Source organism: Capricornis sumatraensis, chromosome 20, assembly GCF_032405125.1.
Source record: "Capricornis sumatraensis isolate serow.1 chromosome 20, serow.2, whole genome shotgun sequence".
In the NCBI taxonomy this organism is placed as follows: domain Eukaryota; kingdom Metazoa; phylum Chordata; class Mammalia; order Artiodactyla; family Bovidae; genus Capricornis; species Capricornis sumatraensis.
Window position 1 is genome coordinate 22,360,913 of NC_091088.1, and position 67,046 is coordinate 22,427,958.

Below are 67,046 nucleotides of genomic sequence, written 5' to 3' on the forward strand. Positions count from 1 at the left end.
AGGGGAGGTAACATCTCTCCTGCTGAGAACGCATATGCTGGCCAATGCCAGCCAGCAGGAATTGAGGTTGGCTGGGTCAACTCCCTTTGGCAGGTCAGCTCTCCTCTCTGGGCCTTAGTCTCTTCTGTTAAATGGGGATATGATGCCAGAGTCCCCCTAAACGGTTGGTTATGGGACTCTAATAAAAGAATGTACGTGGCAACAGATCAAACTTGGCAAAGAACCTTAAGAATGTTTCCAGAGCTTAAATATAATGGCCCTATCCATGGATTCAAAAATTATGAATTTTGTTTTCATTCCTTTCATGTTGAGGACATCAACAGCAACATATCCCGATAGCTCTGGTGTCAGTTAATAGTTTCAGGGTTGATTAATTGCATACCTGCCCCACACAGTTTCAAGGAAAGTTCCTGTTACTTGGCCTAAAGCAAAACTGTCAGATTCCTCTTTCTGCAGTCAGACACCATATGCGCTGCTACAGAAAACCTCAGAACATATGCTACTCTGCATTGGGATGGAGCGCTGATTCCATTCATTTCTGGGAGTGTGATCTCAGATCTGCAGAAGGCACCTCTCCTGAACTCTGGGATCAGGAAGAAAAAAACCAGCACCCTTCCACATATGATGAATGTTTAATCAGAACTCATTAAAGAAACCCACTTAGCAATCATTACCCATGACATCAGCCTCTGTAGCAGAGTGTACCAAACACAAAAGTACTTCACACTTTCAAAGTTAATATTACCTTTGGTGATCGTACTTTTCTCCAAATAATATGTTTTCTCTCACATTTCCATGAAAGATCCATGCTTGCTGGGAAACATAGGCCAGAGTCCCACTGACGGCCACAATCCCTTGTTGTAACTGCATCTGAAGCAACAACACCAGAGAACGCTCAGGAGCCAGGCCTCACTGTCTTCTCCTTGGGGCCCTGTTGCACTTTTGTGTGTGTGCATGAGTGTGTGCTAAGTCGCTTCAGTTGTGTCTGAGTCTTTGCGAACCTATGGACTGTAGCCCACCAGGCTCCTCTGTCCATGGGATTATCCAGGCTAGAATACTGGAGTGGGTCACCATGCCCATCTCAATCCTGGGGTAGCATCTGCCCTACCCAGGGACTGAACCCACATCTCCTGAGGCTCCTGCATTGCAAGTGGATTCTTTACCACTGAGCCACCAGGGAAGCCCCGCTGGGCCTTTGCCACTTGCTTATCCCATGAGCACAAATTCTGAAGGCAGGGAGGGTGACAGGATGTCTCGCCACACACAAAGCCCAGCTCTGCTGACCAAGGCACTCAAGCACGTTTGAGAGGCCAGGTGGGAATGTTCCAGAAGGGGCAGAGGCAGCCCCTGCATGCTGGAGAACACAGGCTGTGTGGCTGCTGTGGACACCATGCACCTGTCACGTGGCAGCTGGATTCTGTTTTCTCTGGGATGTTCCAAAGGAGCAGGGCAAGCGTAGAAGTTAGAAGGAGGGAGATTTCACTCCCACACACCTCGAAACTCTCCAAAGAGGGATCAGGGTGAGGTCATGAGTCCCCCATCGCTGGAGGTATCTGAGTAGAGGCTCATTCATCTCTTACAGGATTTCGTGGAAAGGATTCCAGGTGGAGAATTAGGTTGAGTCACCTGTCATGCACCTGCCGACTCTAGGGTTGTCACAGAGACACATGCCAAATCCCAGAGCACAAGGGGCTGAGCAGCTCACCTGCCTCAGTCCCTACCTCTGCCTTCAAGCAGGGAAGGAGCTGTCACCCTTCCTACAAGCGAGCCAACTGAGGCCAGCAGAAGTCACCCTGTTTGGAGAGGCTCTTCTGAGCCTGGCATTCCCCTATCTCTGCTGCAGGCAAAGGCAGTCGCAGGTCCCAAGCTCTTTTGGAGCATAGAGTGAGGGGAAAAGGGACTTAATATTTTCCCCTGAATGTTTCTCATTCACTTGGGAAGCCTTGGTAACTGTGAACAGTTCATTTACTGTGGATACAGTGAAAGGCTTGGCCGTTTACCTGGGGTCACGCAGCTAGAAATAGCAAACAAGGGACAAGGGTCCCCCCTCTGTTCCTACCACGAGGTGTGCTCTGGTTCATGCATCCACTCGGCCCCTCCTCCAAGGACCAGCACCTGCTCTGGGCAGACGCTGGGGAAATGGAGGTGGATCTAAAGTTCCGGTGACTTGCAGGCCCTCGGGTGCTTCCCCGTCAAGCCGCCTGGCTGGCCTTTCAAATCAGCGCAGGCCAAGCACGTCATGAGAAAACCGTGGGTTTAATGACCCGTCTCTCCCTTTGACCAAGATGGAGCTCCAGGCAAGAAAGCTCTCACTGCTTAACTCAGCGGGCAAAGCAGAGAGAGAGTGGAAGGTCCGGCCCCTCAGGCCTGGAGCTGCCAAGCGCATCGACTGCCTGGGACTCACTGTTAACTCTGAGGACAGCAAACAGTGCGGCCAAGTCCAGGACCCCGGACAAAGCAGGCGGGGAACCACTCCACTGTCACAGCACTGCTCACGCAGCTTACCTGTCCTAGCAGAGCTGTGATAAGGGAGCTCTTCCCACTCCCGACATTCCCGCAGATGCCCAAGATCTTCCCCTATCAGAAAAACAGAAAAAAGACAGTCAGTCTTCCAGCTCTTAGAGGGTCATCCGCAAATTGTGCTGGCCAGGCCAGGCAAGGACCAATGGGTCACTGCTGGCTCTGTGAGGTGGCAGCCACAGCTTCACACCCCAGCCCTGATACACAGCCTGGGAGGATGCTGGAACCTCAGCCCTAACTGAGTGCCTCCCCTGCACAGCCCAGCAGAGTGCCTGGAGGACTTATAGAAATCACATGTAAGCACTGATGCGAAACAGCCTGTGCTGGTCTGGGACACACAGGCCCTGAATCTGAGAGTTGTCCTGTGCCCAGACTCCAGGAAAGCAAATTCAGTGGACGCTTGAAGGGACAGGGGAAGCCTTGAAGTGCAGAGGCCTGGGAGCTTTCTAAAAGTCCTCTTAAAGCACCCTCCCACCATAACATCTCAGTCCGGAATTACTGAGCAGTTATGTTGTTCCAGCATGTTGGGTTCATGGATTTTTCTATGGCTGCAGATTTATATACAGAGAAGGCAATGGCACCCCACTCCAGTACTCCTGCCTGGAAAATCCCATGGATGGAAGAGCCTGGAAGGCTGCAGTCCATAGGGTTGCTGAGGGTTGGACACGACTGAGCGACTTCACTTTCACTTTTCACTTTCATGCATTGGAGAAGGAAATGGAAACCCACTCCAGTGTTCTTGCCTGGAGAATCCCAGGGACTGGGGAACCTGGTGGGCTGCCGTCGATGGGGTTGCACAGAGTCGGACACGACTGAAGTGACTTAGCAGCAGCAGCAGCCCATTTATTAATTCAACTAGTAAATCGTTGTTAAAGCCTGCTTTGTGCCGGGTGCTGTTCTGAATCCCAGCAACAGCACAGTATAGCAAAGACCACAACAGTCCAGTCTGGGTCTACCCTAATGGAGCTTATGCTTTAGTTGGGCAGACAGCAAACAAGATAATTGAATAAAATATGAAGTAGGACAGATGCATGCTGTGGAAACAAACAAAGCAGGCAGGAAATGGGGGCAGGGGTCTTACCAGAAATGTGGATATCTTAGCTTGAGTTCTCCCAGAAAGAGGACCCAAAGCAAGGAGTTGAGTGACGGTAGCTCATTGGGGAGGTGCAGGGAGCGGGGGGGATGGTACAGGAGAAGGAAGGTGGCCCATCAAGGGTGTGCTGCTGGGTCAGCTCCCACAGGAGGCAAATGAAGCTCAGTGCTGCTGGGAAACTCAAGGAATCGCAGAAACGGAGTCTTTATCCTCCCAATGGTTGAAGGAATCAGGATAAATATCCCGCAGCCAGTGTTTGAGAGCTGTTCCCTCAACTGTTGATGTCTTGGCTCATTGAGCATGGTGGGGAGGGCGCCCAGGCACACACATGCTGATCTGGCCATTGGAAGGTGGCCAGGACACACGGATGGGTCAGCGATAGTACCTGTTACTGGTGATGACTGAGTGAGACCCGGGGGAGGTGAGGGGGTGAGCTGTGTAGCTATCAGCAGGGAGCCGCTGCTGGCAGAGGAGGAGTCCACGCTGAGACTCTGAGGTTGGCACAGACCCACTTGAGTTCAAGCAGCTATTGCAAAGCTGTGGTTGCAACATCTGGAACATTCTCATTAAGACCTGCTCCCAGGGCGTCCCTGGCAGCTCAGTGGGAAAGAATCTGCCTGCCAATGCAGGAGACACGGGTTCAGTCCCTGATCTGGGAAGGTCCCACATGCACAGCTAAGCCCATGTGCCACAACTAATGAGCCTGCGCTCGAGAGCCCAGGAACCGCAACTACTCAGACAACATGCTACAGCTACCAAGCCTGCACAGCCTAACACCCACGCTCTGCAACGAGAGAAGCCACTGCAATGCGCAGCCTTTGCACTGCAATGAAGAGTAGCCCCTGCTCACCTGAACTAGACAAAAGCCTGCACAGTGTCAAAGACCCAGCACAGCCATAAAAATGAATAAATAAAATTATTAAAAAAAAAAAAAAGACCTGCAGCAATCCCTCGGAATGAAGATGCCCAGCATGGGACCAAATATGACTCCTTTTCCACCTGAGCTAGATCAGAAGGGCCTCTTGCTGGCCTGCTACCCCAGCACATGAGGGCTGCTGCCTGTCCACACTCATCCCTTGGGTAAGTCTTCACGGAACACCAGGCGCAGCAGTAGGCACTAGCGATAAAACAGTGATCAGGGCAGATGCCTCATAGTCATCGGAGCTGCACATAAATAAAACTGATCATCTTAATTCCACTAAGAGAACTACAAGGAAAGGGGGCATTAAGGAGACTTTGAGACAAAGAAACATAAGGGTGGATCCAGCCAGCCTAGGCATTTGGCTTTTCGCTGAGTCCTGTCTACTACCTGCAGCCAGGTCTGAGCCTTGTTTCAGCCTAGATTCATCCTTGTTTTCAGCAAGAAATCCATGAGGCCTCATCCCTGAGTTTCTGATTATTCATTCATTCACTCAGAAAACATTACTGGGAATCTATTCTGTGCCAGGCACTGGGCCCAGTGTAAGGTCACAGCTGTGTAGACCTGGGCCCTGACCTTGAAGAAGCTACAGTCTAATAGAATCTTGGAACTGAATTTGGGAAAACATGGATGTCTTGAACTTAGGACACTTATGGGCAGCACTTGAGCCGGACATGATTATTGGAGGAAAAAGGCAACAACCATAGCTCACCTCCACGGGGACTTAGCAATTGTGTGTGATGTCTTTCTGTCCTCACACCCACCTTGGGAAGCCAGTACGATTGTTAAAAGACCCATGGAGCAGGTAAAGAAGCTGACTTCAGAGGTTAGAGAGTATGTTCAGGTACACAGCTGACCAGTGGCAGGGACTGGAGCCCAGGTCCACTAGGCTGGAGAGGCAGAGCCCGAACCCCCAGGACAGTGTGCTGCCCCTTTGAACTTCACCTTACTTTACAAAACATTGACCGTGTCGTTGATGACAAGTCAGGAGCAACCAATGTACTGAAAAGGAGGAAAGCAAGTGCAGAGATCAGAGGCAGCTTCTTCACAACCCAAGAGCAGTTCACTGAGGCCTCTTGGGAGCAACTCTGAAGGCATGGTTGAAGTAATCTGGGTGCTGCACGTCATAGGTGGGGGAAAGTGATGAGCAAGCAAGTGGGCTGCACACAGCAGGACTTAGCTGAGAGCCAAGCTCGATTGCACTCAGCCAACCAAATAGCATTTCCAGTGAATGTGTGCAGACAGCCTTGTTAACTCCAAGAAGTACCACTCTACACCAGCTATTGAGCTTAGCGTTGCATAACACATAAGAATCTCTCCCTCTATAGTGCTCACATGGGGAAAAGGTGAGTCAACAAGAGGGGAGATTAAAATATTAGGCACAAGATTAATGCTGAGCCCTTTGCAACAAAATCAACACTGCCATCCGGGGAGCATGGCTGCTGAGTTCCCAGGGCAAGAAAACCACACGCAGGAGAAGGTCAGACATTCCCCCAATGCAGAGCTTCTCTAAACACTCTACCCCACCCGCAATCCCCAGGGGGGCAGGCAGCACTCTGGCTGGCTTCTGTTGCTGGGCTGCTTATTGCTCTCATTCTGTTTTTTACAAGAGCGGTGTCTCATAATGGTTAAGTGCAGACTGTGGGGCCAGGCGCCCAGGGTGTGAAGCCCTCTTCTGCCACTTTCGAGCTGTGTGAGTTGAACAAGGTATTTAACCTGCTGTGCCCCTGGTTCCTCAGTCATCAAGTGGGGTGGCTATATACCCATCTCATAGGGTCATTGGGGTGGTTAAATGAGTTCATTTCATGCCTGGTAAATAGAAATTGCTCATAATTGTCAGCTATTATAATCTATCATAGGACTCCAATGTGAAATTAAGAACAAATCCGAAAAGATTTATGAAGGCTAGTCAGTTTGAGTCTAGCCACCTGAAATGGAGTGTCCGTTCAACGCTGGAGCTGGTTGTCAACTCCTCTGTAATTTGAAGATCAGCACAAACAACCACCAAGACCACGGTATTCTCTCGGCTTGGAGAGAGAAGCCCATGGCTGATTTACTAGCTTTAAAATCTGGGGAGAAGTGGAGACATCCCACCACCACCTCCTGCTCAAACTGAATCATATTCAGGCCGCACCTTTGGAACACATACCCACCTTTCTCACCACAAAGCTTATATTGTGCAGAACTGATTTGGGGCTGTCATGTTGCTCCTCCTCGTCAGAGGCTCCCTGAGCTGACGGACTCAAATTGTATGCCTCTGGCCTCTGTTTCTTGAGAAAATGCTTTTTCTGGTTCTGCACATTCTTTAGGCCACTTTTCCTGCTGGTTTCTTGTTCCCATGTCAAGGTGGCATTTGCTAAAAGCAAGACAGTATCTGGGTCTTCTGGTTGGGTGATGTAAGATGGGGGGCTTTTAGCTATGAGAATTTTCTAAGATTAAAGAAACAAAATTAACTTGGCAGATGTTCTCCATTTGCAAGAATCATCCCCATATATCTTCTAATGACCTCAAATCACAATCTCGGCAATTCTACCTGGGACATCCAGGAAAGGTATTCTGAAGATATTCCCCCCAGGAGAAGCTGCAACAAAAATAGTCCACTAGCTCATACTATCCAGGACAGATGACTCTTCAACCACAAGGCCTGTCTGGGTCACCCACATTGGAGAATGCTGATTCCAGCTACATTTTTACCCTCATGCCCACGAGGGCCAGTTTATGCCAGTCTTTGGGCAGTGGGCTTTATTGCTTGGCACTAATGCTTATGAAATTAAGGTCACATGTTCAGTCTCTGCTGTGTCACCTTCCTAAGTCCCCACTCAGCTCAGTTCAACAAAACACCTGCCAAGTGCTTATTCTATGCTAGATTCTGGGGTAAGCAACAGAAATGCAAGTATTAATAAAGCACACTTCCTGTCCTTGAAGAGATTGCAGTCTCGTAGGAGACAGGAACACGCATGGGTCATTTCAGTGAAACGTGATAGGGACTGCACCCTATAACTGTCAGAGATGGGATCCTTGATCCCCATCCTGGAGACCCAGGTAACTGATGCCCGAGCTGAGTCCTTACAGTGTTGTATAGGCAGTGATGAGGGAGGGGAGTGGGAGGAGAGCTTTATCTTATAGTAGAGGGCACAGCGTAAGCAAATACAAGGAAACATGGAACAGAGTGGTTTTCAGGGAGAAGGTTTATGAAGCAAGAAATTCAGGATCACCAGGCCCAGAGCCCAAGGTGGAAAGGAAATGAGGTGGAGAAATAACTGAGGACCCGCTGATCAAGGGCTCAGCCCTGAAGGGTGAAGGACAAGGATTTCAAGCAGGTTAATATCAGTGATCAGACAAATCATTTAACAGCTCAATTAACAGTGCAACATGGATTTGAAAAGGACAACTGTGGCAAAGACGATGGATTCTTAAGTCACTGAGACTTACGTGAGAGACTATGAGGCCTTAAATGGAGGTGATCCCCATCCCTAGTGGGGATCACCCACTAGGGACAGAGTGGAGGTTGAGGAGTCAAGAAATAGAATTTTTCCTCTAGTCTAAGACATCGGATATTGTTATACTAATAATGTAATGAGATCGACTTGTGTCTTATTTAAAAAATAATAATAATGCAATCTTCCAATCCAGTCTTACAATGGTACCTCTTAAACTTGAAGGAATTCAGCAATCAGGAGGTGAGTCAGCAAGATTCATGACTGGTTGGATATGGACAGGACGGGAGAAGAGGGATGCAGGCACCCACGTGCATGTGCTCAGTCACGTCCAACTCTTTGCGACCCCACGGACTGTAGCCCACCAGGCTGCTCTGTCCATGGGATTTCCCAGGCAAGAATACTGGAGTGGGTTGCCAGGCCCTCCTCCAGGGGATCTTCCTGACCCAGGGATCGAACCCATGTGTCTTACGTCTCCTGCATTGGCAGGCAGGTTCTTTACCACTAGCGCCACCCTAAGACATTGAAAACGACATCTACATTTCAGGCTTGAGTGGATAAGATCTTCCCATCAATTCACAGGCATCTGAACATGTTGCTCTCTTGACTGAAATCCCCTCCTTTCCTTTTCTTGCCTCAACTTCAAAGCCACTTAATCAGTCCTTCCTGCACATCACATCCTTACTTATAGCAGTTACTGGGGTACCAGGTCCTATACTAAACTGGAGGCTTTTCAGAGTAAAGAGCCTCTTCTTTGTATTTGCACTTTCCACAATGCTGTGTATATGGAAGCACACAGTAAATCTTGTTTAAAATCAGAGTATAATTGATTTACAATATTATATTAGTTTCACATGTACAATATAGTGATTGCAAATTTTTATAGATTATATGCCATTTAAATTTATTATAAAATATTGGCTATATTCCCTGTTCTCTGTGCTGTACAATATATCCTTGTACCTTATCTATTTTATACACAGTAGTTTGTAAATCTTAATTCCCTTACTCCTACTTTGCCCCTTCCCCCTTCCATCTTCCCACCAATAACCACTAATTTTTTCTCTGTATCTGTGAGTCTGTTTCTTTTTTGTTATAGTCAGGGTTTTGTGGGGTTTTTTTAAGATTCCAGATATAAGTGATATCATTCAGTATTTGTATTTCTTTGACTTATTTCACTTAGCATAATGCCCTCCAAATCCATCCATGTTGATGCAAATCTCAAAATTCCATTCTTTTTATGGCTGAGTGGTATTCCACTGTGTATATATATACCACAATCTTCTTTATCCATTTATCTATAAATGGACACTTAGGTTCCTTCTATATCTTGGCTTTTATAAATAATACTGCTATGAACAGTGGGGTACACGTGCATGTATCTTTTCAAATTAATGTTTTGGTTTTCTTCAGATATATACTGCAGGCTTCCTGGTCATATGGCAGTTCTATTTTTAATTTTTTGAGAAAAAAAAATTCCTCTCTTCTTTTGTTCTCTTCCTTTGTGATTTGACAACTATCTTTAGTGTTATGTTTGGATTCCTTTCTCTTGTGTGTGTGTCTCTTATAGATGTTTGATTTGTGATTACTATGAGGTTTATATATAGCAATTATATATGAACACATGATTATTTTAAGTTACACATCTTTTCATTTCAAATGCATTGTAATAACCCTGTGTCTTTATTCTCCTCCCTTCATGAGTGCTGTTCTGTGTATTTTACATCTTTTTGTTTTGCTATCCCTTAACTGTTTATGGTGGATTTAGATTCGTTTAATACTTTTGTCTTTTAACCTTCCTACTAACTTTGTACAAGGTTGACTTACTGCCTTTACTGTATATTTGCCTTTATTGATGAGCTTTTTCCTTTTGTAATTTTCATGTTTCTAGTGGCAGCCTTTTCTTTCTAGCTTAGAAAAGTCCCTTTAACATGTCTTGTAAAACTGGTTTTATGGTTCTGAACTCTTTTGGTTTTGCTTATCTGTAAAGCTTTTGAACTGTGGTGTTGGAGAAGACTCTTGAGAGTCCCTTGGACTGCAAGGAGATCCAACCAGTCCATTCTGAAGGGGATCAGCCCTGGGATTTCTTTGGAAGGAATGATGCTAAAGCTGAAACTCCAGTACTTTGGCCACCTCATGTGAAGAGTTGACTCATTGGAAAAGACTCTGATGCTGGGAGGGATTGGGGGCAGGAGGAGAAGGGGACAACAGAGGATGAGATGGCTGGATGCCATCACTGACCTGATGGACGTGAGTCTGAGTGAACTCCGGGAGTTGGTGATGGACAGGGAGGCCTGGCGTGCTGCGATTCATGGGCTCACAAAGAGTCAGACACGACTGAGCTACTGAACTGAACTGAACTGAAAGCTTTTGATCTCTCCAACAAATCTGAATGAGAACCTTGCTGTGTAGATTATTCTTGGTTGTAGACTTTTCCCTTTCATCACTTTAAATATATTGTGCCACTCCCTTCTGGCCTGCAGAGCTTCTGCTGAAGTCAGCTGTTAGCTTTATAGGAGTTCCCTTGTATATAACTTGTTGCTTTCCCCTTGCTGCTTTTAATGTGCAGGCTGAGTCGCTCAGTTGTGTCTGACTCTTTGCAACCCTGTGGACTGTAGTCCGCCAGGCTCCTCTCTCCATGTAAACTCTCCAAGCAAGAATACTAAAGTTGGTTGCCATTTCCTACTCCAGAGAATCTTCCCAACCCAGGGACTGAACCTGCGTCTCTTGCATATCCTGCATTGGAAGTGAATTCTTTACCACCGCTCCACTAGGGAAGTCCCTGCTGCCTTTTACCACTTTAATTGCAAAGTGTCTTGGTGCGGTCCTCTTTTGGTTTGTCCTGTTTGAGACTCATACAATAAGTCTTTGGTGAATGGAAAAGTTAAAAAAACTAAAGTGGCTAAATGAGTGTATAAATATGGTACCCCCACGCTATCATCGCTTCTGTCACCATCATAGGACAAACTAGATAGGCAAGAGGGGATGGCTCAGTGCAGACTGAACTCCACTCCTGGAACAACTTAAGATTTATAGCTTGGAAAAAGAGTAGAGGGTCAGGAACATCATCTCCCCGAGTGGAGACTCCATCTTGCTTTTACTAAAAGAACAGGCCGCCTATAATATTCTGCCTCTCTCCTGCTTGATGCATATTTATGTATCCATCACTGAATGGAGGGTCTTCTCCCAATATCCACCAAACCAGGGACCAAGCCTTCCAAAGGATTGGCACGTGCATGCTTGCTAAGTTGCTTCAGTCATGTCTGACTCTTTGAGACTCCTTGGACTGTAGCCCACCAGAGTCCTCTGTCCATGGGATTCTCCAGGCAAGAATACTGGAGTAAGTTGCCATGTCCTCCTCCAGGGAATCTTCCTGACCCAGGGATCAAACCAGCCTCTCCTGTCTCTCCTGCACTGGCAGATGGGTTCTTTACCACTATCGCCACCTGGGAAGCCCCAGCCTCCCCTTCTCTGAGAATTTTCCCACCCAAAAATGAGATCTCTCTTCCCTACTCACCCAGTGTTAGTTATACCTTCATTCTCCTTAGAGAGACATTGGCTTCAGCCGCTGCTTTGACCGAGAAAGGTAAGATTGCAATTGAAAACTTCATTACATTAAACATGGCTATCACACTAAATGCCTGAAGAACAAAAGAGAGGCATAGAGTTTAAGATGGGATGTTGCCTTGCCTTTGAACCATTAAGTCCATGGGGATTAAACTTGCTGAAATGAGAAACAGTAGCACAGTTGGGATTCTCAGAGGAACAATTTTCTCATTTCATGGCTCAGAAATCATGGGATGGCAAATTAAAGATATCAGCATCTTAATCTATTTGGTTTTTGGATTTTCATCAACATGGTGGGAAACTTATCCCCTTATCTCTGTCAGTCCAGAGGATAAAGTCCGAGAAGGGCCTCTAATTGAGTGCATTTGGAAAGCCCCATCCATCCCACATCCTTATGTGGCCTAGACAATTCACTGAAACCATATGCAGATTTTCCTAAATCCTCCCCTTCTTTCAGAGGCATCTGACCCTTCAGAGATAGGGCATCCTTTTACACACCTCACAGGCCAGTGTTGAAGGCGGACGCTCCCTGCAATGATGTGCTTGGCCTAGGCTGGTTGCTCGTTCTGCCCTCAGGGGCTGGCCTCCATGTTCTACCTCCACACACTCATAAGGGACTGATTTGAGAGCCTTTGTTCCGCCGCCATTTCCAAAAAAATCATCCTCTTCACTAGGGCCTTCCCCACTGAGCCTTGCCTAGTGGGTGGCTAATATCATACAGCTTCAATGAAGACAAGTTTCCTTACTCTGCGAGTGCCCCAGGGGGGACATGAACTCAGATTTCATCTTCTCATCTGTCCGACTTGTAATTAGCAGCCTCTCCCTAACCACCCATCTAAGAAATTAAAAACACAACTTCCTTCAACAAATCTGGAGTGATCCTTCCCGCTGCTGAATGGGCCCTGTGGTCAGGGCTCCCAGGTGTCAACTAATCCCACTTAGTTCATTAAGAGCGTGATGAAGGATGCTCCCTTCATCATGAGTGAGTTCAGTCGCTTCAGTCATGTCAGACATTTTATGACCCCATGGACTGTAGCCCACCAGGCTCCTCTGTCCATGGGATTCTCCAGGCAAGAATCCTGGAGTGGGTTGCCATGCCCTCCTCTGGGGGATCTTCCCGACTCAGGGATCAAACCTGCATCTCCTGTGGCTCCTGCATTTCAGGCAGATTCTTTACCACTGAGGCCCTGGGGAAGCCCGCCCTCCCCCGCCGCCTTCATCACATCTGATCCTAAATACATCCCCAAAGAGAATTCAGCTCTTCCAGGTTCCAAAGTACCTCTTGGCTCAGGAAACCCAGAGCCCCCAGGCTGCCTGATGTGACAGCACCTCAGGGCTGACCTCCTACTGATGTGACTCTGGCAGAGAAGCAGACTGCAAGGATTATTAGTCTAAAGAAATACAAGCCTCACGTTCAGTCAAACTGTTCTGGATCGAGATTTCTTCTAAATCATTGCTTTAGAAAATATTAACTACATGCACTCAATTTGGCTTCAAATTAATTTGCTTGGTGTGTTCTGGGTTTTTTTTTTTTTTTTTTTTTTTTGGCTTGGGATCATAGACAGCAGTTACAAGAATCAGGTAGCATTCATTCAGGCTCCAGTACAATCATCATTGACATTCACACTGGCTTTAGGTTTGTGGCTAGGTTCAAGCTCCCAGAATGTGTGTGTGTGTGACAGAACACTGTGCAAAAAAGTGCCTTCTAAAGAAACATGGGCAGCAACGGGACGGACGGCCTGACCATGGATGCACCAGAAGAGATCCTGCCTTCTCAAATGTCCCCGCCACCTTCCCTGATTTTGGTGCAGTTCTTCCCCCGTGAGCATACTTCTCCTAGTTTATTTACTTTCCTCTCTCTCTTTTTCTTGCCTTTGTGTTTTTTACTCCAACCGTTCACCCTTCAGACACTTGTTCAATATCTGTTTGTTTATTTCAGTTCGGAGCCATTCCCCCTCTAGCTCAGGTTTACCTTTGAATGCGCAGCCCCCTTGTAATTCAAGACCCGCCCGACCCCCCAGCTTCAATCCAATTCTCCCTCTGAGGCTTTCAACTCAGTTATGCCCGGCCTGGGTGAGCATCAGGCTAATAAGAAGAGCAAACACTTCTGCAGGATTTGCTGCATTCTAGGTGCTGGCCCATGGGCTTTGTTTAAAAAAACTTCTGTCTTCACGGCCATAGAGAGTGTCATCACCCCATTTACAGATGATAAAACTGAAGCAAGAGAGGCTCCATGAACTGCTGTAAGTCACAGCAAAGAGTGGAGTGGGGACTGAAACAAGGGGGACTCTGATCTAGACACCATACTGCTTCTCCCAACACCGATACCTCCTCCCACCCAGAGAACGTCCACAAACTGCTCCTGTCGTAGATATGTATACATATGAACAAAGGGCTCGTTTGGCTTCAATTTTGTTTTCCAAATGTAAAACTGTGTTCCAGTGTTAACTACTATCCCTATCCTGTGGTAGACTAAACAAGAATTGCTACTAAGCTCTCCTCTGCTCCCTGTTAGTCCAAGCACTGGTTTTAGAAATTGGGATGGAATTCTGGTGTCACCTAGCTCACCATGATAAGGTGTTCTGGTGTCAGGGCTGGGCAAAGGTGGGGAGGAGCTCCCCATCCGGCACTTGGCTGAGTTTGGTTCAGAAGAGGCCAGTTCTAGAGAGGCGCTTACCACAGGGGCAGTGAGCTTGCGTCTTAAGAGGATGTGGCAGGTGAACGTCAGTACAATGGCAATGGTGGATGCAATGGGGGCCAGTGCTGAGTTTCCACTCTGGACAAATCCAGCTTTTTCCAGTAACTTCCTTTCCTTCTTCCTTATACCTAGTAAACAGCAACGGTCCATAGTGGTCTTAATTTGCATGTCAAGCACCAGCACTGAGAAACATATTACTCAATGGGATATTGAAAGTGTTGTTCACTCAGTAGTGTCCAGCTTTTTGCAACCCCATAGACTGTTGCCTGCCAGGCTCCTCTGTCCATTGAATTCTCCAGGCGAGCATACTGGAGAGGGGAACCACTCCCTTCTCCGAGGGATCTTCCTAACCGAGGGATCAGATCCAGTCTACTGCATTGCAGGCAGATTCTTTATCATCTGAGCCACCAGGGAAGTCCAGTGGAATATTACTCAGTCATAAATAAAGAATGAAACATTGCCGTTTGCAACAACATGGATGATTATCATATATATATGAATGTAAGTGAAGTCAGAAAAGACAAATATATGACATCACTTATATGTGGAATCTTAAAAATAATACAAATGAGTTTATTTATAAAATAGAAAATGACTTATAGACATATAAAACAAAGTTACGGTTACCAAAGAGGAAGAGGTAGGGAGATGGATAAATTGGGAGTTTGGTCTTACCAGATACTCGGGCTTCCCAGGTGGCCCACTGGTAAAGAATCTATCCAGTTCCTTTAGGTGGTGGCTGGATCACTGAGTTGGGAAGATCCCCTGGAGAAAGGCACAGGAACCAACTTCAGTATTCTCACCTGGGAAATCAGACATGATTTGGTCAGACAGGACTTGGTCGGACACAACTTAGCAACTAAACACAAGAGTCAGACATGACTTAGCCACTAAACTACTGCAAACCATATTGGAAAAGAATCTGAAAAATATTCTTTTTCAGATTCTTTTCCATGTCATCCATACATGTATACATACATAAACATGTGTGCTGAGTTGCTTCAGCCATGTCCGACTCTTTGTGACCCTATGGACTGTAGCCCACTAGGCTCCTCTTTCCATGGAATTCTCCAAGCATGAATACTGGAGTGGATTGCCATGCCCTCCTCCAGGGGATCTTCCCGACTCAGGGACTGAACCCATCTCTCTTATCTCCTGCATTGGCAGGTAGGTTCTTTACCACTGAGCCACCTGGGAAGCCTATATATATATAACTGAACCACTTTGCTGTTTACCCCAAACTCGCACAACACTGTAAATCAACTATGTGTGTGCATGCTAAGTCACTTCAGCCATGCCCAACTCTTCACAACCCTATGGACTGTAGCCCACCAGTCTGTCCATGAGATTCCCGAGGCAAGAATACTGGAATTGGTTGCCATGCCCTTCTCCCCACCCAGTGATTCAACTTGCATCTCTTACAGTTCTTGCCTTGGCAGGCATGTTCTTTACCACTAGCGCCACCTGCTTCAATTAAAAAAAAAAAAAGCATAACTTCTGCTGGATCCTCCTGCAAATTAGTGTTAAGGGCTCCTGCTGAGAAGTTTAAATGAGAGGAAGCACAGACAGCCCTGAGCACAATGCCGGCATGTACTGGGGGCTCAGTGCTTGTCAGCTGCCATTGCTGGATGGCTTCCAAGGTCCTTTCTGATCTGATTCCCTGTGTGTCAGGAATCATACGCTCAGGCCTACAGGTAAGTAATGTAAATACAGGGAGCGGGCAGAGAGCAAGACCAGGGCGAGGGTGTCCCAGGCTCACTAGACTGTTCTGAAATCTGAGATCTGGAATTTTGTGAGACATCGTCCTACATTTAAATCTTGGGAACTAATAGAAAAAGTTAAAGTACTGTAGGAGCCAAACAAAACACATATGCCAGCCTGACGACTGCCAGATTGAGGCCCCTGCCCTGTATCTCAGGAACAGCTACAAAACCCCAAGAACATGTCTGCCTTCCGTAGTCCAGATGACACCAAGACTCTGTACCACTTTCAGATAGAATTCAAGCATCCGTCCCCTGGTGTTTAAAGTTCTCAACACCAACACCAGCCTCCTCCACAGAAACCCTTCCACGTTAGCAGCATGGTGCCACAGCCCTGCTCGGGGAGTGCGGCCTATGGACCAGGTGCTGGGCTGAGCCCTGCACAGGCAGGCTCTCATTAAGCTACTCTCCCCACCGTGTGACAAAGGAGAAGCCATCACTATGCCCCCCGACAGTAGAGGAAAGTCTTCCTGGGCTAAGTGACTTGATCCTTAAGAGATCAGGGCAGAATTAGAATCCAGTTCTGGGATTCAACACTTGCTGTCCACACACCCTTCCCCTCGAGAACAGCAGCCACCTCCTTTCCAAGCACAGCCTCGAGGCCTTTGCTCCTGCCCAGTGGGGCTTCCCCAGCTCCTGCGGTGTCCACATCCCTCCTGTCCTTCAGGGCCTTTTTAAAATGCCACCTCTGCCAGGAGGCTTTTCCTCATCTCTCATGCCCACGGATCTCCTCTCAGTTTCTTTTGTGGCTTTTTACCCATTTTATTCTATAATTAATTCATGTGTTTGCTGATTATTTTTAATAAATTTTAATCTGATGTCTACTATATGCCAGGGGCTGTGCCTGGTTCTGGGGAATGTAGGGGTAAAGAGGGTCTCAGCTTTTCCAGTAGGAGCAATAGACAAGAAATAAACAAGTAAATAAGATCATTACAAACTGTGTTGGGTGATATGAAAGAAATGAACAGGGTGACAAGACTAAGAGCTAAAGAGGGAGAGGACCTGCTTGGGACTGTGGTCAAGAAGGCCTCGTGCGTCACTGACATTACTTTAGGAGACCCACAGTTAAGAGAAAGTCAGCACAAAAATCTAGCAGAAGACATCCAAGGCAGAGGGAACAGCAGCTGCAGAGTGGATGGACGCGGATGCTGTTTTAAAAACAGAGGATCCGAGTGGCTCATGCAGAGTTATCAGCCTGGGATGAGATGTGATGAGGTCAGGAGGTCAGCAGGGGTCAGATGGTGCTGGATCTAATAGGCTGTTGGAAGGAATCTGGACTTCATTCAGAAGTCCTAAATTTGAAAACACTTAAGTGTGATAAGAAGTCACTAAAGATTTTTCAGCAGGGGAGAAGACAGGATCTGATTGACATTTTTAAAAGGTCATTCTGGCTGTTGAGTGCATCATGGATTTTAAGGGGCAGGCAGAAAGCAGAGGTTGCATCTAGAAGTTCTTTCCATAAATGGGAAGGGAGAGGATATTGGCTTGGACTGGGGTGGCAGTGGAATGAAGAAAAGTAGACAGATTCTGGATATATCCTAGAAGCAGAGCCAACAAACTTATAGCTATTTTTGAACTTAGTTAGCTCATCCTTCCTTCATTTTAAAAATAGAGATCCTTTCTAATTATTTTGTGTGACTCCTGTGGCCTTGTACATAGTAGAAACTTGGTACATATTTACTGAATTAAATTGAGTTACATTGAATTACATAAAATGGAATCAAATATAATCACATCAAATAAATTGTATTAAAGTGAAGTTCAATGTGCACAGAAGTATTTCTGGCTTTTGAAAGAGGGTACATAAGGCTGCCAGTGTCTCAACCTGGGACACTTCCTTTGGCAAGTTCAAAAGCAGATTTTCTAAAGCCACTTTCGAAACAGTGGATACACAACTTTGGGTCCAATTACAGGCTGGTCTACACGTGTAATTGTAGATCCAGACAGTCGGTTGTAACAGTGGTTCAGATCATTAACTGGTCAACCACCTGAGTCTATGTCAGCAATTATGTAAATATTCCTGCAATTAGATTTGCATTTTTATTTGATTGAGAGTTTTAAATATCATCTTTAAAACAAAACAGCTATATATGCATTCTCCTATCTGCCTAAAGCATGTCAAGTCAGTGGGACATCCAATCCTGATGAGGCTGCTGCCAGCAAGGAGGGGACACGTGTATAAGTGTGAGTGCATACATGTGCCCACATGGATGGCTTCCAAGTCAACAAAATAGCCTGAGCCAGCTCTTCTGCTCATAATGCTTTAGTGGATTATTTTTGTGAAGGGTAGCTGGCCAGTACAAGCACTCACCAGCCTCAGTATGGCTAAACCATATGCCACTCACCTACTAAGCTTTGGGTTCCCTAGAAGAGATGCCTGGGACTATTCCAAAATCTCTATACTCTTTTGAAAAGCCTGCAGATCAGCTTGGAGGTCCCCTCAGTCCATTTCCAGAATTCCCAAACCCAGAATCTTAAGAACCCATTGGAAAAGCACACTCTACAGGGTAAGTGGTTCTATCAGCAGTTGCTCATCCTACCTCGGAAGGTGTTGGTAAAAGATTTCTCCCAGGCATACATTTTAATCAGCTTGATGCAGGTCAGAAACTCATTCATTGTCTGAACTCACTTGTCTGTCACTGAAATTGCTGATTGTCGGAAAGCTGAATTGAGCTTAGCCAGAAACATCTGAAATCAAGGTACAGTGTTCAGAGAGAATTGCTGAGTTGTTGTTGGCCTAAAAATCCAGGGATCGGAGTGTAAGTGCCAGGAAAAGTTCTAAGGGAGAGATTCTCAGCTGAATCCTTCCATTGAGTTGTGGTCAATGTTCTCTGGGGACACAACCTGAGTCTGGCCAGGTGATATAAATGCATGAATCACCAGGATACAAGGGACGCACTGGGGACTTTGACAAATTGAAGAAGCATGCCCCCTTCCCCAGGGCATTCAAAGTCAAGTTCTTTAAAAACTATACTGTCCATGAGCCCAAAGTAAGGGCTCAGGTTTCAGGGCCAGGCCCTGGAAGCAAAGCCTTCTACCCACTTCAGTGAGAGTGTGCGTGAAATACAACTGCAAAGACCTGCTATTACCTGGATGGGGATGAATAGCATATACACGGATATCCCGATGAAAGCTGTGGGCCCCAGAATGAAAAAGGGGTATGCTGCACAGACAGCCACTAGGATAGGGATGGTGGCTGGCAAGGGACAAAACAAGGCAGCTTCAAACAAGGAATAACTATCGCTTGATAGTATATTGAGCACCTGGAAAGAAAGCACACAGGTTCAGGCTTTGGAAGGGCCACCCGAGCATTTCCTCAACGGATGGCTTTTGGAATGGCTGGGGCATCTGCGGAAGGAAAGGGAAAATGGCCTTAAAGGGGTTGGAGGCCATCAGAGAACCAACACAGTGAGTTTTGTGAGTTTCATGCTAGTATGACTCTGGAGAAGCCCATGTTTTAGGACTGAGAATCCCAATGAAGAAAGGCGTAAATACCACCTAGGAGTACGTCGCCAAAACCCACTGTCTACCTGACAGCTCTCTCTCCTTCTTCTTTGTTAGCTCAACCCTGCTTAATCAGGGCATGCATGGGCCCAGGAAAAAGAGCACATTTCCAAGCCTGATTTGCGGAAGCATTGTGACCATGCGGCTGTGCTAAGGGTAATGAGACACAAGCCAAGGAGCTTTGGGAGTGAATTCTGACAGGGAGCCAGCTCGACTTGGAAGACTTATCCCTTTCTCTTCTCTGTTTCTTCCTACCAGTTCTCTGAAACATGACTGGATGTCTGGACCTGCAGTTTCCATCCTGAACAATTATGGAAACCATGTACTAAGGTAGTGATAAAGAAAGATAGACGAACCTGGAAGCCCCCATTCCAGCCCTCGATCACCCTCTTTCAGACTCCTTTTACACAGAGTGAAATAAATTCATCCTGTTTAACCCACTGTTATTTGGGGGGGTTTTGGTTTAACACAAGTGAATCTAATCACAATTGATACTGGATGCTTTAAACAAACTGACAGAGCAACTGAAAGAAACAGTCTCTTCCCTTACATCACACTACCTAGGGTTCCCTTGGCCAGGGAAATATTCCCATGTAAAAGGTGAAGTTTTTATTGCTAAGGATTAAGGGCTTAAGGAAATGTCAACTCTAAAGTCTAACAGGCATGGTCTTTGTTGTGACTTGGCATCCAAAATGCTACACAGCTGGAATCATCAGACCCATTAGTCAATTTTATTAGATGCCGTGGTATGCTCTGTACTGCTTCGATGTCCTCACTGACAATCAGAGGGACTGAATGAGGTCACCCCTAAGCCCTGTTCCCACTGGAACAGGGAAGCCTTTCCAAATTCTTCAGCTCGAATGGAATCCTCCTTTCTCTGAATTCTTCTGGTGGTTTGAGTGTCCACCGCTTCACTTAGCAGGAAGAAGGGAAATGATGGACAGGACACAGACAACCAAAAGAGGGGGCAGAGATTCCACCCAGGAAGCACACCTCACTCATATTCAGAAAAGTCTGAATGCAGCTTCCTTCAGTTAGACTCCTTCTGGACCAGCTTACCTCACCAACAGAGACGTGTGTCAGCGTCTTGAAGGACACCAGGTTTTCGAAAACCAAGGTGGAGACGGCCACCTTCAACCGGATTGCCGTGCGGTAATTTATGGCCCAGGCAAGGGCCCAAAAGAGGACTTTGGTAAACTCAGTGGTGAAAAGGGCTGCGCACAGGCCAGCGCCAATCCAGATCTTCCTGGAGACGCTTTCGGTCTGCTGGAGGATTTGGTGAATGAGAACTGTCTGTAAAACAGTGCGGTGGGGAGAGGAGAGTGCCGCTGAGGTTCGAGGCAGGTACAGGAGGCTTCAGATCATGTCAGCAAGCAGACTTTATGAGGCAAACGTTTTAATTAATTTCAGTGGTAGCTGCCGTGCTTGACAAGGATTAGCTTTATGAAAATTCTCCCCCAAGGAGTGCAAAGATAACAACAATGTACTAAACCCACCAGCTCGTAGAGAAAGTAACTAATGACATTCTTTGCCAGTCTGGGGACCTGGGAGACAAGGGCAGGGAAGGCCCACTGCTCTCACCGGCCCTATGGCTGCCATGACAATGCACAGGATGTTGGCCACGAAATCCATCAAAACACGCGTCCTCTGGAATTTCCAGACCACTCGGCCCAGAGAGGCTTTCTCGGGACCCATCCTCTCTACCTCTTCATCCCAAAGGATTCGAAATCTGTGACAAAAGAACAGGAAGAAGGACAGGGACTTATATTCCTTCCCACTTGCTGTTGAAAGCCATGCTGATGAATAAAACATTGCAAGGATCCACAACCCACATCCCTGGCAGTGGCAGCTTCAGAACAGCATTAGTTCTGTCACCTTTTACAGCAGGGGTCCCCAACCCCTGGGCCACGAACTGATACCCGTCTGTGGCCCGCTAGGAACTGGGCTGCACAGTGGGAGGTGAGCAGCGGGTTTCATCTGTATTTACAACTGTTCCCCATCACTCAGTTACTGCCTGAACTTTGCCTCCTGTCAGATCAGTGACGGCACTGGATTCTCATAGGAGCATGAACCCTACTGTGAACTGCCATGCCAGGGATCTAGGTTACACGCTTCTCATGAGAACCTGATGCCTGATGATCTGAGGTGGAGCTGAGGTGGTGACGCTAGTGCTGGGGAGTGGCTGCAAATACAGATTATCATTAACAGAGAGATTTGACTGCAGCTGCTGCTCATAAGTCGCTTCAGTCGTGTCCGACTCTGTGCGACCCCATAGACAGCAGCCCACCAGGCTCCCCCGTCCCTGGGATTCTCCAGGCAAGAACACTGGAGTGGGTTGCCATTTCCTTCTCCAATGCATGAAAGTGAAAAGTCAAAGTGAAGTCGCTCAGTCATGTCCGACTCTAGCGACCCCAGGGACTGCAGCCTACCAGGCTCCTCTGTCCATGGGATTTTCCAGGCAAAAGTACTGGAGTGGGGTGCCATTGCCTTCTCCGGATTTGACTGCAGAGACCACAACAAATCAACTGTTTCCAGACTCATATCAAAACCCTATCAGTGAGTGGCAAGGGACAATTAAGCTGCATCTGGTGGGCTCCTGGGGTCGTGAAGAGTTGGACACAACTGAGAGACTGAACTGAACTGAACTGGTGGGCTCCTACTGATTCTGCATTAAAGTGAGTTCTATAATTATCTAATTATATACCACAATGTAATAATAATACAAATAAAGTTCACAATAAATGTAACATGCTTATTATATGTAATACGAAATCAATAATATGTAACATGAAACCAATCCCCTCACCCCTGATCCATGGAAAAACTGTCTTCCACAAAACTGGTCTTTGATGCCAAAATGACTGGGGACCACTGTTTCTCAGGGTGGGTGGGACATGGGACTGGCAGTGGCCAGAGCCCTGACACAGAACAAGCTGGGATCTGGCATTTGGGCTCTTTCCAGGCCCTGATTTCCTCCTCCTGCCTGTCCCTGGCACAATACCAGTTGTGACAGAAACACAGAGGCAATAGAGAAATCAGGAAGAAAATTTCCAGTGCCAGGAGGAGTTTGTCCATGTCAAAAATCAGAACAGAGGCCAGTGTGCCAGGCATGTAGGGGCACAGGGAGGCAAAGCAAGGCCAGATCTCATGGGACTTCATGGTCCTCAGGAAGGAGATTAGATTTCATTCCAAGTACAAAGGAAGCCATTGCGGGTTTTTAAGCTGATGTGACAAGATTACTTTACAAATCTAAGAGAACATCTGGCTGCTGTGAGAATGGTGGGTTATGAGGGTGGGGAGCAGGCAGACCACCATGCAAGCGCATGGGCATCCAGGCGGGAGGTGGCCGAGAATTTACAGAAAGGTAGACAGGGGAGACATTGGGCCTTGCAGATGAATTAGATGCGGGAGAAAAGGGGAACTGTGGGAATGGCGTTGACAGAGATGGAGAAAGGGAATATCATCAGGTAGGGCTGAGGATCAAGAACATAGCTTTTGATGTAGGATACTTGTGAATCATCCAAGTCCTGTTGGATGGTGGGTGTATGAACTCAGAGTCCGGAAGAGAGGCATGGACTGAAGATCACGTGTTATTAAGGTTGTCAAGCATGTGTTTGGAAAAGGATCTAAGCTGATGTTGGGTAGAAGGAAGGCAACATTAAAAAGAGAGAGAGGGGTAGAAGGAAAACCTGGTACTCCTCAGACACTGGTCCAGCCCATTTCTCTCTGCTCCCTGGACCGTAGGTTTTGGAAACCACCACTGACTGAGATTTCTTCGAGACACGGATAAGGGGATGTGAAGGCACAATTGTAGGAGCATGATTGGAACTCACAGCCCTTCAAGCATATAGACCAAAAATAAGGAGAATTCCAAAAGAAACAAATGCAGAGAGATGCCTTTGAGAGCTTCCCCACTGCTTAAAACAATGCAGCCATTAGCAAGAATGAAGGAACTGGGCTGCACAGCAGGAGGTTCTCGTGCTGTGGAAAAATACAAACTCTTAACTGAAAATAGCAAAACGGTTAACCATGAAATAGTATGCTTCAGTTTTTCTTCAAAGGGAAAAAAGATGACCTGTGAGCAGGAAAGAAGAAGAGGTATTGATCTGCAGAAGACGGTAGCACAGGGTGTGTTTAATCAGAGTAGAAAAATTCCAGACAGATGCAAACCAGCATTTAACACTGTTGACCTCTGGGGAGTCGGGTGGGCGTGTAGTGGGGGCACTTCCACTGCTTAAACTTCTGTGGCTTTAACATTTCTGTAATGAATCTGAATTAGGTTGAACCACTGAAATGTATGTTTTGGCAAGTCAAAATTATCAAATATTTCATTTGGTTCAACCAAAACATATTTTGTAATATGAAAGTCTATGATGTTCTGTAATAACCTAAATGGGAAAAGAATTTTAAAAACAATAGATACATGTGTGTGTATGTGAATCACTTTGCTGTAACATCTGGAACTAATACAACATTGTTAATCAAGTATACTCCAATATAAAATTAAAAAAAAAACTTTTAAGTCCAATGACAACTTTTAAAGTGAAACAAAACACCGTGCCTGGCCCGGCAGGCAGCAGCGCAGGTGGAGTCCAGCCAGCACAGAGCAAAGTGAGATTCCAGACACTCCTGTCCTGATGCGGTGATCCTACAAACCAGCTGACAGCTGCGCCCGAGTGGTCCTGAACCCTCAAGCCCTCAAGAAGCTCTTTCTCCCACCAACTCTCCCCAGTATTCACCTCCCCAGAGACTAGGCCAGGAACCAATGAAAAGTGTGATTTTGCCAGTCAAACTGTGAAATATTAGCCCAGTCAGCCCAGCCCACATCTCAGGGAGGAGCCAGGGAGAGTGACCACCAAGACTGGTGGGTGTAGATTTCCCCATGGGAAAACGGGAGCACCTAAAAGGGCTCGAAGGTCCCTTCCCAAGGTGGGCTCCTCTCTAGACAAAACAGACCGAACAAACCCTCGTACCTTTTGCCATTGGTGTCGGATGAGTCATACAGTGACAGCGGGGGCAGGGTGTCCACAGTCAGCGTGTGCTGGTAGCCTCGCACCATCACGGGTGTGAACCAGGAGAATGTAGCAGACGAGAGGAGCCCTGCGTCATCCACAGGGTTGGGCGCCAACCTGAAACAGGCAAAATGCTCGGTGTCCCAGGGTGTTGGGGTCCTTGCCTTGAGTTCCTGGCTAGAATTCTAAACTACAGTGATAACCATAGCCACTCTCAGGTGGTGACTCACATCACAGCCCTGTGAGCAGCCGTGTGCTGGGCCAGCCCTTGCTAGCTTGTAAGAGCTGATTTTTAGGAATTCTGCGTCAATTCTTAAACATAGCCAGTATTAAAATTGAATTACATAAATGTAAGTAAATTATCTTAGAGACAAATGCAATCAATACACAAAACTCATAGCTTTCTAGATTATTTTACTGGATTTTACTCATGGACGTAAATCTGAGTGAACTCCGGAAGTTGGTGATGGACAGGGAGGCCTGGCGTGCTGCGATTCATGGGGTCACAAAGAGTCGGACATGACTGAGCGACTGAAATGAACTGAACTGAACTGATTCTTTCAATTGTTTAAGTCTATGACCTCTGTGGTGAAAATAGCACACATAATAGGACTCTGTTACCATGCATCCCTTCTCAACTTTGCAATCAGTGACAGCATGTTGAAATAAGCCATGATGGGAGAATTTACACCATAAAAAATGAGAAGTGCTACAAACGAGGGAATTCTTTTAGTGAGCCAGTTGTTAAACATTTAGCAATGACCACCCCATGGGAAAGAGGGTACCTGCTTCATTTGCCATGAGGAAATGGAGACCAGGTAGCTGATCATCAGAGGAGTTGGGCACCTGGCTTTTGCTCTTGGGAGGACGGGGAGGGTCAGAGCAGGGTGTGGGGGTGACCCTGCCCAAGGAGGCAAGAGCTAAAGTCAAACTCATGGTTTATTGTGAGGATGGAATGGATTAATATATGTAAGCTACTACGCAATACTGGGCTCCCCTGGTGGCGCTAGTGGCAAAGAATCTCCCTGCCAGTGCAGGAGACGCAGGTTCAGTTCCTGGGTCGAGAAGCTCCCCGGAGGAGGAAATGGCAATCCACTCCAGCATTCTTACCTGGGAAATCCCATGGACAGAGGAGCCTACAGAGCCTACAGAGGTGGGCTACAGTCCGTGAGTAGGAGGAGCTGCACACAACTTAGCCGCTAAACAACAACTACGATATAAATATTAGCTAGCAGATAAAGGAGGAGGACAGGGGAGGTAGAAGGAAGGGGAAAAGGAAACCAATAAGGGAGGAGGAAGAGCTGTGCTTCTGCCCTTGAGGAATTAACCATGTAAGATGGAATAAGAGTCAGAGACACAGGGTGTTACCTCCTAATTCCTGAGTGTTTGCGGTATTCCAGGCCCTGGAAGAGCTTTGTACTTGTAGCAGATGCTGTCAAGATGCTCTGGGTCACTCTGTGTAGACTTTGTCACATTTACCTCCCATCTCAGCTGTGGAGGACAACGCTGTGCAGCTTGGGCTCTGCTGACAGTGTCCCCTCTCACAGGTGTGTTGTGCCTCTTTTCACTACCTTCAGGTCTTCTCAGAGCATCAGTGTAGCCCAGAATTTTAGGGGGCTAATGACGGCTCAGACGGTAAAGCGTCTGCCTGCAATGCGGGAGACCCGGGTTCAATCCCTGGGCCGGGAAGATCCTCTGGAGAAGGCAATGGCAACCCACTCCAGTACTCTTGCCTGGAAAATCCCATGGACGGAGGAGCCTGACAGGCTGCAGTCCATGGGGTCACTAAGAGTCGGACACGACTGAGCAACTTCACTTTCACTTTCAATGCCCCCAGGAAGAAAACCTAACTAATGGAGTATAAGAGCCCACAGACAAATGCCCCCACCTCCCACCCTATGGGTAGAAAATTGCATACTCCTGGAGGGGGCCTAGTAGAATCCAGTCCCCATGTCTACAAGCAGTGACACTGACAACACACACGCTCTCCTTCCCTGCCGCACTCTCCCTAAATCTTTCCTCCTGCTGCTTGGTATCGCCTCACAAGTAAGCTACCTGCACCCAAGCTTTTGACTCATGCTCTGCTTTTGGGAGAACCCAAGCTAAGATAGTATTCAGTTCAGTTCAGTCGCTCAGTCTTGTCCGACTCTTTGCAACCCCATGAATCGCAGCATGCCAGGCCTCCCTGTCCATCACCACCTCCCGGAGTTCACTCAAACTCACATCCATCGAGTCGGTGATGCCATCCAGCCATCTCATCCTCTGTCATCTCCTTCTCCTCCTGCCCCCAATCCCTCCCAGCATCAGAGTCTTTTCCAATGAGTCAACTCTTCACATGAGGTGGCCAAAGTACTGGAGTTTCAGCTTTAGCATCAGTCCTTCCAATGAACACCCAAACTGATCTCCTTTAGAATGGACTGGTTGGATCTCCTTGCAGTCCAAGGGACTCTCAAGAGTCTTCTCCAACACCACAGTTCAAAAGCACCAATTCTTCGGCACTCAGCTTTCTTCACAGTCCAACTCTCACATTGATACATGACTACTGGAAAAACCATAGCCTTGACTAGACGGACCTTAGTCGGCAAAGTAATGTCTCTGCTTTTGAATATGCTATCTAGGTTAGTCATAACTTTTCTTCCAAGGAGTAAGCGTCTTTTAATTTCATGGCTCCAGTCACTATCTGCAGTGATTTTGGAGCCCCCCAAAAATAAAGTCTGACACTGTTTCCACTGTTTCTCCATCTATTTCCCATGAAGTGATGGGACCAGATGCCATGATCTTCATTTTCTGAGTGTTGAGCTTTAAGCCAGCTCATTAATAACATATTAATACTATGTGCCTGGTACACAGTAAACATTTCCCAAAGGGTAACGTTAATGCATCACATGACATAATCCTAACAACAGCCCAAGTATTGGGGTGATATTATGATCCCATTTCATAGACAGGAACATCAAGGCAAAAAGAGGTTATAGTACTTGTCCAAAGTCTTATAGCTAGTCAGTGGTGAAGCAGGAAATCAAGACCAACACTTGCTGACTCCCATCTTTCTCTTAAACACTATATCACACTGCCTCTCCACAAAATTGTGAACAGAGCCAAAACAGTGGGTAGTTAGAGCTCTCCTGCTTGGAACTAAAGATGGTAGCCCATGCATGACCCTTCAACCTTCACCTCTCACCTTAGAGGGTTCACAGGTTTATCTTTGGTCTATGTATTCTGAAAGGAGAGCAGTGCTATGTCATCTCACCATGGAGATGTCACTTGGCCTTCTGCTGCTCAGAAGACAGGTTATAGAGCACTTCTCATGTAGAAAAGGTGTGTGTGCTTGCGTGCATGTGCGTTCAGCCGCTCAGTCATGTCCGACTCTTTGTGACCTGATAGACTTTAGTCCCCAGGCTCCTCTGTCCATGGGATTCAAACCTCATCTCCTGTGCTCCTGCAGTGGCAGACAGACTCTTAACCACTGAGAAAAAGCAGCTTTTAAAAATATTATAGTTAATGTAATGTTAAGAATACACATATAGTAATATAACATCACATTATAGTTAAGGATGTGAGCTTGGAAATCAGACTTCCCGAGTTCCTATTCTGCAATTTAACCCAATTCTCTCTCTCCATCTGTGTTCCAGACCCTTGCAGCTTCTTCCTTCAAGATGTCAGATCTGTTTCCCCACACACCTTGGATCTGGGCTTCCATGTGACTTGATTTGGCCAATAGAATGCAGTGAAAGAAATGGAGAACCTAGTGCCTGCTGGAAGTTCATAGTCCATGGGGCCCACCTTCCCCCAGCCCATCACCCCCAGAAGCACAGCCATCTTGCTGACCAGCAACGCATAAGAAAATCTGGTCAAGCCTAAAACAATCACTGTTTATTTAGCTCAAGTTCCTGAACCACGAAAATTTCAAGCTAAAGAAATGGTGATTGTTTTAGGCTACTAAGTGCAGAGGCAGTTTGTTACAAAGTAATATCTAGGTGATTAACTTTGTGCACATTATTCAACCTTTCTGTGCCTCTCTTATTCACACATCAGATAAATATAATCACAACACCTCCAGGGTGGTTGTGAGGAGTGAATGAGAAGATATTTGTAAAGCACCCAAACAGGTCCTGGCACATGGCAAGCTCTCCTTAAACATTTGCTGTTGCCTCCTTTCCACCAAAGGAAAGGAGGATTCTTGAAGTGAATGGTCAATAAATTTTTAAAATGGATGGATGGATGGATGGAAGGCCAAAAGTACAAGCATACAGAGCCGCAACTTGGGGAGCAGGGGCAGTGTCCACTGTCCTGATGGGCTGGAAATGATTCCTGGAAGTTCTGCCCAGACCTCCCTTCAATCCTCCTCCTGACTTACCTTGCATAGGGTCTCACGGGGATCATGGTCTTCAGGCTGGGGTCATATCTCTCTGTGAATGATCTCCGCTGGCCTCGCCGGTCCAGATCAGAGATAAGGTAGGGGCCATCACCCACCATCTTGATGGCAGTCTAAAGCCCTGGGCTCCTGGTCTAGCGACCTTCACTCGGCAGCAGAAAGGTGAGGAGATGAGGACACTCTGAAATGGGGTTAGGCAGCCCCTACTCCACCCAGATCAGTGCCAGTCTGGTTTCACCAATCAACCTTTCACATCATGGAGGAGAGTGCAGAAGCCCCATAATTCCCTCAACTCCACCAAGAGCCTTCCTTATTAGCAAAGACATTCTGTCCCTCTTTTTTCCCATTAGGGAGAAAAGGCTATGACAAGTTTTCTACCAGGAGCCAGCCCATGACCACGCCTAAGTACCAGCTCAGCAAACGAACCCAAGAAGGTGTGTTTGCTGCCTTAATGTGACCCAGATTGAAGTTTGTCACACATACAGACAGCCTTTTCTCCCTAATTCTTTCAGATACCCACATTGGTATGTCTCCAAACCCAAGGATCAGAGAACTTCAAAGAGACCACCTCTCAGGACCAGGCACATCTGATCAAATCTGCATCCTTCCCCCCACTTCTGTGACAACTGTCCCCAAGAGAAATCAAAAATTTAGGTTGAGAGGACACTTTTGGGAATGCCTGTCCAGTTCACAAACCAACAACCCCATTCACCAATCACCGAATCCTAAGTAATAGAGAACAGTTCCTGAAGGTTTTCTATGCCTAGTTCAAACTCTTTCCTGGTACGTAGCTCTATTCTCGCCCTAAAGTTCCATGACATTCTGCTCCTCATATCCTATCAATAAATTCTCTTTTTTAACCTAAATTATCCCAAGTTAGTTTCTGTCACTAGCAACTGGAACCCTCACCATTATAAATACATGAATTCACTATGGAATTTTTCATGACTAGAGACATAAAATTAATCAATCCCCATTGAGGTTTTAATGGCTGATAGACCTATGGCATTTCAGAGTTGGAAGCAACCTCAAATGCAATCTTTACAAGCTCCTCATTGTTCAGAAAAGTAAACAGAGGTCCAGAGAAGAGAAAGGATTTACTCAAGAGTATATTTAGTAGTGGCATCAGATTCATGGCTAAGATATACCTCACTGATGCTTCTCTGCCTCCTGTCCAACAAAAGCCATTTGTAGGTGAATCCACAGAACTGACTCTGAGAAAACCTCAGAGTCCCTAGCAGGACTAACAGAAGGTGTTTCTCTCCCAAAGACAGTTAGGAAAGACTAGAAGAGATGACTACTACTTTAAATGCAAATGAGAAGTTTATCAAAGAGATGAAATCATTAAAAAAAGCATGCTGGATCTGAAAAATGCAACAAATAAAATGAAAATTGTAATAAAGAATATCAACAGCAAGAAAAACATAAAAGTTGGAAGATAAGAACTTTGAAATTATCCAGACAGAGAACAACAAAGGAAAAAAAGTGAAGAAAGCCCACATTATCTATGGAATACAACCAAAGGAAACAATATGCAAATTATTGGGGTTCCAGAAAAAGAGAGGAAGAAGGGGATAGAAATCTAATTTAAAGGAATAATGACTGAGAACTTCTCAAATTTGGTAGGGATTTTCATATCCCATTTCATGAAGTTAATAGGTCACCAAACAAACTGAACTTAATGAGATCCTCTCCAAGTCATATTTTAATAAAACTGTCAAAAATCAAACTACAAGAGAATCTAAAAAGCAGCAAGAGAAAAGAAGCTCATTACTTGCAAACGAATTCCCATAAAGGTATTGGTAGATTTCTCAGCAGAAATCTCACAGGTCAGGAGAGAGTGGGCTGGTATATTCAAAAGAAAAAACTGCCAACCAAGAATACTGTATCTGACAAAGATACTATTCAGAAATAAAGGAGAGATAAATATTTTCCAGATAAAAGCTGAAGGCTTCATTACCTCTAAACCTACATTGAAGAAATGCTAAAATGAGTTCTTCAGGCTGAAATTTAGATCTCTGATCTGAAAACGTATGAAAATATACTGCATATTGGTAAAGTAAGTATATAATCAAATTCAGAATGTCCTACTACTATAATATGTAGTGTGTTAGCCATGATGGGTGAAGCTGTCTTCCCTCCTTGCTGTTTACCTGGGGCCAAACTATGGTGGAGCTAATGAAGATAATGGCAACCTCCTTCAAAAGGTCCCATGCATGTATTGCTACACTCAGTGCCCTCAACCCTGCAGTGGGCCACCATGGACCCATGCCTCCGCTGGAGACTCCTAGACACTTACAGGCAAGTCTGGGTCAGTCTCTTGTGGGTTCGCTGCTCCTTTCTCCCAGGTCCTGATGCACAAGGTTCTGTTTCTGCCCCTCCAAGAGTCTGTTTCCCAGTCCTGTGTAAGTTCTGGCAGCTCTAAGGTAAGGTTAATGGTGACCTCCTCTAAGGGGGCTTATGCCATACCCAGGTCTGCTGCACCCAGAGACCCTGTCCCTGGGGCAGTCCACTGCTGACCTGTACCTCCACAGGAGACACTCAAACACAGTTCTGGCTCAGTCTCTGTGAGGTACTTGGGTCCTGGTGCACACAAAGTTCGTTTAAGCCCTCTGAGCATTTCTGGTGGGAATAGGGTTTGATTCTAAATGTGAACTAGCCCCTTCTACCATCTTGCTGGGGCTTCTTCTTTGCCCCTTGGATGTGGGGTATCTCCTCATAGCCACTCCAGGGCCTACCCACTTACTGGGGTTTCTTTGACCTTGGACGTGGGGTATACCTTCACAGCTGCTCCAGCAAAGCACAGAATCCCTTAGAAGAAATGGAGTAACCATCATAGTCAACAAAAGAGTCTGAAATCCAGTACTTGGATGCAATCTCAAAAATGACAGAATGATCTCAGTTTCCAAGGCAAACCATTCAATATCATGGTAATCCAAGTCTATGCCCCTACCAGTAATGCTGAAGAAACTGAAGCTGAATGGTTCTATGAAGACCTACAAGACCTTCTAGAACTAACATCCAAAACAGATGTCCTTTTCACTATAGGGGACTGGAATGCAAAAGTAGGAAGTCAAGAAACACCTGGAATAACAGGCAAATTTGACCTTGGAGTATAGAATGAAGCAGGGCAAAGGCTAACAGAGTTTTGCTAAGAGAACACACTGGTCACAGCAAACACCCTCTTCCGACAACACAAGAGAAGACTCTACACATGGACATCACCAGATGGTCAACACCAAAATCAGATTGATTATATTCTTTGCAGCCAAAGATGGAGAGGCTCTATACAGTCAGCAAAAACAAGACCAGGAGCTGACTATGGCTCAGATCATGAACTCCTTATTGCCAAATTCAGACTGAAATTGAAGAAAAGAGGGAAAACCACTAGACCATTCAGGTATGACCTAAATCAAACCCCTTATGATTATACAGTAGAAGTGAGAAATAGATTTAAGGGACTAGATCTGATAGACAGAGTGCCTGGTGAACTATGGACGGAGGTGTGTGACACTGCACAGGAGAGAGGGATCAAGATCATCTCCAAGAAAGAGAAATGCAAAAAGGCAAAATGGCTGTCTGAGGAGGCCTTACAAATAGCTCTGAAAAGAAAAGAAGTGAAAAGCAAAGGAGAAAAGGAAAGATATAAGCATCTGAATGCAGAGTTTCAAAGAATAGCAAGGAGAGATAAGAAAGCCTTCCTCAGTGATCAGTGCAAAGAAATAGAGGAAAGCTCTATTCCTGTATCCATTACATTTAACCTTTCTGTGCCTCACTTATTCACACATCAGATAAATATAATCACATCCAGGGTGATTGTGAGGAGTGAATGAGATGTTTGTAACGCACCCAAACAGGTCCTGGCACATGGCAAGCTCTCCTTAAACATTTGCTTTTGCCTCGCCGTTTGGCTCCAGGTAAACAGCAGGGAGGGAAGACAGCTTCACCCATCATGGCTAACACATTACATATTATAGTAGTAGGACATTCTGAATTTGATTATATACTTACTTTACCAATATGTGGTATATTTTCCTATGTTTTCATATCAGAGATCTAAATTTCAGCCTGAAGAACTCATTTTAGCATTTCTTTAATGTAGGTTTAGAAGTAATGAAGCCTTCAGCTTTTATCTGGAAAATATTTATCTCTCCTTTATTTCTGAATAGTATCTTTGTCAGATACAGGAAAGAATGGGAAAGACTAGAGAACACCTCAAGAAAATTAGAGATACCAGGGGAACATTTCATGCAAAGATGGGCTCAAAAAAAGGACAGAAATGGTATGGACCTAACAGGAGCAGAAGATGTTAATAAGAGGCGGCAAGAATACACAGAAGAACTGTACAAAAAAGATCTTCACGACCCAGATAATCATGATGGTGTGATCACTCACCTACAGCCAGACATCCTGAAATGTGAAGTCAAATGAGCCTTAGGAAGCATCACTATGAACAAAGCTAGTGGAGGTGATGGAATTCCAATTGAACTATTTCAAATCCTGAAAGATATGCTGAAAAGGTGCTGCACTCAATATGTCAGCAAATTTGGAAAACTCAGCAGTGGCCACAGGACTGGAAAAGGCCAGTTTTCATTCCAATCCCAAAGAAAGGCAATGCCAAAAATGCTCAAACTACCACACCATTGCACCCATTTCACATGCTAATAATAATGCTCAAAATTCTCCAAGCCAGGCTTCAACAATACATGAACTGTGAACTTCCAGATGTTCAAGCTGGTTTTAGAAAAGGCAGAGGAACCAGAGATCAAATTGCCAACAGACTCTGGATCATCAAAAAAGCAAGAAAGTTTCAGAAAAACATCTATTTCTGCTTTATTGACTATGCCAAAGCCTTTGACTGTGTGGATCACAATAAACTGTGGAAAATTCCGAAATAGATGGGAATACCAGACCACCTGACCTGCCTCTTGAGAAACCTGGATGCAGGTCAGGAAACAACAGTTAGAACTGGACATGGAACAATACACTGGTTCCAAATAGGAAAAGGAATATGTCAAGGCTGTATATTGTCACCATGCTTATTTAATTAATATGCAGAGTACATCATGAGAAATGTTGGGTTGGATGAAGCACAAGTTAGAATCAAGACTGCTGTGAGAAATATCAATAACCTCAGATATGAAGATGACACCACCCTTACGGCAGAAAGTGAAGAAGAACTAAACAGCCTCTTGATGAAAGTGAAAGAGGAAATTGAGGAAGTTGGCTTAAAGCTAAACATTCAGACGACAAAGATCATGGCATCCAGTCCCATCACTTCACGTCAAATAGATGGGGAAACAGTGGCAGATTTTACTTTTGGGGGCTCCAAAATCACTGCAGATGGTGATTGCAGCCATGAAACAAAAAGATGCTTACTCATTGGAAGGAAAGTTATAACCAACCTAGATAGCATATTAAAAAGCAGAAACATTACTTTGCCAATAAAGATCCATTTAGTCAAGGCTATGGTTTTTCCAGTAGTAATATATAGATGTGAGAGTTGGACTGTGAAGAAAGCTGAGCACTGAAGAACTGGTGCTTTTGAACTGTGGTGTTGGAGAAGACTCTTGAGAGTCCCTTGGACTGCAAGGAGATCCAACCAGTCCATCCTAAGGAAATCAGTCCTGAGTGTTCATTCGGAGGACTGATATTGAAGCTGAAACTCCAATACTTTGGCCACCTGATGTGAAGAACTGACTCATTGGAAAAGACCCTGATGCTGGGAAAGATTGAAGACAGGAGGAGAAGGGGACGACAGATGATGAGATGGTTGGATGGCATCACTGATTCAATGGACATGAGTTTGAGTAAACTCTGGGAGTTGGTGATGGACAGGGAGGCCTGGCATGTTGCAACCCATGGGTTCACAAAGAGTCAGACATGACTCAGCAACTGAACTGAACTGAACTGAACTGAACTGAACTGATATCTATAAAATGTTTTGTGTACACTCATGGTAACCACAAAGCAAAATCCTACAATAGATTTGCAAAAGATAAAAAGAGAAGGGAATCAAATCATAACACTACAGAGAATCATCAATTCACAAAGGAAGGCAGAAAGAGAGGAAGAAAGAAACAAAGACACTACAGAACAGTCAGAAGACAATAAGATGGCACTAGAAAGTCCATATGTATTAACAACTACTCTAAGTGTAAATGCATTAAATTCTCCAATCAAAAAGCATAGTGTCTGAATGGATTTGAAAAAACAAGACACAACTCTATGTACCTACAAGAGATTCATTTCAGCTCTAAGAATACACAAAGGTTCAAAGTGAAGGGATGTAAAATGATATTCCATGACAGTGGAGACCAAAAGAGCAGGGTAGTTACACTTATATCAGAGAAAGCATCAGTCAGTTCAGTTCAGTTCAGTTCAGTCGCTTAGTCGTGTCCGACTCTTTGCAACCCCATGAATCGCAGCACGCCAGGCCTCCCTGTCCATCATCAACTCCCGGAGTTCACTCAAACTCATGTCCATCGAGTCAATGATGCCATCCAGCCATCTCATCCTCTGTCATCTCCTTCTCCTGCCCGCAATCCCTCCCAGCATCAGAGTCTTTTCCAATGAGTCAACTCTTCTCATGAGCTGACCAAAGTACTGGAGTTTCAGCTTTAGCATCATTCCTTCCAGTGACCACTCAGGACTGATCTCCTTTAGGATGGACTGGTTGGGTCTCCTTGCAGTCCAAGGGACTCTCAAGAGTCTTCTCCAACACCACAGTTCAAAAGCATCAATTCTTTGGCACTCAGCTTTCTTCACAGTCCAACTCTCACATCCATACATGACCACTGGAAAAACCATAGCCTTGACTAGACAGACCTTTGTTGGCAAACTCTGCTTTTGAATATGCTATCTAGGTTAGTCATAACATTTCTTCGAAGGAGTAAGCGTCTTTTAATTTCATGGCTGCAATCACCATCTGCGTGATTTTGGAGCCCAAAAAAATAAAAAGTCTGCCACGGTTTCCACTCTTTTCCCATCTATTTCCCATGAAGTGAAGGGAACCAGATGCCATGATCTTCGTTTTCTGAATGTTGAGCTTTAAGCCAACTTTTTCACTCTCCTCTTTCACTTTCATCGAGAGGCTCTTTATTTCTTCACTTTCTGCCATAAGGGTGGTGTCATCTGCATATCTGAGGTTATTGAATTTCTCCTGGAAATCTTGATTTCAGCTTGTGCTTCTTCCAGCCCAGAGAAAATGTACCTTTAGCCAAAAACTATATGAAGAGACAAAAGTTATTACATAATAGTAAAGGTGTCATTTTATTAAGAAGATATGATAATTATATTAGGGATATATATATCCCTAATATTAGAGCATCTAAATATATTGTTAATACTAACAGACGAGGAAGAGAGAAATAGATAATAATATAATATTATAAGGGACTTCAATACTTCACTTTCAACATTAAATAGATCATCCAGATCATCAATAAGGAAACATTGGGCTTGAAATATCCTTTAGATCAAATGGAGCTAACAAACATGTATAGAACATTCCATCCAACTGAGTAGAATACACATTCTTCTCAAGTGCACATAGAATATTCTCCAGGATAGAGGATGATATGTCACAAAATAAGACTTAGCAAATCTGAGAAGGTTAACATCATAACAAGTATCTTTTCTTACCACAATGGTATGAAACTAGAAATCAATAGCAGAAGGAAAGCTGAAAAAAATCACAAGTATGTGGAAATAAACAACACACTTCTGAGCAACCAAGGGGTCAAAGAAAAAAATCAAAGGGGAAATAAAAATAATCTTGAAACAAATGAAAACAAAACATACCCACACCTACGGGATGCAGCAAAAATAGTTCCAAGATAAAAGTTTACAGTGATAAATGCCTACATTAAGAAAAAAGAGAGATCTCAAATAAACAATAACTTTATCCTTCAAGGAACAAACTAAGTCTACCAAAGCAGAATGAAGGAAATAAGTATCAGAGAAGAAATATGTGAAATACAATATTTAAAAACAATTGAAAGGACCAATGAAACAAAAGGCTGGGGAGGGGGATATCAAAGATAAAATTGACAAGCATTTAACTAGTCTAAGGGGGAAAAAAAAGAAATGAAAGAAAGAGTAGGCAGAAATTCAAAAAATCGTAACAGACTATAAACAATTATATACCAACAAATTCTGTAACAGAGAACATGGAGAAATTCATTGAAATATACAGTTTATTAAGATTGAATTGGGAGAAGGCAATGGCACCCTACTCCAGTACTCTTGCCTGGAAAATCCCATGGACGGAGGAGCCTGGTGGGCTGTAGTCCATGGGGTCGCTAGGAGTCGGACACGACTGAGCGACTTCACTTTGACTTTTCACTTTCGTGCATTGGAGAAGGAAATGGCAACCCACTCCAGTGTTCTTGCCTGGAGAATCCCAGGGGCAGGGGAGCCTGGTGGGCTGCCATCTATGGGGTCGCACAGAGTCAGACACGACTGAAGCGACTTAGCAGCAACAGCAAGATTGAATTATGAAGGAACAGAAAATCTTAACAAACCAGTTATGAGTAAGGAGATTTAATCATTAATTGGAAATCTCTTAACAAAGAAAAGCCCAGAACCAGATGGTTTCAGTAGTGAATTCTAGCAAATAAATAAAGAAGAGTTAAATGACAGTCTTTCTCAAACTCTTCCAAAAAATTAAAGAGAAGGAAATATTTCCAAATTCATTTTATGAGGCCAGTGTTACCTGATACCAATGCCAGATAAGGATGCTATAAGGAAAAAAAAAGAAAACTACAGGCCAGTTTCCCTAATAAATATCAATGTAATAATATTAATAAAATATTAGCAAGTTTAATTCAATGACACATTAAAAGGATTATATGCCATGATCAAGTGGGACTTATCCCTGGGATGCAAGGATGGTTCAACAACATAAATCACTAAATAAATACTCCATACTTACAGAATAAAAGATAAAATCATGCGATCATCTCAACAGATGTATTTTTTAAAAATACAACATCCATTCATGATAATAAAAAGAAAAATCTTAGGTATAGAAGAAAAGTACCTGAAAATAATAAGGCCATATTTGACAAACCCATACATAATATCGCACTCAGTGGTGAAAGGTTGAAAGCTTTTCACCTAAGATCAGAAAGACAGTGATGCCTACTCTCACTACTTCTATTCAACACAGTATTGGAAACCATAACAATTGACAAGAAAAGGAAATTGGAAATAAATAAATAAAATTGTCTCTGTAGATGATATGACCTTATATAGAGAAAATTTTGAAGGCTCCACCAAAAGAACCATTATCACTAATCAACAAATTTAATAATGTTGTAGGATAAAATATCAGCACATAGAAACCAGTTGTGTTTCCACACACTAAAATAAAATATCTGAAAAAGAAATAAAGAAAATAATCCCATTCACAGTAGCATCAAAAACAATAAATACTTGTGAATAAATTTAACCAAGGAAGTAAAAGATCTGTACATTGAAAACTACAAGGCTTAGAGGAAAGAAATTGAAGAGATGCAAACAAATGGAAAGATATCTTGTGTTCATGGATCAGAAAAATCAATACTGTTAAAATGCCCATGCTACCCAAAACCACCTATAGATTCAATGCAATGCTTAGCAAAACTCCAATGGCATTTTTCACAGAAATAGAAAAAACAATCCTAAAATTTGTATGAAACTGCAAAAGACCCTGAATAGCCAAAGCGATCCTGAGAAAGAATAAGAAAATTGGAAGCACAACACTTCCTAATTTCAAAGTATGCTGCAAAGCTTTATTAATCAAAACAGTATGATATTGGCATAAGAAAAGATTCATGGACCAATAAAACATAGTTAAGGGCCTAAATAAACCCTCACATACACAGTCAACCCATATTTGACAATAGAGTCAACAACACTCAATGAAGAAAGGATAAACTCTTCAATAAAAGGCACTGGGAAAAACCATTTAATCACATACAGAATAAAATTGCACTCCTATCACACACAACCCACACTTTTAAATCAAAGACTTAAAACATAGGACATGAAACCATAAAAATCCTAGAAGAAAACATAGGGAAATAGTCTCAGCAGGTATTTTTTTAATATGTCAAAAGCACAAGCAAAATAAAAAGTAAAAACAATTAAGTAGGGCTACATCAAACTGAGAAACATCTTCACAGCAAAATAAACAATCTATAAAATGAAAAGGTAACCTATGGAAGAAGAGAAAAAATTGTGTATCTGATAGGTGGTTAATATCCAAAATATATAAGGAACTCAGTAACAAAACAAAAAACAATTCAGTTTAAAAATGGGTAGAGGAACTGAATACAAGACACACAAATAGTCATAACGTACATGGAAAGGTGCTACCATTACAAATTACCATAAAAATTAAAATCAAAATCACAAGGACATAACGCCTTTCACCTATGTGGCTAGCATCAAAAAGACGAGACATAACCAAGTGTTGAAAGCGAAGTGAAAGTGTTAGTCACTCGGTCAAGTGCTTTGCGACGTCATGAACTGTAGCCCATTAGGCTCCCCTGTCCATGGGATTCTCCAGGGAAGAATACTGGAGTGGATAGCCATTCCCTTCTCCAGGGGATCTTCCTGACCCAAGGGTCAAACCCAGGTCTCCGGCATTGCAGGCAGATTCTTTACCATCTGATTCACCAGGGCACCAAGTGTTGACAAAGATACAGAAAACATGGTTAGTAAAAATATAAAGTGGTACAGCCACTATAGAAACAGTCTGAAGGTTCCTCAGTAAATTAAAAATAGAACTACCATATGATCCAACCATCCCATTTCTGGGTATATATCCTAGGGAAATGAAATCAGTATCTCAAGGAAATATCTGCACCCCCATGTATGTGGCAGCTTTATTTACAATAACCAAGATATGGAAGGGCTTCCCTGGTGGCTGAAAGGGATGAAAGAAAAGGATCAAGAATTCTTTGTTCAGTGAAATTATCCTTTGAGAATGAAAGTACCACGGCTTTGGGCAAGGATGGGATGATTTGGGAGAATGTCACTGAAACATGTATATTATCATATGTGAAATGGATTGCCAGTCCAGGTTCGATGCATGAGACAGGGTGCTCGGGGCTGGTGCACTGGGACGACCCAGAGGGATGGGATGGAGAGGCAAGCGGGAATGGGGTGCAGGACAGGGAACACATGTACACTCGTGGCGGATTCATGTTGATGTATGGCAAAACCATTACAATATTGTAAAGTAATTAGCCTCCAAATTAAAAAAAAATAAATTTATATTTTTCAAAAAAAGAGAATGAAAGTAAAATACAGCATGATAAAGCAATCTTGGGTTTCCCAGGTGGCGCTAGTGGTAATGAACCTGTCTGCCAATGTAGGAGACGTAAGAGATACAGATTCAATCTCTGGGTCAGGAAGATCCCCTGGAGAAGGAAAAGGCTATCCTCTCCAGTATTCTTGCCTGGAGAATTCCATGGACAGAGAAGCCTAGCAGGCCACAGTCCACGGGGTCACAAAGAGTCAGACATGACTGAGTGACTAACACTTTCAAGATATGGAAACAATCTAAGTAATGGATAAAGATGAAGTGTATATATAATTTACCATTGAATAAAACCAGTTTGAACTGTGTGGGTCTATTTATATACAGTTCTTTTCAATAACTGCAGTACTATATGATCCAGGGTGGTTGAATCCACTGACGCAGAACCACAGATGCAGAGGGCTGACTGTGGGATCTGGGCATCTTCAGATTTGAATATCTGTGCCAGGTCTTGGAACCAGTTCTCCTTGGATATCATCGGTATCCAAGTTTATAGTTGTCCATTGGTATCTGTACATGAGTTTGCACTGCACTGGGGGGTTAGCAGCAATAACCTCTGCTTTGTTCCAGGGTCAGTTGTAGAGACAGTAGAATATTATTTATCTATGAGAAAGAAGGAAACCCTGCCATTGTGACAACATGGACAGACCTCGAGGACATTATGCCAAGTGAAATAAGTCAGAGAAAGACAAATATTGTATGATATCACCTATGTGTGAAAGCTAAAAATACCTAACTTAGGAAGATCCCCTGGAGAGGAAATGGCAACCCACTCCAGTATTCTTGCCTGGAGAATCCTATGGACGGAGGAGCTTGGTGGGCTACAGTACCTGGGTCGCAAAGGGTCAGACACGACTGAGCGACTTCACTTTCACTTTCGCTTTAGGACTTCCCTAGTGGTCCAATGGTTAAGAATCCACCTTGCAATGCAGGGGATAGAGGTTCTATCCCTGGTCAGGGGACCAAGATCTACATGCTGTGAAGCAACAAAGCCTGTGCACGGCAACAACTGAATGTGCGTATTCCAGAGCCCCATGCCCGCGGAGCTGTCGCACCACAACTATAAAGTCCAATGCACCGCAACGGAAGACCTCACATGATGCGATAAAGATCCTGCAGGCTGCAACTAAGACCTGATGCAGCCAAGTAAATATATATATTCAATGCCCAACTCACAGAAACTCATAGGAACAGAGCATAGACTAGCAATTGTCAGGGGTTAGGGTTGGGATGTCAGGAGAAATAGGGAGCTATTGGTCAAAGTATGAAAAACCTCCAGTGATAAGATGAATAAGTTTTGGGGATCTAATGTACATTATGGCGATTATAGTTTACAATACTGTACTATACACTTGAAAGTTGCTAAGAGTGGACGTTAAGTGTTCTCACCATAAAAAAGAACTGGTAATTATGTGAATAGATAGAGGACTTAACTAATGCTACTGTGGTAATCACTTTGTAATATATACATGTGTCAAACTGACACATTGCTTGATGCTCTCTGACAACCTAGAAGGGTGGGATGGAAGGGAGGTGGGAGGGGGGTTGAAGAGGGAAGGGACATATGTATACCTATGGCTGGTTTACACTGATGTATGGCAGAAACTAACACAATATTGTAAAGCAATTATCGTCCAATTAAAAATAAATTTAAAAAACAGAAAAATAACACATTGTACATCTAAAAATTACACAATATTATAGAGTGATTACATCCCAATGAAGCTGGGCAGGGGGAGAATATATGTAAAATAAAAAGCACTTTCTCATCTGAGGCTATCTAGGTATAGGTAAATGGATGCACACTCTCTTCTCCAATAACCTTGGAAAATCCCTTGCTTATGTTATGTTACAAAAAGCACTCCTCTGGAATAATGTTTTCTTCTTTATAATAGGATTTGACAATCAAAATGTCTTCACTTCCAAAAGACAAATCTCTCAAAGTGAAAACAGGCATTATAGACAACTGGACGAGGCACACGGTTTATAGGCAACAATTTGGTTCAAAATCTCTTCAGCCATTCAATTAATGAACATTAATAACATGAATATCATGGATATATCATAGATTCCCCCCCAAATTAGAAGTTATCATCAGTTCCGTTCAGTTCAGTCGCTCAGTCGTGTCTGACTCTTTGCGACCCCATGAATCACAGCATAGGGACTCCTTAAACTTCTTGCCAACCTATTCCATACTCCACGTTCCACCCCATTTGCTCCATCTAACACTGCTCCAGCCACGCTGAGTATCTTACCACTCCCTGAGCGAATTACCAGTTGCTCCTGTTTCTGGGTCTTTGAAATCACTATTGCCACAATCTGAAACAATCTAACATTATTCCCTTCACTTGAAAAAAATTGAACTTCACTGTTGAGCCTTCAAGGCTTAGTTCAGATGTTTCCTCCTTGGGGAAAACTGTCCTACTTAATTATCTATTTCCAAGCAGACTGTTGGCTTCATATCTGTGTGGATCACAGTTGTATTTCTAACACTTAGAAGTCCTTGGTACATAGTGGATGTTTGATAACAATATGTTGAATGAATAAATGAATTGAATGAATGAATAACGATGATAGGAGAGAATTCTAAGACAAAATTCCTTTCCTCCAGAAGGGAGAAATGATCACACAATAACACACATGGAAATATAGAACCATAGCATAGTCTCGTGTGTGCTTAGTTGCTCAGTCGTGTCCGACTCTGCAACTCCATGGACTGTAGCCCACCAGGCTCCTCTATCCATGGGGATTCTCCAGGGAAGATTACCGGAATGGGTTCCCATTTCCTTCTCCAGGGGATCTTCCCGACCCAGGACTCAAACCCAGGTCTCCCACACTGCAGGCGGATTCTTTACTTTCTGAGCCACCAGGGAAGCATAGTGTTAGCCCTAGAAAACACACACACACACATACATGCACACACAAATAAGGACTTTGAGCCAAGAAGTCAATCAAGGAAATAAAATGAAGCACTAAGTTGCAGATTAACCCCCAAAAAATATAGGCAAGGAGGAACAGAGGAAAAGCGAATAGAAGATAATATCAAGCTGACAGAAACACAGCTAAATCAATAATTACATTAAATATAAATGGAGATTATACTTCAATTAGAAAGCAGAGATTGTCAGATTGCATATAAAAGTAATGCCCAGTGATATGCTGCTTATGAGAGATCCATTCAATATAAAGACACAAATGGGTTGAAAAAAAAAAAAAGGATGCAAAAAACCATGCTAACAGTATCAGAATTGTCAACCCAAAAGCATTTTGATAAACAGCTTAATCAAGCGGAATAAAGTGCTCTCAAGAGTACAGTAAATACAAAAAGGGAAAATATGTCATTAATCAAAAGATACTTTTTTAAAAATGTAAATTAAAATAAATTAAGATTCCAGCTAGGCCCACCCAAGCCCCACTCCTGTTATCTTAGGATCTTTCTAACCAACCAGCAGGCCAGCACCAGCCTTGGGACCTTCTGGGCTCCACCCATCACTGGGCCAGCACCAGCCTTGGGACCTTCTGGGACCCAGAGCCAGCTGCTTTGAGATCTGAATGTGCCCACAGGGAGATCACATATGAGGCAGGGCCTAGGAACCAACAGGGCTGGAGGCGTGCCCAACCACCAACACACCCACAGTAGTTGGCCCTTCCACAACAGAAGGGAGCATGCAGTCTGCACAGGGTGCACCCTTAGAACAGAGAGATGTGGTGGCCAGAAGACAGGGTCCTGCTGGCCCCATGGACATCTCTTACACAGCCTACTTCTTCAAGATCAAAAAACTAACCCGTCTACCTAATATATAAAAATAAAACCAGAAAATCAGACAAAAAGAAGCGACAGAGGAATAGGTTCCAAATGAAGGAACAAGATAAATCCCCCAAAAAAGACAAAATGAAGTGGAGGTAATTTACCCCAATAAAGAGGTCAAAGTAATGATTATAGATATGCTCAATGAACTCAGGAGAAGAATGGATGAACACAGTGGTAAGTTTAACAAACAGTTAGAATATAGAAAGAAGAACCAAACAGAGCTGAAGAGCATGGTAACTGAAATTAAAGAGTCTAGAAAAATCAACAGTGGATTAGAAGACAGGACTAGGTCAGTGAAGTGGCAGAGTAGTGAGAACACCCAAACTGAACCAAAAAAAAGAGAGAATTTTTAAAAAACAAGGACCGTTTTCAAGACTTCTGGAATGACATCAAAAACATTAACATTCACATTATAGAGGTCCCAGAAGGAGAGCAAGAGAAATTGCAAAGAATATATCTAAAGACTTACTAGCTGAAACTTCCCTAGTAAGTTCCTAGAAAGGAAACAGACATTCAGGTCTAGGAACCACAGAGTCCTAAACAAGATCAAACCAAAGAGATCCACCATGTAACTAAAATGGCAAAAAAATATGATAAAGAGACAATCCATAATAACAATTCCATAATAGCAGCATGGAAGAAGTAACCAGTTACATTCAAGAGAACTTCCGTAGGACTGTCAGATCACTTTTTAGCAAAAGCTTTGCAGGCTAAAGGAGTGTCACAATATATTTAGAGCAATGGAAGGAAAAAGCCCAAAGCCAAGAATATTCTACTAAACAGAGCTATTATTCAGGTTATACGTAGAGGCAGAGTTTTATAGACAAACAAAACCTAAAAGAGTTCAGCACCACTAAACTAGCATTACAAGAAACGTTAAAGGGACTTTTCCAAATGGAGAAAAAGACTATAACTAGAAATATAAGAATTACCAAAAAAAATTATTGGTAAAGCAAATATACAGTAAAGGTAATATATCAATCACGTACAAGGATAAAAGGAAGGTTAAAAGACAAAAGTGGTAAAATCATCTATATCCACAATAAGCAGTTAAGAGATAAGCAAAAAAAAAAAGATGTAAAATGTGATATCAAAAGCATTAAACAGGAGAGATGGGGGCAGTAAACAATGCAGGGTCAAAATGTGATCAAACCTAAGAGATCATCAACTTAAAATAATTCCCTATATACACAGACTATCCCTGGAGGCTCATTCAGTGAGGATTCCACCTGTAATGTAGGAGACCTGGGTCCAATCCCTAGGTCAGGAAGAGAAGGAAACAGCAACCCACTCCAGTATTCTCGCCTTGGAAATCCCAAGGACAGAGGAACCTGGCAGGCTACAGTCCATGGGGTTCCCAGAATTGGGCACAACTTAGTGACTAAACCACCAGCCAATCATTATACAGTCTGTTAATATGTAAACCTTATGGGAACACAGACCAAAAACTTGTGATAGATATACACACAAAAAAGAGAAAGGAATCCAAAGATAATGCTAAAATAGACATCAAATCACAAGGGGAAAGAGCAAAGGGAAAAAGAAACAAAAATGAACTACAAAAACAACCTCCAAACAGTTAACAAAATGGCAATAAGTACATCAGTTCAGTTCAGTTCAGTCGCTCAGTCGTGTCCGACTCTTTGCGACCCCATGAATCGCAGCACGCCAGGCCTCCCTGTCCATCACCAACTCCCAGAGTTCACTCAAACTCATGTCCATCAAATCAGTGATGCCATCCAGCCATCTCATCCTCTGTTGTTCCCTTCTCCTCCTGCCCTCAATCTTTCCCAGCATCAGAGTCTTTTCCAATGAGTCAACCCTTCACATGAGGTGGCCAAAATATTGGAGTTTCACCCTCAGCATCAGTCTTTCCAATGAACACCCAGGACTGATCTCCTTTAGGATGGACTGGTTGGATCTCCTTGGTGTCCAACAGACTCTCAAGAGTCTTCTTCAACACCACAGTTCAAAGCATCAGTTCTTCTGCACTCAGATTTCTTTATAGTTCAACTCTCACATCCATACATGACCACTGGAGAAACCATAGCCTTGACTAGACAGACCTTTGTCGGCTAAGTAATGTCTCTGCTTTTGAATGTGCTAAGTTGGTCATAATTTTCCTTCCCATGAGAAAGTGTCTTTTAATTTCATGGCTGTAATCACCATCTGCAGTGATTTTGGAGCCCAGAAAAATAAAGTCAGCCACTGTTTCCACTGTTTCCCCATCTATTTCCCATGAAGTGATGGGGCCAGATGCATGATCTTCGTTTTCTGAATGTTGAGCTTTAAGCCAACTTTTTCACTCTCCTCTTTCACTTTCATCAAGAGGTTTTTTAGTTCCTCTTCACTTTCTGCCATAAGGGTGGTATCATCTGCATATCTGAGGTCATTGAATTTCTCCCAGCAATCTTGATTCCAGCTTGTGCTTCCTCCAGCCCAGTGTTTCTTGTACTCTGCATAGAAGTTAAATAAGCAGGGTGACAGTATACAGCCTTGGCGTACTCCTTTTCCTATTTGGAACCAGTCTGTTGTTCCATGTACAGTTCTAACTGTTGCTTCCTGACCTGCATATAGGTTTCTCAAGAGGCAGGTCAGGTGGTCTGGTATTCCCATCTCTCTCAGAATTTTCCACAGTCTATTGTGATGCACACAGTCAAAGGCTTTGGCATAGCCAATAAAGCAGAAATAGATGTTTTTCTGGAACTCTCTTGCTTTTTCCATGATCCAGCCGATGTTAGCAATTTGATCTCTGGTTCCTCTGCCTTTTCTAAAACCAGCTTGAACATCTGGAAGTTCACAGTTCATGTACTGCTGAAGCCTGGCTTGGAGAATTTTAAGCATCACTTTACTAGAGTGTGAGATGAGTGCAATTGTGTGGTAGTTTGAGCATTCTTTGGCATTGCCTTTCTTTGGGATTGGAATGAAAACGGACATTTTCCAGTCCTGTGGCCACTGCTGAGTTTTCCAAATTTGCTGGCATATTGAGTGCAGCACTTTCACAGCATCATCCTTCTGGATTTGAAATAGTTCAACTGGAATAGCAATACATACATCAGAAAAATAGACTTTAAAACAAAGACTGTAACAAGATATAAAGACATTATATGAGATCAAAGGATCAATCCAACAAGAAAATACAATAATTGAAGATATATATGCACACAACAAGAGAGCAGCTTAATACATAAGTCAAATGTTAACAAACATAAAGGGGAAAACTGACAGTAACACAATAATATTAGAGGACTTTCACACTCCACCTACAACAATGGACAGATCATACATAAAATCAACAAGGGAACACAAGCCTTAAATAATATTACAGCAAAGGGACTTGATAGGTATACATACAGAACATTTAATTCAAAAGCAGCAGCATACACATTCTTTGGACTTCTCTGGTAGTTCGGCTAGTAAAGAATCTGCCTGCACAGCAGGAGACCCCAGTTCGATTCCTGGGTCAGGAAGATCTGCTGAAGAAGGGATAGCTACTCATTCGTGTACTCTTGGGCTTCCCTGGTGGCTCAGCTGGTAAAGAATCCACCTGCAGTGAAGGAGACCTGGGTTCAGTCTCTCAGTTTGGAAGATCCCCTGGGGAAGGGAATGGCTACCCACTCCAGTTTTCTGGCCTGAAAATTTTTCAAGTGCATGTAGAACATTCTCTGAGTGAATGCTAAGTCACATCAGTCATGTCCAACTGTTTGCATGCCTAGGGACTGTAGTCCACCAGGCTCCTCTGTCCATGAGATTATCCAGGCAAGAATACTGTAGTGGGTTGCCATGCCCTCCTCCAGGGGATTTTCCCAACCCAGGGATTGAACCCTCATCTCCTGGGGCTTTTGCATTGCAGGAGGATTCTTTACCAATAAGCCACCAGGGAAGCCCAGGACATTCTCTAGGATAGACCAAATGCTAGGCCTCAAAACAAATCCAAATAAATTTAGTAGATTGAAGTCATATCAAGCATCTCTCCTGACCACAAATGTATGAGGCTAGATACCAGATACAAGAAAAAAATTGCAAAAAACACAAACCCCTGGAGGCTAAACAATATGCTACTAAACAACCAATAGATCACTGAATAAGTCAAAGAGGAAATTTAAAAATATCTGGAAACAAATGAAACCAAAATGATCCAAAATGTATGGTACACAGCAAAAGAGTTCTAAAAAGGCATTTTATAACAGTGAAATCCCACATCAGGAAATAAGAAAAATCACAAATAAACAACCTAACCTTATGCTAAAGGGACTAGAAAATGAAGAACAAATGAACCCAAAGTTAGTAAAGGGAAAGAAATAATGAAGATCAGAACAGATCCTCAGAAATAAATGAAATAGAGATTAAAAGCAATAGAAAAGATCAGTGAAAGTAATAGCTGTTTCTTTGAAAAAATAAAATTGATAACCCTTGAGCCAAATTCATCAAGAAAAAAAGAAAAAGGGGCCAAATAAAGAAAATGCAGAATTAAAAGGAGAAGTGACAATGGACACCACAGAAATAAAAAAGATCGTGAGACTACTACAAGACCACGAAATTTTTGCACCTTGTTTTATGTCCCTGTATATGTCCCAGTATCTCCTAGTTCATAGTCTATGGGAACTTGAATAGAATTTGTATCCTACTGTTGTGTGAAAATTGCATAAATATGTTGAATTGGTTCATAGTGCTTTTTAGGTCGACTATATCCTACTTTTCTCTATATTCATTCTACTGATTTTTGAGAGCTTGATATTGAAACTCCAGCTAAAAATCTTAATTTTGTTGTGGTTGTTCAGTAACTAAATCATGTCCAACTCCGCAACGCCAGACTCCCCTTCACTATCTCCCAGAGTTTCTCAAACTCGTGTCCATTAAGTCGATGATGCATTCCAACCATCTCATGCTCTGCCTCCCTCCTTCTCCTTTGGCCTTCAATCTTTCCCAGCATCAGGGTCTTTTCCAATGAGTTGCCTGTTCGCATCAGGTGGCCAAAGTATTGGAGCTTCAGCTTTAGCATCAGTCCTTCCAATGTATATTCGGGGTTGACTTCCTTTTGAATTGACTGTTTGATCTCCTTGCAGTCCAAGGGACTCTCAAGAGTCACAGTTCGAAAGCAAAAAAATCTTAATTTATCTACTTAAAAAATAATTGGAATACATAGCCGGATTATATGTAACTTTGTCCTGTATTTTCTGTCTCCTATAAATGTGTTATCATACTTTCATAATTAAAAAAAAGAAAAAAAAGAAATTAGAAAGGAAGTAAAACTGTCAGTTTGCAGATAACATAACAGTATGTACACAGTCCTCAAGATGCCACTAAAAACTATTAGAACTCATCAGTGAATTTAGTAAAGTTGCAGAATACAAAATTAATATATAGAAATCTGTTGCACTTCTATAACAATGAACTATCAGAAAGTGAAATTAAGAAGCAATCCCATTCACAATTGATTCAGAAAGAATAAAATACCTAGGAATAAATCAAAGCAGGGGTTAAAAGACCTGTACTCAGAAAATTACAAGGTTAATGAAAGAAATGAAAGATGACACAAATGGAAAGATATACTATGCTCATGGATTGGAATAATTAGCATTATTAAAATGACCATACTATCCAAGGCAACCTACAGATTCAACAGAATCCATATCAAAAGACCAGTGGCATTTTTCACAGCATTAGAATAAAGAATTCAAAAAGTTGTATGGAAACACAAAAGACCCCAAGTGGGCAAAACAATCTTAAGAAAGAACAAAGCCAGATTTCATACTATATTACAAAGTGACAGGAATCAAAATAGTACGATACTGGCACAAAAACAGACATATAGGTCAGTGGAACAGAATCAAGAGACGAGAAATAACCACACTGGTATGGCCAGTTAATCCACACAAAAGAGGCAAGAATACACAATGCGGGTAAGACAGACTTTTCAATAGTGTTAGGAAAACTGGTCTGCAACATGGAAATGAATCAAACAGGACTATTTTCTCACACCATATAAAAAAATAAACTCAGAATGTATTAAAGACTTAAAGACCTAAAACCATAAAACTAGATGAAAACAAAGGCAGAGTACACTCTTTGACATTGCCCTTAGAAATATTTTTTGGTTATGTCTTCTCAAGCAAGAGAAATAAAATAAAAAACAAACAAGTGGGACTACATCAAACTAAAGCTTTTTCACAGCAAAAGAAGCTATCAACAAAATGAAAAGGCCACTTACTGAATGGGTGAAGATATTTGCAAATGATACATCTGATAAGGGGTCTATATCCAAAATAAACATAGAAGTCTTAAAATTCAACATCAAAAATTCCAACAACCCAATTAAAAAATGGACAGAGAACCTGATAGACATTTTTCCAAAGAAGACATACAGATGGCCAACAGGCACATGAAAAGATGTTCGGTCTCACTAATCTTCAGGGAAATGCAAATCAAAATCACAATGAGATATCACCTCACACCTGTCAGAAAGGCTACTGTCAAAAGGCAACAAATAACAAGTGTTGAGGAGGATATGGAGAAAAGGGAACCCTCATGCATTGTTGGGAAGAATGTGAATTGGTGCAGCCACTATAAAAAAACAATATGGAGAGTCCTCAAAAAATTAAACATAGAACTGCCATACAATCCAGTGATTACACTTCATGAAATCTTGGCATTTGCGACAACATGGGTAGATCCAGAGGGTATTATGTTAAGTGAAATAAGTTGACAGAGAAAGACAAATACCATATGATTTCACTTACATGTGGGATCTAAAAGGACAAATGAACAAACATAACAAATCAGAAACAGACTCACAGATAGAGAAAACAAACAGGTAGTTGCCAGAGGGAGGCAAGGGTGAATGAACTAGTGAGGGAGATTAAGACGTAAAAACACCCTTAGTCACAAAATAAATGAGTTATGGAGTAACATTCTGTATCCATATTACACAATCCATCCATTTTTCTATTGATGAATGTTTAAAACTGTTAGAGTTGCTACAAATGTTCCTGTAGAAAGCCGCAAGGATATTTCGTGCAGAGTCTATTTTCTGTGGATTGTTTGCTTGCATTTTTTAAATTGAACTTGTGTTGACATCAGTGAGTATAAGAGGAGAGAGGCTTGCAGAGGTAACTGACCTTGCTCTTCCCCAGTGGCATATTGGACACCTTCCAAACTATGGGGCTCATCTTTAGGTGTCATAACTTTTTGCCTTTTTATACTGTTTGTGGGGTTCTTGGGACAAGAATACTGGAGTGGTTTGCCATTCTCTCCTCCAGTGGACCATGTTTTGTTAGAACTCTCCAGTATGACTGATGCTGAAGCTCCAATACTGTGGCCACCTGATGTGAACAGCCAACTCATTGGAAAAGACCCCGATGCTGGGAAAAATTGAAGGCAAGAGGAGAAGAGAGGGGCAGAGGATGAGCTGGTTGGGTGGCATCGCCGATTCAAGGGACATGAACTTGGGCAAACTCCAGGAGACAGCGAGAGACAGGGAGGCCTGGCGTGCTGCAGTTCATGGGGTCGCAAAGAGTCAGACATGACTGAGCAACTGAACCACAACAACAAGGCTAGCAGAGGTGGGGGGAATTTGTGAGGACAGTGGGAGGAAGCATGCAAATTTGGTGGCCACTCTGCAGGTGACTCCTCCAGCAAGCAGAATCTGTTCGGATCAGGTAAATGCCTAAGAGCGAGAATTGCTGGCAATGTTAGTAAGATACTCTTCAACTTGACCAGACAGCACCAAATTGCTTTGGACAAATTTTACTCCCATGAGCAGGGCTTAAGAGCTGCTCTGCTCCATGTACGTACTAAGACTTACAATTTCCAGGCTTTTACATACTGACAATCTGAAGAATGATAAATAGCTCTTTTGTGATTGTGGCTTTAATACACACTTCCCTGATACTCAAAGGTTAAGCATTTTTATATGTGTTAATTTGGTTCAACTGTATTGATCAGTTGAACCAAAGTTGAACCAGTTGATCAACAGCTGAACAGTTCAACAGTTGAACCAGTTGATCAACTATATGTATCAACTGTATTGATAATTAATTGTATTTGTTATTATTTATTGCACATTCTTTATAAGTTCTGTAATTAATTTTTTATAGTTAAATGAGTCACGTTTACACCAGCATGTCACTTCTCTTCTTAATCTTAATTTTTTTGTTTCTACAATTTATTCAGAAGTGAGAAAAGCAAGATGTATATATCTCAGCAACAAATAACACACCCAGTGCCAAATCTTGGTTTCTAACACCATTCCCCAACAAAAGGAATCCAAGCTCCTTGGAGAAATGGGATTTTACTGCAAACATATTTATCAGTAAATGAATATATTAGTGTTTTATAGTATGTGAACTTTCACATATGGTTATCACAGTGAATAAATTTTCCTAAGACCTGCTTTTTTTCCTCTCTTGATTTACAATATTCCCACAGGTTGATGTGTAGCTTTATTTCATTAATTTTTACTGTTGAATAGTAATATATATGGAATCATAACACATACACCATACTCATCTGTTAATAAGAGAGGAAATCCTCCATACTATTCTTCAATTTTTCTGTAAACATAATACTGTTTTTTTAAGTGTATTTTTAAAGAATGAGTTTGAAAAGATATACACCAATTTCAAGATGATGGTTATTACCTTCAAGGTAGAGAAATGGAGGTCATACAGGCTTTGACCCATGACACTGAAATATTTAACCACGTATTTAAGAACGCAAACCTGGGACTGGGCTGACTGTGCTGAGTATCACAGAGGAATGCAGGCCCCCTGTGCTACCCAAGTTCTGCGGAAGGACAGATCAGGATGGTCTGGGAAGAGGATGGCTTTCAGGAGGATTTCTAATAAGAAGTGAGGCTAGAGGTGGGTGGCTAGAAGCAGACGAGAGGAGAGAAAGAGTTTGAGGGGAAGCCCAGGTGGGCCGTTTGCTGGGATTGGGTGTGTAGTGTCTGTGCAGTGAGGGTGTTAAGGGAACTACATGCATGAGGCTCAGGCAAGAGTCAGGAGCGGCAAGACTGGAAACGCCAGTGAGGGCTTTAGATCCTCTCCTGCTTCTGTGGACAGCAGACTGTGGGCCCTGCATGGGTCCGACCCTGAGCCTCCCCCACAAGACTTCCGTTGTCTGTTTACCAGAAAGCTCTTCACAGCTTCCTCTACCCAAAACATCATGCCCTCCTGGCTTCTCGGGCTTTGCTGCAGGAATATGCAGGGGAGAAGTGTGTGTGAGGGGAGCTGGTAGCTACTGTAGGGATGCTCTGACTGAGAAAAGTAAAGAAACTGGGCTGTCACCCTTGGATGGGTCATTGGCTCTCCGAATATATGCAATCCAGCTCTGGGCAGAGAGGCAGGAGGAGGGAAATCTGGTCAGAAGCACAGCCTTGTACACAGAGTTTCTTGACAGCCTCCCCATCCTCCCTGTTACTGCCGTGTGTTATGAACAGCAATGCTGTGGTCCCTGACCAGATGCCCAACCTTCCTGTGAGCTCTGGGCCCTGAGGGCTGCCTGGAAGTTCCAATTGAGCACAGCAGAGGTAGAAAAGCAGATTAGCTGATGAAAGAGCTCAGTACAAGTTCTGCAACTCAACTGAAACTATTTTGAGGAGTGAGAATCCCAGAATCCAAGAATTAAAAGAATCCAAGAAGACATCAGACATGGCAAACTCAGTGTCTTGCGTAAGAATTTCCTTCTGGTCAACCACACTGTGGTGCAACAAGCTTGGCAACAGACCCCAGTCATTCTTTTCAAGATAGCCCTCATGCAATATTTCTGCAAATAATGGATAACCTGGATCTAGTCACAAGGAAATATCAGACAAACCTAAAGAAACATTCTGCAAAACCACTGGCTGTGCTTTTCAAAACTGCTAGTATAACAGAAGACAGAGAAAGGCAAGGAGACGTTCTAGGTTAAAGACAGCTAAATGGACATGCTGCTGCTGCTGCTAAATCGCTTCAGTCGTGTCCGACTCTGTGGGACCCCATAGACGGCAGCCCACCAGGCTCCCCCGTCCCTGGTATTCTCCAGGCAAGAACACTGGAGTGGGTTGCCATTTCCTTCTCCAATGCATGAAAGTGAAAAGTGAAAGTGAAGTCGCTCAGTCGTGTCTGACTCTTCAAAAAGCAATAGGAGTGCGTGCATTCTAAGTCGCTTCAGTCATGTCCAACTCTCTCTGACCCCATGGACTGTAGCCTGCCAGGTTCCTCTGTCCATGGGATTCTCCAGGAAAGAATACTGGAGTGGGTTGCCATCCCCTCTTCCAGGGGATCTTCCCAACCCAGGGATCGAACCCATGTATCTCATGTCTCCCACATTGACAGGTGAGTTCTTTACCACTAGCGCCACCTGGGAAGCCCATACAATCCTGTATTAAATCCTGGATCAGAAGAAAAATAAGGATGCTACTGGGACAATTGAAATTTGAATGTGGACTGTAGGTTACATAAGATTATTATTAATATATTAAAGTATATCCTGATTTTGATAATTGTGCAATTTCATAATTGATCATTTTGATAATTATGACTATGTAAGAGAACATCCTTACCCTTAGGAAATACATACTGAAGTATTTAGAGGTAATGGAGCAAAATGTCTGCAATTTACTCTCAAACTTGTCAGAAAAATAATAATTATGCATAGAGAGAAAATGTTAAAGCAAGTGTGGCAAAATGTTAATTTGCAAATCAGAGTGAAGAGTAGTTAGAATTTCATAGCATCATTCGTGTTACTTTTCATAAGTTTGAAGTCATTTCAAAATAAAAAGCTAAACTTCTTTTTAAAGAAATAGCCCTACAGGGAACAAATCGTTTTTCTTCAGTGGAACTGAAAGCGATTGGCCTGCCACAGTCGCTCTGCTCACCTGGGCCATGCAGATCACATTTAAGCCCTCTTTATGCACCCTCACATACATGAATACAATTGCTGTGTCCCTCTGCTCACCCCATCCACCCATTTGCTATTCTTCTCTCGTCCAGGTTGAACGTCCCCAGTGCCTCCAATCCTGACTCTCCTTCTGAGAGGTTGTGCCTCCCCATCTGCGGAGAACCCTCCTATGATCTCTATTATTTCCCTCACTTCTCTGATAGCAAAGAGTCCTGGCAGGAAGCTGTCATCAGCTTGTCGTAAGGGGTCTGGACTCCAAGATGCCAAACACAGGACAGCAGGCCTCCCTGGTTGGGTTCAGGTAATCAGAGTGCATAGGAAATTGGGGCTGGGAGGTAATTTCCTTGAGCACTCCACAGGGAATGCAGAGTTGTGATTACCTAAGACCACTTGGAAGCATTGCAGCTGGAATGGTACTTTGCAGAATTTGGCAGCCCCAGGGGGAAACGAGGCTTTTTAAATCAGGAAGTCTGCTTTGGCTAACGTCTCTACCCCGTCTGTCGTGCCATCCTCTGCCAGGAGTGAGGAGCTGCCTGGAGCGAGAAATCTGCTTGCTGGCAGTCATGGGGTGGGTAGGGGTGGGGGCCACTGATGAGAGCTGGAAAAGGCGAGGACCCAACAGGCCAGGGCCCCTGCAGCCGTCATGACTCTGTTCCCACCTTGCTGTTTTCCACTCAGAGTATCTGAGGGATGATACGAGAAGGAAGAAGGTCCCTGGTGCATCCCTCTGCTTGCTGGCAGGGCGTTTCCTAAGCTGACCTCAGTAGACTAGAAAAGGCAGAAGCAGGAAGGTCTCATTTTAGAGCAGAGGACACAAACTCACAGATCATAGACCATTATACCTGCAAGTCCATTTTATTTAGCCTGTATAGTTTTTCAAATTTTCTGAACCTGTAGAAAACATTTAAAAATCAGAAGATACTCTTGTTAAAGAGAAAAAAAGACTTCTGCCTTTTGTCAAGAAGTCAGGAGTTCTGTATGCTCAGTATCAGGAGCTCTGTATCAACTCATAAAGAGCCACGTCAACCCTTTTTAGGTAGGGCACAAGGGTTTTAGTTTGCCACAGTCTCCACCACTCTTTAATGTCTCCTTGACTGTGGGGTCTGGGTGACTTAGCATTTATCATCACATTTGCTATTTTCCTTAAAGTGGGTTCATTTTTCTCTAACCTTGTCTCTCTCCAAAGATGGAAGACAAAAGATGCCTTGAGAGCATTTCAAAAAGAAACATTTTCCACACCTACCCACTTTGTTCCATCATGATCTATTTCTTCCTCTCTAACCCAGAAAATGAACAATTAACAATGTCTTGTTTGAGAATTGGATTCTCAGATTCCCCTGGTGCCCATATTGGAAATCCTTCCTTAGGACTCTCTTGCATCAGTCAAATGGATAAAAATAAAATCCTTCCCAGATAAGAGATTATGGCCACCATTCCTCTCTTAACAAGTCTTTTCTTAATTTAAAATCATCAAAATTACCAGTATCTGATGGTCTCATGCACTTCCCTGCCAATCCTGCAGCCCCTTCCTTGAGAGTCTAACCAGCTTTCAGCTCAGAGGGGGAAGCTCTGGGAAACTTCCCTCAGCCCCTGCCCCTCCCCTCTCCCGTCTGTCCAGTCTAGCGGTCCCCAGCATCCAGGTGGACAGCCAGTCCCGGGACTGGTGTCGGAGCGAGGAAAGAAGGGGAGAGAGGGCAGAAGGGATCATGGGGACTGGAGTGCAGAAAGGAGACAGAGGTTTGCTCAAGTCCTCTTGTCCCCAGGGAGCCCCGATGGCGATCTGTGAAGGGGTTTCCAGGTGAGGCAGCCTCTCAGTTACAGAGATGCTCTCACAAGATTGAAGACAGATGAAGACTTCCATTTACACCAAAACCGTACAGGAGAGTACCACAGAGTAGCGCTTCTTTTTAATAAATCTTTTGATTAAATGGTGAACGTGTGTGTGTGTGTGTGTGTGTGTGTGTGTGTGTGTGTGTGTGTGTGTGTATGTGTGTGAAGGACTTCGTCTATTCATGTAGGCTTTTGTATGTCGGATTTGGAAATCCTGCCTTGGCATTTCTGCTTCTTTTTAACAACACTAGGGGGATTCCCTAATGGCAGTGCCCGGCTGCCCCTTGTGCTCTGGGGGCCCCAGGTCGCTGCCTCCTCCCACACAGGCTGCCTGTCACAGCCGGTCCTGGGAGAGAGAGACAAGGGCCTCGAAGCCCAACTGGGCACTGAGCGCTACAGAGAGGAGCTTTACCTGGGCAGGAAACGCTCTGGTCCTGAGGATGGGCGGGAGAGGAGGCGGGGTCAGAAGTCATGGGGCTCCCAGGGCGGTGCCTGCCGTTGCTGCCGGGTCACCTTCACTCCTCGGACCTCCGATTCAGCTTCCTTGCCCCTCCTCCTGGAGCCCTCCTCTCCAACTGCCCCATTCAACTGCCGCTCCCACCACGCCTGGGAAGGGAACCCTGGGGGACCAAGATTCCCTCTGCCCACATTAAAGGGCACTGCCCCCTCGCAGGATGGACCTGGGGCAGGGTCCCACTCCTTCGGGGACAGTCCAAGCTCGTGTCATGGGCTTACCCAGCCAGCCTGCCACATCACCGCCTTCTATAAGAGGAGAAATTCCCTCCCCAGCTGGGCTTCCCTGCAGCCAGGAGACCAAAAAACAGAGGGCTTTCCATGGCTGATTCGGGGCAAGGCTCAGACTAGGGCCAAGTCTCCCCACTCCCAGGAGATAAGCGTTTCTCCCTCCGTGTTCCTGCAAAGGTGAAGCAACTCTGAGGCCGGATGGGGAAATCCAATCTTCAAAACAGAAAACTTCATTGATTCATTCCCCATTCATTTAACCAAAAGTAAAATGCAACTTGAGCTTAATTTTGCTTTCTTGAATTAAATGAAAAGTAAGTCTGGGACTGGCTCTCTTGCATATAAAAGTTTTCTGTTTATCTCACTTCAAGCTTGCAAACTCTGTAACACAAGTAACTACAGGTCTTTCCCAATTTATTGAGTCTCTGTGAGCGGCCAGCCTCGGTACCTTCCTCAGAACACATGCCCAGCTCAATGGTGGCTGGAGGATTCCACAGTTGCCGGTGAATGGTTGGGAAAGAGTAACATCTATAAATCCAGAAATAGCAAATCTTGATTCATTCTTAAGAACTATTTACCACTTTAGAAGGCCTTCTTCATTTGATTCACATGGATTTTACGACAAATTTTTCTGCATCATTTCAAGCCTGCTGAAATCATTTCAATCCTCTTCCTACTCTTCTCCTGATCAATTTCTCCCCCTGCTGGCTGTTCCTGACTCCTTCATATCCTAGGGGAGTAATTCACACAGACAGAGAGTGAACCTGTGGTTGCCAAGGGGCTGAGGGTAGGGGATGGAGCGGGAGGTTGGGGTTAGCAGAGGCAAACTATCACATAGGGTGAGTAAACAAGAGCCTACTGTATAGCACAGGAAACTATATTTGATATCCTGTCATAAACCGTAATGGAAAAGAATACGAAAAAGAATATTGGGCTTCCCAGGTGGCTCAGGGGTAAAGAATCCGTCAAGAGACATGGGTTCAATCCCTGCTTTTGGAAGATCCCCTGGAGAAGGAAATAGCAACCACTCCAGTATTCTTGGCTGGAAAATCTCATGGACAGAGGAGCCTGGCAGGCTACAGTCCATTACGTCGCAAGGTCACAACTTAGTGACTAAACAACAATAAATATATGTATCAATATATAGATATAGATATATATAAAACTGAATCACTTTTCTGTACAGCAGAAGTTAACACAACATTGTAAATCAACTGTACTTCAATAAAATAAATTTTTTAAAATTCACAGAGGAGGCTGCCCTCTCTTTGTGCCTGAAAGGGAGGTGGGAAATGGAGAAGGTCTGCAGGCAGCTGGAGCTGAAACTCCAATACTTTGGCCACCTGATGTGAAGAAATGACTCACTGGGAAAGACCCCCATGCTGGGAAAGATTGAAGGCAGGAGGAGAAGGGGACAAGAGAAGATGAGACGTTTGGCAAGCTCTGGGAGTTGGTTGTAGACAAGGAGGCCTGGCGTGCTGCAGTCCATGGGGTCCCAAAGTGTCAGACACGATTGAGCGACTGAACTGAACTGAACTGCAGACAATATAGGAAAACCTTCCCAGGAGGAAGTTTCCCTGAACTCAGGGGGGTGCTGGGCCCGCGGAGGCTCTCTCTCTGCAAGTCTAAGCGGTCTCGTTTTATTTGCCTCCATTCCTACTTCCATAAAAGCACATCACAGCTAATAATATAACTTGACATTTGTAGGGCCTTTGTGTATCACAAAGTTCTGCCTCCTTTCATCACCTGATCTTCACAACAACCCCAGGAGGTCTCAGAAACCCAGCACAGACTCACTGTCACAATTTCCAAACAGATTCAAATGCTATCGGGTTTATGGAAGGAGAAGAACAGGCAATTTTCCTCCATGTCTATAGAAGGTCTATAGAAAGTGGTTCTACCAAGATACAGTTTGAGGTGCCACTTCCAGAAGATCATTTGGCCGATCACGCAGCAGGCTGGGGCATGAATCACGGAGAGGGCCTGTGCAGTCACCACCCCAGGGAGTCCTTAGGAGAAGCATAGACAAGCTTCTGTCCAGGTGGTGAGAACATTCACAGAAGCCCTGGGCACTGAGGCCCAGGCAGGGAGTATACACCTCTATGGCAGGGGGTTGCAGAGGCAGAGAATCCACTGGAGTACAAGAAGGAAATAAAAATTTTAGAAATCCTTTCTAAATTGTCCTCAGGCTTATAAAAATTCTATTTTTTGTGTGAACAAATATGTTTGTGCACAACCTACGCGTATATGCAGTACATTATAGTAAATAAGTGTCCATGCCTGTATCAGGACTCTGATGCTGCGCTCAGTGCAAAGTTTCAGGACCGGTCCTCTGGAGGATTTTCCAGCTCTGAAGTTCTATGAGGCCTTTATTCCAAAGTCACTCTCTGTCTGAAATCCTCCCTATTCCTGCCTTCATCATAAAAGGCATGAACTCAACTAACCTCAAAAAATTGCTTAATATTTAAAAAAATGTATGTGTATGAAGGAGAGAGGTGAAGGAAGGAAGGAAGAGAAGGCAGGAGGGAGGAAGCTGGGAGGTAGGAGAGATAAGGAAGGAAGGAAGGAAGAGAAAAAGGGGGGGGCAGAAATAATAAAGAGAGAAAGAGACAGACAGGGAGACCTGGCTCGACAACCCCAGGAAGCACACAGAGGTCGGCATATGGAGTCGTACAGAATCAGCAACATGTAGCGTTAGGAACAGGAACTCTGGAATTAGATCTGAGCTCAAAGTATCTAGATTTCAATTTCTCCAGCTACAAAATGAGAATACTAACTTCCAAGCATTGTAAATTAATTGGGGATTAGATAATGTAAGTGTTTAACACAGTGTCTTAGACATAGTAAACACTCAGTAAATGGTCGCTATTATTTGTGAATAATAATTTTTTAATTAGCAAGATCTCACAGGGAAATAGGAAGTCTACTTTCTGAGCTGCTGTTGGAAGGACACAAAGTACCTGCTAAAGGAAGAAGTTTGGGGTTTTCACTTTTGTTTGTTTGCCTGTGATATCAGGAGAGAGATACAAGGGGAAGATCAAACAAAGCTGATGTCAAATGACTTTGCAAAGTAACTTGGAATTCGAATGGGCTTTTAAAACAGGAAGCGGAAGAAACATGAATGAGTGAACCAGACGTGTGCATACAGCGATGAGAAAGCAAGCCTCTTGGAAAACACAAAACATGTTCTTGGGCAGGAAACTTGTGTTCTGGCTCAGCTCTGCCACTTAGAGTTTAAAGACCTGGGCACATCTTTGGAAGACAGTGATCTTTATTTACTTTAATTGGAGGAGAAGTGTCTACCACATTGTGTTGGTTCTTGCCATGCAACAACATGAATCAGCCGTAGGCAGACGCATGTTCCCTCTCTCCTGAACCTCCCTTGCACCACCCACACCATCCCAGCCCTCTACATTGTCACCGAATGCCGGATTTGAGCTCCCTGCCTCATACGGCAAATTCCTACTGGCTGTCTATTTCACATGCAGTAATGTGTATGTTTCCGTGCTGCTCTCCCAGTTCGTCCCATCCTCTCCTTCCTTCACTGTGTCCACAGTCTGTTCTCCATGTCTGCATTTCCATTGCTGCCGATTTTTCTAGATTCCATATATATGTGTTAATATATAACATTTGTTTTTCTCTTTCTGACTTACTTCACTCTGTAAGATAAGCTCTAGGTTCATCCACCTCATTAGAATGGACTCAAATGTGTTTTTTTTATGGCTGAGTAATATTCCACACATGGGAAAGATGACCCTCCATTCTCAGGACCAGGAAAACTATGCTCGTTGTCAACAACTATATATTTTTTTAATGACTGGGTCGTGAAGTTCTTGTAACACATCTTCCTTCTTTCTTCATGCTAACTGTTAAGGAACTCAGAGTGAAAACTCTTAGCCTTTTCTAGCTATGGTGCACAATCTCATGGCACGTATTTTGTGTGGACATGCTCTGTAAGCTCTAAATCATGAATCGGACACAAGCCCAGAACTGTGAAGTGTATTGATGAGTGTGGGGAAAGGGGTGAGGAGCATCCCAGTAAATGCCGAGTGGCACTGGGACTGTCCTATTGGAACAGAAGGTTCTGAATCAGTCAGTTGTTGCTAGAGTGCAGCACAAACGACAAAGCATTTGGGAACCAAGGACTGGCCAGGAAGCATCATTATTAAGTGGGAAAATTATACTCCTCTTTGCTGTAACGAGAAATGGTTTTGCCCTGTTACTGCTTAGAGCTCATGCAATGGCTGTAGGAACTAGGGACAGCAACACTAGAGTTTGTGTGAGGGGCTCACTCCCTGCTCTGAGCAAACCTGAGCACAGTATTGGGTGAGGCCTTTCTCCCCAGCCCTTGCTACCCTCTTGTCCTTTCTTTTTTTCCACAATCTAATTTTATTTTGTTTGTTTTGTTTTTAATTTTTGGCCACACTGCATAGCATGTGGGATCTTAGTTCTCTTACCACGGATCAAAACCATGCCCCCTGCATTGGGAGCTCAGAGTCTTAACCACTAGACCACCAGGGAAGTCCCCTCTCCTGCCCCTTCTATTCCTGCCTGTTTTAGAGTCAAGTCCCAAGCCAGCCAGTTAAAAGCCAGTGGTATAGCTGTGGGCAAGAAGCCTCTGTCTGGGACTCAGCTTCCCTCTGTAAAATCAAGAATGGAAATAAGTGAGGGTTCTTAACCCTTTTTGTGCCATGGATCTCTTTGACATTCAGAATAGAGTTTCTAATGCATAAAATAAACTACACAGGAGTGGGAAGAAAACCGATTACACTGATACATAGTTAGCAAAACAATATGTAAAAAGTAAACTCAGATATTGTCATATGTGTGCTTCTCTACTGATAGAGTAAATAACTACTATTATTTCAAAGCAGTGATGCATATAAATGATATTTTGTGAGAATTCCCTGCTGGTCCAGTGGCTAAGACTCCACACTTCCAGTGCAGGGGGCCTGGGTTCGATCCCTGGTCAGGGAACGATCCCTGGTCAGGGGATGAGATCCCACATGCTGCAACTAAGAACCCATGTGCCTCAACTAAGACCCAGCACAGCTAGATAAATACATAATAAAATAAATGATATTGAGACATCTAAAACAACTGAAGTGAGATTTGAGAATACTGATGATTTCTACTGAGGACAAAGTCACAGGCAGTGCTAATACCATTACAGTTTGTTGTCTCATTCAGAGTCAATGGAAATTTCTGTTAGTAAAAACAGAAACAATTTTTCCCATTCAAGTTGATGGCTCCCCTGAATCTAGCTAAGGAGTCCATGGACTACAGGTTAAGAACATCTGACCTGACAGTGTCTGAAGTTGCTTCTGACTCTGACATAGTTGGATTCCACAGAGTTGGACAGACTACCACACTGAGGTTAATGAGGGTGAAATGGTACTGTCTTAACAGCTGGCACCTATCATAGGGTGGAAACTGGTTTTTGTTCGTTTGTTTAAAGAACCGCCCTGACCAGTCTCTTGAGGTAAACTATACGACCCTGAAGACTTGCCCAGCAGGAAAAGTCATCAACAGAGAGAAATGAACAGTTCTGAGTAGCACGCGTCAGGGCTTGGGAAGCGGAAGCAGAGAGAACTCAGAGGGTATGAGGCAGACTAGCACAGAAACTCCCGCTTGGCCCAGACTTCACTGAAGTCCTCTACATCGCTGAGCGACTATCGCTTTCACGTTCACACATACAAAGGGAATAAGGAAATTAAGAGAAAGTGCTGAGTTCTCCTTCTGAGTCAACGTGATGGAGGAAACGAGTGTCTGTGTGGTCCAAGTGGGTCGCTCTGGAGTCTGAACCAAAAGAGGTCATAGAAATAAAAGTGCCCCAGAAATGGACTTTGGGGAAACTTTGGAGAACACATTAGAACCAAGGTTTAAACCTTCGCGGTCTAGCCCCTACAGGATAGAGTCATCTTGCTAACTCCTGGGTTCTGAGAGTGTGGTGCTGGGTCCGGCTTCAACAACATCTGGGAACTTATTAGAAGGGCAAATTCTCGAGTCCCACTCCAGACCTCCTGAATCAGAACGTGTGTCGGGGTATGGGCCCTGGCAAGGTTTGCTTTAGCCCTCCAGGCTAAAGAACCCCTGCCATTGGCATCATTACGTTCACCATTGCATCCTGGAGTCATATATGCCCTAGAAGTTATCCAATCTGATCTCCCATGCACACAGAATCCCTGCCAGGACTCAGTCTTGTGGGAACCCTCCGAGCCTGGAAATACCAGCAGTGTCCCTTGCCCTACACCAGGGAGAACCGTCTGAATCAGAAAAGGCTGCCAGCCAGGGGCAGCTCCTAGCCTGACCTTTCCAGCTGAAGAATGTTTGTTCCTGGGCACCTGGGGCTGCCCTCTGGAGCTGTTCCTAGAGGAAGCCCTTAGGGAAAGGGCTTCTTCTTCTCCTTTCCTGGTCCTTCTCACAACATAGCTCAGGCCACCTAGTGGTCGCCCTTGGAAGGGTCTCCGTGCAGCTGTGTTTCTCTTAAAATAGTGCCCAGAGCTAGAGGCAGGGCAGGGCCGGGTGGAACACTGTCTCCTTTGATCTGCACATCTGCTTGAGGTTTCTGTGACCACGTCCACATCACAGAGTTTGTGTTGAAATTTGTCCACAGCACTCAACCTGGAGGGGGACTAGGCCCTGACGGCAGATGGAGGCCTTTAGATCCCTGAACACTAAAAATACCCTCCTATCCCCATAGGGATGTAATTGAAAATACAGATAATGGCAAGTTCAGTTCAGTTCACTTCAGTCGCTCAGTCGTGTCCGACTCTTTGCAACCGCATGAATTGCAGCACGCGAGGCCTCCCTGTCCATCACCAACTCCCGGAGTTCACTCAGAGTCACGTCCATCGAGTCCGTGATGCCATCCAGCCATCTCATTCTCTGTCATCCCCTTCTCCTCCTGCCCCCAATCCCTCCTAGCATCAAAGTCTTTTCCAATGAGTCAACTCTTCGCATGAGATGGCCAAAGTACTGGAGTTTCAGCTTTACCATCATTTCTTCCAAAGAAATCCCAGGGCTGATCTCCTTCAGAATGGACTGGTTGGATCTCCTTGCAGTCCAAGGGACTCTCAAGAGTCTTCTCCAACACCACAGTTCAAAAGCATCAATTCTTCAGTGCTCAGCCTTCTTCACAGTCCAACTCTCACATCCATCCATGACCACTGGAATAACCATACCTTGACTAGACGGACCTTAGTCGGCAAAGTAATGTCTCTGCAAACCACTAAGTAAATATGGGCTTCTCTAGTGACTCAGATGGTAAAGAATCCGCCTGCAATGCAGGAGACCTGGGTTGGGAAGATCCCCTGGAGGAGGGCATGGCAACCCACTCCAGTACTCTTGCCTGGAGAATCCCACGGACTGAGGAGCCTCGAGGGCTACAGTCCATGGGGGTCACAAAGAGTCAGACACGATTGAGGGACTAAGCACAGCACTAAGGAAATACAAGGAAGTAGAGCTGCCTTCTCTCATTATAATTATTTTTAGGTTATTTTTGAAATATCGGTTTTGGGAGGGACTTCCCTGGTGGTCCAATGATTAAGAATTCACCTTTCAATGCAGAGAATTTGGCTTTGATCCCTGGTCAGGGAACTAGAATCCCACATGCCATGGGTCAACTAATCCATGCATTGCGACTAAAGAAGTCTGTGTGCTGCAGTGAAGATCCAGTGCAGCCAAAATTATTTTTAATGCAATTTTAAAAACTGTATTATAATATAGTTCAGATAGCCCCCAAATATATAAAGAATTAAAGAAAACAAACTCATAGACTCATCATTCAACTTAAGGAATAAAATATTACCATCAGTTCAGTCCAGTTCAGTCGCTCAGTCGTGTCCAACTCTTTGCGACCCCATGAATTGCAGCATGGCAGGCCTCCCTGTCCATCACCAACTCCCGGAATATACCCAAACCCATGTCCATCAAGTCAGTGATGCCATCCTGCCATCTCATCCTCTGTCGTCGCCTTCTCCTCCTGCCCCCAATCCCTCCCAGCATCAGAGTCTTTTCCAATGAGTCAGCTCTTCGCATGAGGTGGCCAAAGTACTGGAGTTTCAGCTTTAGCATCAGTCCTTCCAAAGAACACCCAGGACTGATCTCCTTTAGGATGGACTGGTTGGATCTCCTTGCAGTCCCAGGGACTCTCAAGAGTCTACCGTTTTTAAAAAAAGAAAAACAGAAAGCATCATATATTATTTTTTCAAACAGTTTTGCTTTATTGTTGTTTGGAGCCAATGGTTCTCAATTTCCACTGCATATTAGATTCACTTACCGCTTTTAAAATCCCAGTATACATTCTCTACCTCAAACCAATGAAATCAAAACACCTAGGGGTGGACCTCCATCAGGATATTTTAAGCTCCTTGGGTGACTCCAGTGTGCTGGGAAGGCTGAGAACCCGCCCTGAAGAGAAGCTGCTGTGAGGAGAGGTGGAATGAGGCCCTGGAGACCAAGTGGAAACGGGCTCTGGCTCTTGTCCGCTGACTAAGGGGTCAACAGTAGCTCTCAGTGGATCTCGACCTGGAACCCGCGGGACCTTCCCCGCATTTTTGGGAAGAGCCTGCCATCTGCTGGCCAACTGAAGGAAAACAGGCAGCTAACCTTGTCCCATGAGGCAGCAGCACTGAGTATGTGGAGCGCCCTCCCACACGTGACGCAGGCAGCTGCCCCACCGCAGCTCTGGGAGAGGGCAGGGAGGGCGAGGAGAGTGGTCTTCAACTTGCCGACGAGCAGCTCTGCGACCCTGCAGAGTTGTGCCAGGCTGGGAGCAGGAGCGGCCGCTCTTCAGGGCCCCAGGAGGACAAAGCAAGGACGAGGGGAAGAGGACCCACTGAACAAAAGGATTTTTAAGAGAGAGGAGACATCCACCTGGGAAACACTCTCAGGAGAGAAGCGGGTGCTGCCTAAGAACCAGGAAGGGCACGGAGGCGACGCACGCGTGGCACTAGCTCAGGTCCCGCGGCTGAATCAGCCCTGCCACAGTGCACTCCCACACGGGTTTTTTGCTTTTCTCTCTGCCTGGGACTGTCTTCCTTAGCCCAGTCCCCCTCATCTGAGCAAAGCTTTGTCCATCTTTCTGGTCTCGTCACTTCCAGCAAGAAGCTTGCTCTGACTGCCTCCGTCTCCTGAACCCTGCCCTTGCCTCCTGTCGCCTCCTGCTTACTTGCTTACTACTTAATCTCTGGGAGGGCTTCCCTGGTGGCTCAGCTGCTAAAGAATGTCTGCAATGTGGGAGACCTGGGTTCGATTCCTGGGTTAGGAAGATTTCCCTGAAGAAGGGAACTGCTACCCCACTCCAGTATTCTGGCCTGGAGAATTTCACAGTCCATGGGGTCACAAAGAGTCAGACACTGAGCGACTTTCACTCACTACTTACTCTCTGGAGGGCAAATTCCATGAAGGCGGGGACATCATTACGTCCCCAGCATCCACCCCAGTGCAACAGGGTCAGAAATGCTCGTTTACTGAATTGATCTTTCTTAGGGCAAAATCAGACACTAATCTGAAAACAAAAGGAAAGTACTTTGAAACATATTCTCCTCGAACAATGAGGTCTTCCTGGCAGTAAATTGAAAATA

At 44.2% G+C, this 67,046-nt stretch overlaps 1 protein-coding gene across 1 annotated transcript; it reads right to left on the reverse strand.

Annotated features, from left to right (window-relative positions):
- Positions 1 to 741: 741 nt before the first annotated feature.
- On the reverse strand, positions 742 to 28,986 carry ABCC12 (ATP binding cassette subfamily C member 12). Its single transcript, XM_068991694.1, is given in 11 exon segments — positions 742 to 870; positions 2,506 to 2,577; positions 6,686 to 6,961; positions 11,503 to 11,610; positions 14,214 to 14,362; positions 18,535 to 18,682; positions 19,084 to 19,257; positions 20,558 to 20,791; positions 21,080 to 21,227; positions 24,472 to 24,627; positions 28,868 to 28,986. Coding segments are annotated over 11 exon segments (1,713 nt in total).
- Positions 28,987 to 67,046: the final 38,060 nt, after the last annotated feature.